Source organism: Cupressus sempervirens, chromosome 9 (genome assembly GCF_028749045.1).
Source record: "Cupressus sempervirens isolate cs-2001-9-10 chromosome 9, ASM2874904v1, whole genome shotgun sequence".
NCBI lineage: Eukaryota > Viridiplantae > Streptophyta > Pinopsida > Cupressales > Cupressaceae > Cupressus > Cupressus sempervirens.
The window spans coordinates 493,111,799-493,183,887 of NC_143126.1; the positions used below are offsets into that span (position 1 = coordinate 493,111,799).

The 72,089-nt window shown below is 36.7% G+C and overlaps 1 protein-coding gene across 1 annotated transcript; it reads left to right on the top strand.

Annotated features, from left to right (window-relative positions):
- Nucleotides 1-8,392: 8,392 nt before the first annotated feature.
- LOC149539486 (BTB/POZ domain-containing protein POB1-like) lies at nucleotides 8,393-52,344 on the top strand. The gene is made up of 6 exons (XM_089800722.1): nucleotides 8,393-9,002; nucleotides 22,196-22,342; nucleotides 50,130-50,254; nucleotides 50,337-50,400; nucleotides 50,509-50,788; nucleotides 51,006-52,344. Exons 1-6 carry the CDS (start codon nucleotides 8,714-8,716, stop codon nucleotides 51,814-51,816), a joined length of 1,716 nt encoding a protein of 571 aa, XP_089656848.1. The 5' UTR covers nucleotides 8,393-8,713; the 3' UTR covers nucleotides 51,817-52,344.
- The last annotated feature ends 19,745 nt before the right edge of the window (nucleotides 52,345-72,089 follow it).

Genomic DNA, 72,089 nt, shown 5'->3' on the forward strand with positions numbered 1-72,089 from the left:
CCTTCAGTAATTTTGTTCATCCTCGTCCTTCAAAATCTAGACAAAATATTCAAACAAAAATGACCAATTTACTTTATCCTACTTCGTCACTCTTCCACCCTCACTAGGAATTTGACCCTAACCATCCTCCTAATCCTTCTTCCTCCTGCACTTCTTCGCTTCCTTGGGTGAGCAATGAAAAAGCCCCTTACCCTTTGACCGCTCTGCTCCAGAAAGATTCCTATCTCTGCCACCAACTCAGCCCACGCCAAATTTATCTTGGCTTTATAACCTTCCTTATACACCCCTGTTGGCCACCATTGAAAACCCACCCTTCCAATTCTCATGCCTTCTTCATAATTTTCATAACATTCACTATAGTCAAAGCTTTTCCTCGGCCATGCCCATTCTAATACGGATTCCATTCCCACAATTAAATCATTTGGAAATAAGTTTTTCATTACCCACTCCACTTCTTCCACTGGGCTTGCTATCTCTAGCCCCCATGCCATTATTATCGCCGCTATATCCATGTCTATCTTGTAATGATGGGAGGAGTTTTGAAACAACTCCCCAACCATCTCCTTAATAGCTTCTATCACTCTTGGCATTGGGCATTTAAGCAACAGTTTCAACCTCTTGTCCTGCAATAGTCCGAACAAAGCCTTTTGTTTTCTGCTAGTTCTAAAGGTAAATGTCGCCTCTATTCTGCCTTCCAATTCAATTACCATCACTTCTTTAGATTCACTGTTTAGGTGTTTAGAATAGACTTTCTACCATTACTATATATTGTTTTTAGACATCTTTCCCACTAAAGGAAATATCCCATCAACCTTCTGCATAGATCAAGCGAACCCCTTTTTCACCTCTTGTCATGATGAAAGAATTTATTGCCAATTTTCCATATCTATCCATCAATTTTCTGACAATCCTTTATGACATCATTCATCTTTCCATCATTTCTAAAACCCTTTAACTAGTCTTAAAAAGAACACCACTTAATAGATGCAAAAAACCTCTTCCTTCAATCCTTTCCAATGGCTACAAATTTCAAAAATTGGCCTTCCATTATCTATTAAACCTACTGCCCATTTTGAAAGAGCATTCGTGTCTCTGTTTGCTTCTCTAAAAACATGACATATTTGAAATTCGTCAAATTCATTTAACTCTTCCATAATAGACACAAAAAAAATTCCTCGGTGTCATGCATGAATTGAATTATTTCTCACAGCCTGCACAACCACCATCGAATCACCTTCTAAAATATTTTTTTTCCCTCCACGTCTTTTTACACATTTTAATGCTAACAATGTTGCTTGGAACTCTACTTCGTTATTTGTCCCATCTTACACTTGACTTCCCCGGGTTTCCTTTAGAAGCCCCATCAAAATTCACTTTTAACTAGCCTTTTTTAGGAGCTACCCACTTCGCTTCCTCCCTTTTATTGGTTTTAGAATTTTCTTTTCCTTTAGCTCCTGCCTTTCCTATTTTAATCCCTAGCCACATTTTCTGAATTGCCCTTTCATAGTTTATAAACACACATTTTGATAAATTTTCCCTAAAGACTGCTGCATTCATCACTTCTTCAATAGAATGATCAATTTGTTTTAGAAGCTGATCAATTGTCTCTGATCTTTCTTGAAAAATCCTTCTATTTCTTTCCTTCCAAACCTCCCATATAACAATTGAGGGACTTACTTTCCAAATGCATTCAACTAAGTTTTTTCTTCCTCCTCTCGGCAATGAAATGAAGAAAGCCTTAAGAGAGGGTCTCCATGGTCCAACCTAACCCAATTTTCCTTGAAGGAAACTCAAACACTTTGCTGCTATGTCACAATTTAACAATAAACGATCAACACTGTCCTCTTCTTTTCCACAAATAACACATTTTGTATGGCCTTGGAAACCAAATGTTCGTCTTCTATCTCTTGTTAAGATTCTGCCTTGTATTGCTAGCCATGCGAATGTTCCAGCCTTTGAGAGAATTTCTTTACTCCAACACAAATCCCCCGCTTCAAAACATTCTTCTTCCTTAGTGTCTAAGATTTCATATCCAAGCTTAACTGAAAATTTACCCGAGGCTGCTACACACTAGCTAATCTCCATATAACAGTTAAGGGACTTACTTTCCAAATGCATTCAACTAAGTTTCTTCTTCCTCCTCTCAGCAATGAAATGAAGAAAGCCTTAAGAGAGGGGCTCCATGGTCCAACCTAACCCAATTTTCCTTGAAGGAAACTCAAACACTTTGCTGCTATGTCACAATTTAACAATAAATGATCAACACTCTCCTCTTCTTTTCTACACATAACACATTTTGTAGGGCCCTGGAAACCAAATGTTCATCTTCTATCTCCTGTTAGGATTCTACCTTGTATTGCTAGCCATGCGAATGTTCCAACCTTTGAGAAAATTTCTTTACTCCAACACAAATCCTCGGCTTCAAAACATTCTTCCTCCTTAGTGTCTAAGATTTCATATCCAAGCTTAACTGAAAATTTTCTCGAGGTTGTTGCACAGTAGCGAATCTTTTCCTCCTTATTAATTATGCAAACCTTTATTCTCTTAAAGATCTCCCTTAGGGATTGTTGCTGTCCTGATAGGCCCTCCACTCTCCAATCTTTCCACATCCATTTTTTCCCAAATACCCCTTCAGTTTCCTCCATATAATTTCTCACATTCCTACCCCACAAATCACATAATATATGTTTCATATCTCTATCCCTTATTTCCTCTTCTAAAGATTTATTTATGTTCCATGAGTCCTCCCAAAACTTTGCCCTATTACTGTTACCTATGACCCATGAAATATGGTCTATAATGACATGTTTGCATGAAAGAATAAAGTTCCATATTGCAAAACCTCTAATCAGATTTTGAATAGTTAAAATCCTTATCTTCTCATTAGAATCCAAATATTTGGCTTTAAGAATCCTAATCCACATTTTCTCTGCATCATTTTCCATCTGCCACACCAAATTAGCCCCTAAAGTTGTATTCATTGTGTTCTAGTCTCTAATTCCCGCACCTCCAAACTTCTTGGGCCTGCATATTTTTTCCCATTTAAGTAAAGGCCATTTTTTCTCCTCTTCCGTCCCACTCTATAAGAATTTTCACATTTGCCTTTCCACTAAATTAATCACCTTCTTTGGGACTTTTAAACACATCATTGGGAAAATAGGCACTGCTGAAACCATAGATTTTAGCTTCAAGATCCTTCCTATAGAAGTCAACCACTTACCTCTCCATCCTTCCATCTTCCTTAGACATTTTTCTACCAATCCCTTCCAAACTTCACTTTTATTTTGCCCTTGAAATAAAGGGATGCCCAAATACTTGCTAGGAAGATTTCCCTAAATATATTCAGAATTCTTCCAATAGCTCTTCTTCTATAAAGAGGGGTGTTAAAAAAAGAAAATTTCAGACTTTTTCCAATTTATCTTTTGTCCTGATACTTTCCCATAGATTTCCAAAGTTTTTTTCATCATTCTAGCTTCCCACTCCAAAGCTTCGCCCGTAAGAAAAGTGTCATCCACAAATTGCAGATGTAAAATTGGGTCCACTCCCCTTGCCACCTTTACCCCTTTCCATAGACCTCTAACCTTTCTTTCTTTAATTAGCCTCCCTAACACTTTAGCCAAAATTATAAATAGGAAAGGAGATGAAGGGTCACCTTGCCTAATCCCTTCTTCTAACTCAAAAAAACCTTGGGGACTGCCATTAACCAGCACTGAGAACCTTACAGAGGTTAAACATCCCTTTACCCAGCTAATCCATTCCTCCTTAAAACCAATTTTTTTTAGAACTTTGAACAGAAAAATTCTATTTACCTCATTATAAGCTCATTTAATATCCACCTTTACCATCATTTTGCTGAGTTTGTTTGTTCTAATTGAGTGGATCATTTCATGGGCAATAATCACCCCTTCAAAAATTGATCTTCCTGGAGTGAATCCACTTTGTTCCTTTGATATTGCATCATTTAGTACCCCTTTAAGCCTATTGAAAACTACCTTTGAGATGATTTTATACACAATATTACCTAAAGAGATTGGTCTAAAATCATCCAAGGATTTACATTCATCCCTTTTTGGAACTAAGGCAATAAAAGTATTATTGAAATCTTTTAGAACAAACCCCCCTCTTCTAGATTCCTCCACCATCTACCAAATTTTGTCTTCTATACACTCCCAAATGAGTCTAAAAAAACTACTTGTAAAGCCATCAGGCCTTGGATTCTTGTCTTTTCCCAGACCCCATAATGCATTTTTCACTTCCTCTTTGGAGACTTTAGCATTTAACCTTGCATTTTTCTCATCTGTAATACATTTCTGAATGCACTCTAAAACTTCCTCATCTAAAGCCTCCATCTCTTCCTCAGCTCTACCTCTATCTTTGAAAAAAGCTACTACCGCTTTCTTTATCAATTTTGGATCACTAATCACCTCACCCTCTTCATTCTTGATTGAATAATTTTTATTGTGGGCTCTTCTAATTTTTATTGAATTATGAAAGAACTTTGTGTTCCTATCCCCTTCTTTCAACCACGTTTCTCTTGATTTTTGCCTCCAAAACACTTATTCTCTTAGCAGGGTTTCAATATACTCTTTTTTTAGCCTCTTTTCTTCTTTGAAATCATCCTCATTCATCCCCTCCTGGATTTATTTTTCATTCAAAGTTTTAAGTTCTTCTAGTTCCCCTTTTCTTTTAAATATGTTTTGAAAAGATTTTCTATTCCATACCTTCAATTTTCCTTTAATATATTGAAGCTTCTTAAAAATTTAAAGGCCTTGTTTCAATGCCACTCAGGTGCTTCCCTCCACCAATTTTCTAGCATCTCCTTAAATTCATCCACCCTCAGCCACATAGCTTCAAATTTGAAAGTGCATTGATAAGGAGTAAGTTCTTCATGTATTCTTAGACTAATAGGGAAGTGGTCCGATCCATGAATAGGCAGAATTTTTGCATCAACAGACCAATCAACTTTTGTCCAATCTCCCCCTAAAAGCAACCTATCCAATTTTTCAGCAATATTTACAAACCCTTGCCTCCTATTGTTCCATGTAAAATCCCCCTGTTTAAAGGGAATACTGATAAGTCCATTTTCCATAATAAAGGTCGAGAAGTCCTCCTGTGTAGTTGACCTCCATCCTTTACCTCCTTTTTTCTTTTCTTTTCTTTTGGGTATAAGATAGCTTTGAAATCACCCCCTACTATAGTGATTTCATCTTGTAAGATTTCCAACATCTCTGTTAGTATTTTTCAGAGTTCTCTTTTCTCTCTACTTCAAATTGGGCCATAAACATTAAGGACATTAACTTCACATCCTAATTGTTTTGAAGAGACTTTTAACCACTTCCGATTCCTGCCCATCTGCATTACAATTCCATTAACTGTCTCCTTATTCCATAAAACACACATTCCTCTTGAGGCTCCCTCTACAACCACCGACTCACTTTCCCATCTAAACAACTTTCTCCTCATCCCCTCCAAATCATCCAACTTTATCTTTGTTTCTTGCATTAACACTACATCTGGTTTTGTTTGATCCAGGGCTCTCCTGATCAAGCACATTTTGTCAGGGGCATTGCAGCCCTTGACATTCCACGATAGGGTCTTCATCCCTTCTGGGAGGGGTTCTTTCCCCTTCCCGTTTTCAGTTTATTTTGACCTCTGGCACTTCCTGCTATCTAGATCAATGCATTAATGGTTCTTCTTCCCCTTTTTTTGGCTCTCCCCAATATTTACTTTATGTTTTTTACTTTCTGATTTCTCTATAGTTCATTTTTCTTTAAGGATCATATTTTCCTCCATTCCAAAGAAGTCTTCATCACCATCTACATCCCTTTCCTCTTCCTCCTCATTTAGACTATCCTCCGAGCTTGATTCCCCCGATCTTCATTTCAAGTTTCTTATTGGAGAGATTTCGATATCCTTAAAACACTCTCCAGTCCCCCCTTCCATTTCTCCATCCTGCCCAATCATATACCCCTCATTCTCCTCCCATTCCCTTCGTGATTCTTTTGGCCTTTCTAACACCATTACTATTTGGCATCCTTCCTCCTAGGGTTTTTGAGTTCCCTCTACTTCCCTGCTAACCCTTATTTCATTTTCTTCTAAAGTTTTTTCTTCCACCCTTTTCTCCATATCTTGCCTTAGCCTCGGTTCCATCCTTATTTCGATAGTCTCACTCACCAAATTCCTCTGCAAATCTTCACCACTATATTTTCACTTTCTGGTTCTTTTTGGAGCCTTTGCTGCTTTCCACATCTAAAACTTTTTCCAGTCTCACTTTCCTCAGGCCCTTGCTCCTGACTATTATTTGCTCTTGTTCTCAACATCATAACATTCTCCACTTCTGTATTATCCCTTTTCCATAGATTTTCACTCTCATTCTTCTCGATTTCTTTGATCTTGGCTATCTCCATAACCCTTTGGAGTAGCCTTTCCTCTTCTTTTTCCTTATGATGCCCTTCTTGTTTACAACTTTTTGAGTCATGATCCTCACAAAGGAAAAACTCACGAACCTTTAACCCTTCCTCCAGAGACACCGACTGTCTCCAAATGATTCCATCAATAAAGATCTCAATCAGTTCTAGGATTGGATGGCAGTCATTCCACATTATACATATTCTTGGGAACATTTGTAGAGTTTCTTTGTCCACCATTTCTACTACCTTAATAAATGTTCTTGGCTTGTTTCCAATCACTTTTTAACATTGTTCTTGCCAGTATTCCTGAGGCAAATTTCTCAACCCTATCCACAGAGGGAGTTCCTTTATTACCTCCTTTGTTGGATCAAAATTCATGGTCCATTTCTTCATATAAAACCCATATCCATCCACAAAATAAGGGCCACTATTCAAGATCTAGTCCCTATCTTGTGCTAGATCAACTATCACTATACATAAACCATTTTTCAGTTTTTAAAGTCTTTCACTTCACCCCATTTCTCATCACACCATTTTTTAACCTTCTCTATTGTTGGCTTTGGACCTCCCCACTTCAGAAATAATGCATTTTTCTCCATAAATTCACTCCTCACCTTTATCAAACTACTATCCAACACTACTTTCTCCATTGTGCAACGAGTCCACTACTGATCCTCACTCATTTGCTTCTCTTGGTTTTCCACTCCCTGTGGTTTTCTCTTTTTTTTTGGCTATATTTTCAAAATCCACTTTCTTGCCCAGATTCACAGATATGAATCTTTGCATCAGATGTCTTCTCTAGCCATTTTCATTCTGCCTTTCTCTTCCATTTTGCCATTTTCCCCATTGTTCAGTTCCACTTTTTTCCATTGAGAACTTTCCTAGAAGTTTCTATTCCCATTTTGCCATCTTCCATTCCTATTCCCCCAATAAAACCTTCCTTCATGTCTTCTGAAAGGCTCCTAGCCCTTTCCAAACCTCCCAAACCTCTAACTGTTCCTGCTATTGACTGTAAACCCTCTTTGAGCACCAGATCTCTGACGCTTCGCCATTCGATCCCTCAATATTGTAATAATTTTTAATTGTAGTGCACTGATTGCATAAGATACTATAATAATAATAATAATAATAATAATAATAATAATTAATCAAATTAAATTTAGATTCATGAGAATAACACAATATATCAAAAAAATACTATTATATATTTAAAATATTGTAAATAAGATATATGTATATTTTATTCACATATGAATTATACTTCTAATATATTGAATTTTATAATTTTATAATTAAATTTAGATTCATGAAAATAACATAATAAAATAAAATAAAATTATACTATTATATATTTAAAATATTGTAAATAAAATTAATGTACATTTTATTCACATACGAATTATAATTCCAATATATTGAATTATATAATTTCCTATGGACATTATCTTACATTTACTTAGAATGCACATGATGATAAATATAAACCAATCATAATGATACGATAATATGATAATACTACTTAGTCATGATTGAAACTTTCATCATGGCTTAAATACACATATTAATTCTTAACTCAGTAAACTACATTATCCAATCATACTAATAATTAATTAAAAAAATGAGTAAATACAAACTATGAATATATCTGAAGAATTATTTTAGCTCTAATTAAACTTAATTAGACTTACCAATCCCAAAAATAGATAATGGATTCCAGCTCAGCTATTTATCAAACATTAATAATAGTATTAAATTATTCCTCACATTTTTAACCTTTTACACATGTCAACTCTAACCAGAGACTTCTGACTGATCACACAATAATTAAACACTGGAGTCATCTTCATACTTCTTTCAAGCAAAAATAGAAATATATAATAGAGAAATATAAATAAATAAATAATAGAAAAATAAAAAAGCATTCGGTGGGTAAGCAGCGGGGGCAGTCGTTAAAGATCGAGCACGTTCCTTTTCAAATGTTTATTCAAACCGAGACCTGCGCGTTTCCGTTATGCTCCGAATCAGATCTTTTATTTATACTATTTTGTACCTGTGCGTAACTTTTTTGCCTAGGTTTTTATTCCTCCGATTTTGCTGTGTGCATAGGGTTCCATTTCTGAGCCATGGAGGTTTTGACTAACAGTTTTGTTCTAGCATTATAATTTTTTAGACAGGTTTTTTTGTTTCCACAATTTCGCTTGAATTTTGTAAAGTTAAGCTAGGGTATTATATTCTATTTTGCGCAAAATCCTTTGTTCCGGAGGATTTTTTGAAAAGAGCTAGGGCTCTAGTGTCATTCTGGCATGAGATTTGAGCCATCAGAGGTTCAGCTTGTGACGGCTGAATCGAGAATAGGTGACAGCAAGGGGGTTTTCATGGAGTCCGACTCCCCGTCGTATAACAGCAGCGGCGTCAACGGCCCTGCCAATTTCGCCTTCGCGTTCAATGATAGCAATTTTTCCGATAGGGTTTTGAGGATCGAGATCATGGCCGGGTCGGCGGAAAGCAAGTCGGAAGGGGATGGTTGTGAAAGTATTGCCGATTGGGCGAAGAACAGGAAGCGCAGGCGGGAAGGTGTCAATAAAGAAGCTGGTATGTTTGAGAATCATGATTCCTGTGTATTCTTTCTTTTTTTTTGGGGGTAAATTTATGAAGTCATCCGTGAGTTTATATATTTGAACGTGTCATTGGATATTTGCGCAATACCTGGAATGTTATGTCTGTATTTATTTTTATTCCGCATAATTTTGATTCATATGAACTTTCCATATGACGGTTGTCCCGGGCTTTTTAATTTGAAAGATAAAAGCAATGAATATAAGTGTAATTTTAATTATCTTGAAACTTTCGTGTTTATATATTCGTGCGAAGTCTGGGTTTTCGTTGTTTTAGGTTAAAGTCGTAAAGTAAAGTCAAGCGCAACTCAATTCATGTGAATGCCCATTTCACTTCTTGCAGAAAAGATCAAATGCTTGTCTTATTAAATGGCGAATTTGAGAATCCATGGAAAATAACAAATTATATGGAAGTGTAGTTAACATTGTAAATGTTGAATTTTTGCTTTTGTTTTAGAGAAAATCTTATGAGTTGAAATATGATTCTGAATTTTCATGCGGGGCTGGACTTTTCACACTGAATTGGTGTATATTCATGAATGCCAGTTTAATTTTGATCTGGTTTTTAGTCTTGTTTGAATAATTGCTGGAAGCATGACTTTTCATGTTCTTTAAAGGGAAATTCTAAGAATTTAAGCATAATTTTAATATTCTTAAAACATTGTTTGGATTTTTATGCCTGGCATGGAATTACATTCCGAATTTCAGTTCTTTAATTGCTTTTGGTAGAAAATTTCATGTTGACAAGGTCAATTTTTCTAAGTCATGACGTAAATGTTATTTAAGAACTGAAGTTTTCTGTGTTCATGAAAATTTTGAATACCAAATTGGTATTTTTTATAAAACTTAATGGAAAGTCTTGATATGTTATTCTGATTAGGGTAATTGTTCAATTGTTGTTTTGATTTTTATGGGAGTCCTGAAATTTAATATCACATATGTTGATTAGGAACCTCAATGCAATTTCTTTTCCAGACACATAATATTTCACTTTGTTTTAGGGTTAATCTGTTAACTATGATCTCAGATTGGTGTGAGACCTGAATTTTGTGATGTTAATTGTAAGTCCTCATTTAAATTTTAGTATATATTGGAGAGCCAAAAATTCATGTAGTTTTAGGGTAAATTATTCTATTCATTCCTTAAAGTCAAAGTGAGATGTTTTGAAGGGTAATGTCTCCAATATATTGAAATGAAGAGTTTTTGGTGAAAACTTTGTAGTTCGCTTTCAGCATTTTGAATCACACTTTTTAATCCATCGTTAGACAAGAAGAAATGCTACAAAGATTGGAGTATTAGCTTATTAAAATTTGCACACATGCCAAGGAAGACATGGCAATAAAAGATAAATGTTAATGTCATGATTAAAGTACAAAACCATATGAATATTTTCTAATTTGAACATTGCCTAAACTGTCTAAGTGGTTGTGCTGGTGCACAAAAACTGATTGATAACGATTCTTGTTGAAGAACACTATTATTTTTAAGGCTTATCATGGTCATCCGATAAAATCCGTATTGAGGCTTTTGCTCTTGCTTGTGATGCTTTTTAGTTGCATCCCTTTCACAATCTACTATCTCGTTCATATAAAAGAAGGGCTCCACATCCACATCAATCCTACAAATGTGGATTGATTTTATTGAGGTCAATTTCTTTACATTTTTCTTGTCTATCCATATATTAAGTATGAAAGTGCATATTGTATTGTAGTACATCAACAAGGTCGTTTAGATGCTTTGAATAAAGTCGTTGTGCTGTAATGAGCGAATGGTCTCTTTGCAAATAGCAATCCATTCCATGTTTTTCTCGTCATTTTAAGTAGGCCCTGTCTAAGGCTGCTTGAGCAAGAAGTTTAGATCACGGGTGCAACCTTATTATGGACGGCTCGACAACTTAGACACTCATCAATATATTGCATGTAGAGGGATCTTTTTTAGCCAATTGATTGTTTGCATCATCGCAAGGATGGAAAGTTCTATTCTTAGAAACTTAGTGATATCCTTTGATGAGACTTCCTTTAACAACGTGGCACAATTCAGGATAGTTGCATCGAATGCGTACAGAGGGGTGGGTAAGTTGGTTGAAGCTTCTTACAATCATACATTGAATCAATTGTGTGCAGGCCCATGAACAATGTATCAAGGACATCAAAGAATTGAGTGAATCAAACAAGTTGATGTGAGAGATATTTGAATGCTTATTTGTAATCACAAAATGCCACATGCATATTTTTGGTGCTTTCTAGGGATGAATTTATTGAACATTTTGAAATTGAATATGCAGCCTACTTCATTATCTTGAAGAGGATGATTGAGTAGCAAGAGTGTTGGTAACTATTGGTAATTACATATGGGTGAAATTGGTGAATTGAATCCAAGAAAGAGTAAGTGAAGAAAGTGGGGAATAGCAACCGTTTTTGGTGAAATGCCATTTTAATCATCTCTGTAATATCCCTAGTTTTCATGGCTATTAACTACTTTGACTTTGATGTTTCAAGGCTCCGGGAGATGTATGAGCATATTGATAGCACTCTTGGTTATATAAGAGCCATTGTATGGCATTGTGACTCCATCTTGTAGTCTTACAATGAGTACATTCAGTGTATCCTTCCATAATTTTGGGAGAAGCACACCACTATTAGGCATGGTGGAGTTATCCCCCTATTATAGAGCCTTTCATGAATTCCATCTAGAAGTGTATAATGTAGTGGAAGCCTCATTAGATTCAAAATTATTGGACCCAAATTTGCCAAACTTTAGGGGCTACAAAATTGTGGTAAAGTTGGATAGGGAGATTTTGGCACTGGTGAATGGGGAACCCATTTGGTTGGTTGTAATTTTGTGGGCCTTTATTACCAATTAGCATTATTGACATAAAATCTATCATCATAGGTTTGTTGTTCCTTTATTGTTAGGAGGAGCTAGTTTACATACAACATCTTCTGTTATGGTAGTTTACATACAACATCTTCTGTTATGCTGATAGGATTAAGCTTACCTTTAGGAAGCTCGTGACTATGCATGGTGCCCTGCATCTCAAGGATCTCAAATTAATTACAAGGAGATTTAGCATAATGTAGGATGTAGATTTAGAGTAGCCAGTATAGATTGATGACGATCAAGCTACACTTGTAAGGTTGGTTGGTGCTAGTTGTAGCAGTTAGATCAGTCTAAAAGTTCTAGTGACGAGGATTATGCCACAACATCTGTATTAGACAATAAGTTTGATTAACATTGGCCAATTGTATATTGCATTGCATACTTCATGAAATTGAAAAATATGATAGTTCAGAACTTTCTATCAATTATTTAAATGTTTACACAAATGAAAAATTGCAATTTCTTTTACCATTTTTTGTAACTAAACTTTCAAATATTTAATATTATATTCTATTTTAACTGCTATACCCCTGCGGTCTTGTAGACTGTCAAAAACTGTGTTTCTTTCAGAGTATGCCCCTGCAGTCTTGGAGACTGTAAATAACCGTATTATTCTCAGACTATCTTTTGAAGATGCTTTTTCTATGTGTTTCAAGGATGGCAGTTCACGTGGCTAGTTATTTGGAACAATATCATACATATAAAATGAGGTTTCTAGATTACGCATTCACATATTACATCGAATTCAAGATTCAATGTTCAGTGTGCAATGCACAGTGGTTCATATTCAGCAGCAATAATTTTTTTTTCATGTTTAGTTTTAAATAGTTACCAAATTGGGCAAAATTTGGGATCTGGATTTTTCTATGGAAGTTTTACCTATTTCATTGTTGAAAATTTCAGATTTCCAAATTTTTTGACGTCTTGAATGAATTTGAAAATATGAAACCTGGTAACTATGGTTTTTATTATGGAAAAAGGTCCTAAGGTTATGAGTCCACATCTGTACAACAATTGGCATAGCAATAAGATTATTGATATACAATTATACAATTGTAAAATAACTAGACCTCCTACACAAAAATGCCTTCTCTTCTTTCCTTCATCACAGTCGCAATTGCATAATGGAAATTGATTATGGTAATTGTGAGTTGCAAGTTGTTAAGTGGATTAGCTATAGGGCAGGTGTAGTGATTGATGAGGGGAATTGTATTTCTTCTTTTTAAATGGAGAAATGGGGGGTGGGGGTGGGATTCTGGATATCCATGAGACAGTGTTTTTTATAAAGAGGTATTTCTGGGGATGTTTCTGCAAATTTTATGAGGCAGGGGTGGCTAGCAGACTGTAAAGAGCAACCTCAATCTGATTCTTATTTTTTTTTGTTCATTATATGGTTTAATTCTCTGTTATGTTATCAGCGTAGGCTGTCAACATAGCTCCTTTGATTGTTGTCTTTCAGCTTGCAGTATTGGGTAGTGGTTGCTATAATTTCCAAACTCCGACTCTTCCTTTCCTAGACTATCAACATAGCTCCTTTATGACATCAGCATCTTAGCTTATCTGTTTTGGATTGCTATTTAATTTCGAACCCTTTTTTTCCTAGTTCACAGATTTCCAAACTTGATGATCAGGCCCCCTGAGTTATTCTCAGTAGAGAAAAATACGTGTTTGTCCTTCAACTCAATGGCTAGTTTGTTCTCTTGACATTCCAGTTGATTTTCTTTTTTCATCTCATGGTTATCCTTACTGCCAATGTAACCAAGAATGAAGGCCAAAGCTACACTCGTATTAACAAACAGACTCAGCAGTTCAGTCATTTGAATAGCCGTGATGTGTTCAATATATTATTCACCAGACTAATCATGTCACTAGGAAATCACAGATGGAACCTTCTCGGTCTATGGACATCACACTATCCTTCTGTAATGGTCTGTTTGCTTCGAGTTAAGTTGTTTTTCAAATTTCTTGTGATTACTAATAAAATCACTCAGCCTCCCTTGCGACTTCAAGGGTTATCAACTCATTCTACCAGAATCTGCTAACAGTTCTTTGTACTTTGCAAAAACATCAATATGGACCCCATTGATTAACTCCTGGCTTCCCTTAAGCCAGCTAAGAATATTTTGCACTGTAGAAACCTTCTGATTCATTAATATAGAAATCTTAAGCCCAAATCTGACAGCATCCTCTAATTTCATATCATAAGATCATTATGCCCCTCGTCCAAATAATACTAGAAATGCCTTAATCAGCAGTGTTAAAAGTCTATGTATGTGAAATAATAGAACACATAGAATTTAATGCCAATAGTTATTTTAAAGTATAAGCTCAACCTCAAGTTGATACTGTAGCTAACCATTGTCTTATGTTACACAAGGCAAGAAGTTGAAGGTGACTTTCAGATCATTCTGTGGTAAACAATATGTTTTCTCCAAAATCAATTTGACACAGAGCCTTGATAATATTATATAGGAAATTGTGGAAACATTTTAATATTTACCCTTATGTTAAAAGGGTGGCTAATGGAGTTTCTAACAAGCTAGGCAATTTAAGTGTAACTAATAACAAGAGTTGAGATGTTTTTTATTCTAATACACTACTTTCAAAGGCCCCACTCATTCTTAAATACTGGGAGGAATTATTTTGGAGGTGTTGTTATTAACTTATTATTTTGGATTGCAGAAACTCAAGGTTTTGAATCACAACCCCATAACTTATGCTTTGGTATTTTTGTTTATATTTTGAAAATGTAACCTAGTCTATTAAGTTAGGGCTTTCCATAATAAGTACCTCCATACTAATCTCATATCATCAACCCCCAACCCCATTTGATCAGCTTGGCAATATTAAGATGTATAAATAAAAGGAACCCCATTTGATCATGGACAAATTGGCTCTTAAGAATGCATGGACATCCCTTAAATTTCCAAATAGATTCTCTGCATTCTGAAAAGAGCCAATTTGTTAGAAACTTTTCAAAAATTCCCTTTTGCCTGTCCGCCTTTCTGACTGAAATCAATTCCTCATAATCTTCCTCATAATTCTTTAAAATTCTCTTTATTCTTGAATTTTGTCCATATGCGTTAAAGCAATATTTCACTTTTGTCTTTAGTTTAATTGTTTAATTTGCAAGAGAAATATTATTTAATTTTAATTTTAATAAAATGCTAATAAAGTGCAACTTTGCATTTAATTAATATATAACATAGGGTCTCATGAACTGGTAAGGGACATTACAGGGACATCCCTTGCTGTTCTTATGTCCTGGGGATGCTGCAGGGGATGGGGATCTGGGTATCAGGTGTGATGCCTTCCCATTATAGTTTTAAAATCTGTTTTACTGAACTTTGGGTGACTATATTAGCAAATGTGCTGAAAGTAGGGGAATCAAAAGCATAAAAAACTTTACCTTATATTTAATTTTTTAAAGCAAAAACTATGGAACTCGATTCTTTTAAGATTGATTGCTACCTCCTAGTTTTTTCTACCATCTAGGACAACATGTTGCCCCCTATATATCTAATACCTATGTCACAATGTTTGTTGAATTTTCAGCTAAAAATTTGAAATTCGGTTAACTTGAAAAAAATAAAAAAATTCGTTGAAATTTGTATCAAGTTCACTGGAAGAGGAATTTCCTACAGCTGGCATTAGTTGGAAAGGAAATGTCTACGGCCTGTCACCGAAGAAGGCATGCAGAAGAAGAGGGCCCACCCGCCACACCAACTTGCCACTGTAGACTTATTTCTCTCTTCCCTGTATAATGAATTTCTGATTCCAGTGAGCTGAATGTGTTTACAATATATCCCTTGGCCGGCCCTAACAAAGACCTTTGGTGGCAATGCTTTGTATATATGCTAACAGGGGACACAGCTGTTGTCTTATCACCTACCCACTTCATCCACAGATAATAATATGAGCCAGTGGGTCTAAACACAGGCAGGGATTGAATATTTTGAAGCCACAGTCTGAATCCATCCCACAGCGGCATTGTAGACTAGAACCACCCTATTATTTGTTTAAATTTTTTCAAAATTATTTCTGTCGATTTTCTCTAAAACCTGCCTAGGGTTTTCTGCTTGGAGAAATTTGAAATCTGGAGCTAGGTTTTTGTCCTCTCCAAATCATGATTTTTGCCTGCAACTCACATCTGAAAAATCGTGGCCGTTTTCTTAAGAAATTGCAGATTTCCTTGGCAACAAATCACAGTTTTTTATCAGGTTTATGAGATTCACGGCCTGCCCTCATGACTGGGTGATATTTATCTCTGCAACCTGCGTCTGCACGGGAAATCGCGACTTCTAAAATCGCAGCTTCTTGTTCGTGACTGGTCCGTTTTTGTCCTCGGAAAATCGTGGTCATTTTGGAATTTCTTTTTTTTCTGCTGCTCGCATTTTGATCTGTGCGACTCATCTGCAATTCGGGTTTTTTTTTAACTTGCTGCATGATTTGAATCAAAAAAACGAAAAACGGCTCTGAGTTTTACCAAAAAAACCCTTGCTCCAGCCACGTCTATCCTTATTTGGAAGGACCTCACTGTTTTCCAGCACCATCTGAATCTGTCATTGTGCTTTGGGAAGCAGATCGGACAATTTATTTTAAGAAAACCGCCATTTTTTTTGCAACATTTTTCCATCAATGGCTGCCAACTAGGGTTTTGTTCGAAAACATGACTTTTTGGCTCGGAAAAATTTTCTGATCACATATTCTTGGTGGGTTTTTCGAGATCTCAAATGGGTCTTCATCAGATTTTTGTGGGTGCCTCGATTTTCGAGCCAACGGATTTGGATTCTGTCAGTGTATTATTTCTAGGTTTTTTGAGCTCTCATCTTGGTACTTCTTCGATTTTTTTGGGTCTTTCATTTTCTCACCTCGAAGTTTGTGCCATTTAAGATATTCACATATTATGAGCATTTGTATTAGTAGCATCAGAAGTCAGACTTAATTAAAAAGCAAGCCAATGCTGCCCAACACTCAAAGTAGAAAGAATATATCTACCATGCCTTTATGGCCAGCATACCTGCAGATCATGTTAAATCTTTTGCCTGGTATATCGATTCCGGTGCCTCCCTTCATTTCACTCACAAACGTGATTGGTTTGTTGAGTTCACTTCCTATTCTGACTCAGTAATCTTTGGAGGCGGCAAAGAATACAATATTGTCGGCAAGGGCAATGCTTAGATTCAGCTTGGAGGAAGAAAACTCATGTTCCTCAATGTATGTTATGTTCCTGGCATGAAACATAATCTTGTCTGTTAGTCAGATTATGAAGCACTGTCCTTTGTTGGATGTCATTTTCAGTGGAAATAAGTGTTTGATTATTGATTGTGCTTCTCGCACTACCCTTGCTGTCGGTCTTGAGGATCATGGTATTTATAGGCTTGTAGATTCAGACAATTCCCTTGAGCATGCCTTCATCGCCAAATCATCTGCTCTCAACAGCCTCTGGCATCAGCGATACGGTCCCCTGAACATTCAATATTTAGCACGTCTTGCTTGGGATAATTTAGTCCATGGCCTACTTGATATCCAGACCTAGAATCATCACGTTTGCGGAGCTTGCCAAGTAAGGAAGCAACATAGGACACCATTTAAGGATGGTGAATCATTGCAGGCATCTAAAGTGCTCCAGTTGGTCCACGCTGATGTATGTGGTCCTATGAATTCTGCTTTTGTTACTAGGAACAAGTACTTCTTACTCTTTGTGGATGATTTTAGTTGCAAAACGTGGGTATATTTTCTTAAGCAAAAATTAGATGCTTTTCTTGTATTTCAACAGTTTAAAGCTCTAGTAGAAAAAGAGTTTGGTTCCTCCATCCGTACTCTTAGGACCGATAATCGGGGGGAATTCTGTTCTTTTGCTTTCTCTACCTTTTGTACTACTCATGGCATTAGATGTCAGTTCACCACACCTCACACCCCTCAACAAAACGGTGTTGTAGAGCATCGAAACCGTGCCATCATAGAAATGGCTAGGGCTATGCTAGAACATAGAAATGTTCCCAGAAAATATTGGGCAGAAGCAATACCCACAGCTGTCTACCTTCTTGACCTGTCACCCACCCTTGCAATTAATCATAACTCCTGAGGAAGCCTGGTCTGGTCGCAAACCTAGGATCAACCATTTCAAAGTTTTTGGCTCTCTAGCATATGTATGGATTCCTGATGCGAAACGCACTAAGTTGGATTCCAAAAGCTAGAAACTCATGTTTACAGGATATAACCACACACATAAGGCCTACAGACTGATTGATGTAAATACTGATCGTATAATCTTCAGTCGTGATGTTGTGTTTGATGAGGAACTCGGAGCATTTCCGCTCTCTGCCTCCCCACCGCATTTCGAGATTTAGTCTTCACCAATCTTTGATTTGAATTCTTCTATTTTATATGAGTCATCTGATGCTACTGATACACCACCTCAACCACTTCTAGAGAATACAACTCCTGCTCCTGCTCCTCATCCAGCGATTCCAATAGCATCTGATATTGGCTCCTCTACTCTACAGCCAAAATGGTGGGCTCAAACGATTAGTGAAGATGAACTCATTGAGGGTAGAACCTCCAGAAATAAGAGCATTCAGCACAACAAAGTTAATATAGCTCTTATGGCCAACATCCACAGTATCCCTAAGCCCCAGACATATGTAGAGGCCAAAGGAATTCCAGAATGGGAATAGGCAATGGATGCTGAGCGTCAGAGTCTTCAAAAGAACCACACCTAGGTTCTTTCAGATCTCCCTCTTGGGAAGAAACCCATTAGCTGTAAATGGGTCTATAAGGTCAAGTAGCATGCGGATGGTACCTTGGACAAATACAAAGCCATACTGGTTGCTTGAGGATTCACCTAGCGCGAAGGCATTGACTATGAGGAGACATTCGCTCTGATAGCCAAGATGAGTAGTATTCTCATTCTTCTTGCCATTGCAGCTCAGTATGGGTGGAAAGTTCATCAGATGGATGTGAAGAGTGCTTTTCTCAGTGGAGAATTACAGGAAGAAGTCTACATAATACAACCTCCAGGTTTTAAGGTTGCTGGTTCAGAACCAAAAGTATGTAGACTCCAGAAGGCCCTTTACGATCTTAAACAGGCCCCTAGGGCTTGGTAAATAAAGATTGATCAGTACTTGGTTGCTTAGGGATTTCAACGTAGTCCATTAGACAGTAATTTGTATATTAAACACTGTGGTAATGATATTCTTTTTCTTGTTGTCTATGTGGATGATTTGATCATTAGTGGGAGTTCAGAACATTTGATTTCAAAAATCAAACAGGATCTATGCAGAACTCAGATTGCTTCATTATTGTTTAGTATTGAGGTTTGGTAGATTGACAACAATATTTTTTTGTCTCAGTTGAAGTATGCCAGAAATTTGCTTGACAGGTTTCAAATGCAGGATTGCAAACCTGCCACCACTCCTATGGAGACTGGTCTGAAATTGTTCGCACAATCTGCTTCTCCTCCTGTAGATGAAACACTCTTCAGGCAACTAGTAGGTAGTCTCATCTACCTTACTACTACTAGACCTGACTCAATTTTGCAGTCACCTACATCTCACGGTTCATGACGAACCCCAAGACTGATCATTGGATAGTAGCGAAACATGTGTTACGCTATGTACATGGTACTTTAGATTATGGTCTTCTTTACACAAGGAGTACTACTCCTTAGCTCAGTGAATTCACCGATTTCGATTGGGCCGACTCAGTTGATGACAGGAAATCTACTTCTGCCTATGTGTTCAGTATCGGATCTGTAACAGTTACTTGGACTAGTAAGAAGCAACAGGCACATGCACTCTCCTCTACAAAAGCAGAATATAGAGGAGCTGTCAAGGCAGCTTGTGAACCAGTTTGGCTCTGTCAGATGCTTGCAGATATGCATATTCCTTAAGCAGGTCTGACTTCTTTGTTTTCAGACAATTAGGGAGTACTCAAACTACAAACCAAGCACATAGAGCTTCATTACCATTACATCCAACAATTAGTAGAAGATGAATCACAAGGAGTACTACTCCTTAGCTCAGTGAATTCACTGATTCTGATTGGGCCGTCTTAGTTGATGACAAGAAATCTACTTCTGGCTATGTGTTCAGTTGGATCTGCAACAGTTACTTGGACTAGTAAGAAGCAATAGGCACATGCACTCTCCTCTACATAAGCAGAATATAGAGGAGCTGTCAAGGCAGCTTGTGAACCAATTTGGCTCCGTCAGATGCTTGCAAATATGCATATTCCTTAAGCAGGTCTGACTTCTTTGTTTTCAGACAATCAGGGAGTACTCAAACTACAAACCAAGCACATAGAGCTTCATTACCATTACATCCAACAAGTAGTAGAAGATGAATCTATTTAGTTACTCTATGTCCCTACCTCAGAGCAATCAGTAGATATTTTCACAAAACCCCTTGGTCCTGACAAGTTTGTTAAATTCAGGGGATCTATTGGTGTAGTAAATAGATTGAGCATTAAGGGGGGGGGGGGGGGGGGGGTATTAAAATAATCTCTATGTTTCTTTTTAATGCTCACTATTGTATATTATTATATCTCTGTAAATATTAGAATGTTTCTAATATTTAGGTGTAGTCTAGAATAGAATGTTTCTATTCTATTCAACTCTCCTCTTTGTATATATAGATCATTTTGATCTCTGATTAATTAGTCAAGTATTCTGCCATTTACGTTTGTATTCTCCTTCCTTGCTCAAAGCATACACTGTTCTCCTCATTGCACAATAAGCTTCACACACTTTCCAATCTTTTATGCTTTGAGCTGAAACGTGTTGAATGGGGCTGACTGAGGCAGGCTACCAAATATTTCTCTTTGACAGGTGATATCTCATCATTGTCAGCACTTTTCCAGACTACATCTTACCCATATTCCCCTTTCTGATTTTCATAGGTGATATCTCATTACTAACTAATAACATCACTTTTCTGGAATCTGTACGTGTGTTCTGTAGAGGAAAATGAGGCAAGCAACTCATGAGAGTTGTAGAAGCATGGGACTGTGTTTAGAGAGTAGTGAGAGCTGACCCTTCGTCATGAGAGGGCCTCTGAGGTTGTTATTATAAGCCACATTTCCAGAAACTTTGCATCTGTGCAGAGCACTTTCAGATCACCTCCTAATCATCTTCCAGCCTTTGGCCCGTCAAACTTCAAAATATGCATGCTTTCTCTCACCTCATTCAATGAACAGTTTTAAAGCATTTGAGTAAGGACAAGTTCTTATTTCTTGAAATGTTGGCTGCTTAGGAATCAGGGAGTCGAAGCTGGGGCTACAAATCAGAATCTTGTGCATTTCCTCTCGAAGAACTTGCAGATGAGGATCTTTTACCTATTTCCCATTTACAACCTAAATCTTTGTTGCCTGTAATGATATTTTTGGTTGTTTCTTCAATAATGGTCAGTTTGGTGAAAACAGTGCTTCTCCCCCTTAAATACCTGTCCTATACGTTTGGCCTATGGATTGCTTCAAGATCTAGGTCATTGCCTCTGCCATCTGTTTCTGTATCCCTGTCTCTTACCTCTAAGAAGCTGTTTGGTACATGCTTCCAGTTCCATAACCACTTTGATTTTCTTCTTATCATATTTTGATATCTGTCTTCTGGAGTCTCTTAGCAATGAACTTGTGCTGTATTAAGCTGGTCAGATGACTTGGCCATAACAGACCATGCAGCAGACAAATGAAAAGGAAACTATCAATAGTATCCAAACACTGAAGGGGACACTGCAAAATTGTTTTCTAGAGAAAGCTATAGGGCTTAATCATTGATAGCTAACAGAGTGGTACTAAAAATAGTAATTTGTTGAATGGGTTGCTAGTTACTGGTAGATTTAAGGTAGCAAGGTCATCATGGTTCTCATTTGCGGGGACCACAATTGTAGCATAACCTTTCCCTCTACCAAAAATGACTTACCTTGAAAATCTTGGTAAATCTCAATGTTGGGATTTTTTAAGCTTAGAGCTCTTGCTTGCTTAATTCTAGAATGTGATCACGAGTCATGACAATTTGACTGATGTACCCAATATCAAAAATGAAGCCTCTAGGATTATTAAGGTTGATCCAATCATTTACGTTTTGTTGTATCTAGGTTTAAGAGCTTTGTTGTTGTAGCCTCCTTTTCTAAACTTTGGGTTTCTATATGAACATATTTCTCATTTGTTTCTGTTGGTAAAAGTTGGAAATTGCCGAAAGTAATGTATTTCAGATGTTGATTGTGTATTTTGATAGCCTTATTTACTCTGTTATGATTTTATCTGTTTTTTTAATAAATTTTGAAATAGCAGAAATTCTGGAGGCTTGTGAGGAGCATATCATGTTTAACAACCAGCCAGATACAGATGATGCAGCAGCATATGATAATCCCGATGAGGAAGCTGTAGCAATGATTGAGGAATCCCCTACTGCTGTAGGAATGCTCTCAAGTCCTGCGGGTATGTACCTGAATTGTGTACTGTTGCACTATTTTTAAGACTTATTGGCATTTTTTTTTTAATTTCAAATTTTAAACATTTTTAAATTTAATTTTATAGTTTCTGAGTCGACTGAACTAGTTTTTTCCTGATCTACATGGTTGCACTGCTTGTAAATTCGTTGAATTTTTTTGAGGATCAATCATAGTGGGACTATTAGTTTTAAGAATGTGGCGCTCTTTCAGTGCATTGTTTCTTAGGGAATCATGTATGTGTGAATATCGAATCAATCTTCATTACCCAGCTTGCACGAGTAAGCTTTAACAAGAAAATTATCTACTCTGCTGAAATAGGGTATGTTGCTCTCATTGCTTCTGGGTGATGGTGAAGCACAGAGATCATTCATTGAATTGCTCGCCTAGCATAGGCACACTTGCTACTGGGAAAAAATAAGATTAAAATATGAGAGTCCAAAATCAAATAAACAGTCAAGGAAATTTATATTAAAAGCCTTGGTACAAGGAAAACTATTGGAAGTGTCAATTGATTACTTCCTTTCCTTAAGCTTGGGGGATTACAAAGAGCACAAGTTGGAGTATGCTTGGAACAAATCATTGCTGTGATGATTCTTTTGGCCTCTTGACTTCCCCAACCTGTAAACAACTAATTTATTTGATGCGTCTTTCATTTTTGAATACAATGTGCTGCAACTTGAGGACATCTCCGAATCAACAATAATTTGAAAAGAAGAGTACTGGTTATTTCAGGCAAAATTACCAGTTTGCAGATAATGTGATCATGGTTATATTAAAAAATCTAAATCAAAATATCATTAGAAGAACTTTAATATTCTAAGATCAAAAGACTATTTTAGTATTTTAAGATTGACTGCTAAAAATATGCAATAAAATCAGCAGTTTCCACAAAATCCATTGCATAAAAACGATCAAACACATGATTTGTGAAGTCAGGAACTGGAGTAATGGAAAAAAAGCCCATGTGGTATTATAAGTCAGCACAATGAAAATGCAAAGCTTTGACAGTAAACATGAGTTTCTTTCAAGAGAGAATAAAAGGAGTAAGCTAAATTGAAAATAACTAGAAATACTGGAAGAAGCATTTCAGTGAAACTCTTGAAGCTCCTTTAGGAAGAGACTAACGAAGAATTCTTTAGACAGCGTGGAGAGTTCAAAAATGACCCTCGTTATTGCCTTAAATTTATCCTCAAATTCTATGACCAATGTTCCTATATTTGATTTAGTGAGGTTAGCATGGGTGTAAAGTGGCTCAAATAGTTATATTTGGAAATCAGCACCAATTTCTTCATGAGGAATTTTACTAATTATACAAACTAGTTGTAGAAGTATGTAGCTGCGATACAGACTACATGCCTACGATCTTTTGCAGTCATGTTCTCAGAATCTCTTCTATGTGACCTGTGTTTGTGTTTTTCTCTGGACGGATTAATTGTTTGTGATTCTCTTTTTCTGCTGCTCTGTTCTCTTATGATGTCTACTTTGGTTCATATGATTGCTTGGTCTTCTTTTTTGCTCCATATAACCTTGGCACCTTGGCATCATATATTTACTGGCAACATGTTTCCCAGCTCCTTTATATTAACTCCTTGCATCCTGCGATCTCACTCTTCTTACTATGGCTAGAGAATTTCATATTTTCTAAACGTTTATGCTGACTTGGTAGCTGCGTGTGTTGCTATGATGATTTGGCAACAAGTAGATCATTCAAGGATGCCATTTTGTTTTGTGGAGCCGTTTGGCATCATGTCACTCTAGTTTTCACTATCTTTGATGGTTCATTTCTTCTTCAACAGCTTTAAACTTTATGTGTGTGCTGCTTCATTCATTGCAGCATCGTTTCATAGGGAGAGGATCTAGTACTCGAGCATGTTCCAATGGTTGTGATAGAAGTTGTTAACTTAACACCCACACTTGTTGATTTAATATCCAACATTTTTGACAAGATTGTACCAATAGTTTTGACTTTAAAGTTCTTGCTAATGAAGACAACCCATAATTGAATGAAAAGTGTCCCTTTTCCCAAAAAACAATCAATAGTGTGATGCCACATCAGCTGCACAAGTATGGGGGTCTCCAATGCACTATGATTGGTCTCACTTTTTTTTTGGGCTGTTTTGAACACCTTGGCAAAAGGCATGCTGATGTGGCATCATATTTGATGATGTGGCTTTGAAACCTTAGTTATGAGCAGGGGACTTGCCAAGGAAGCTACTATCAAAAAATGGGAGTGATTTAAATTTCCACATAAGATTTTGAGAAGCACAAAGTTAGGGTGCTCAACTACTGGGTCCTCTCCCCTAGTTTGTAGCTGCCAATTTGTATAGAGGGGTGCGTCGTGTGTCACTGCCAAGCGAATCAGTAATATTGTGTTTTGAGTTGAGTTTTTATAATATGAAAAGCATTGATGTAGCAGATGATTGTGGTTGAACATTTTGTTTTTGGGAAAGTATGATATTGAATGTATTTTTCATTTTCAGATTTTGATTGTATGCTCTGCATGTGAGCAGCATCTTTATGTATATTCAGATTAAGCTGTGATATTGATATCTGGGTATTGTGACTCATAATGCAATGCTCTGTTGAAATTTATTGGCTCTGATCATTGCATGTTGAAGACCGGCTATAGTGGCCAGATATTCTCTTGTCATTGATTTGTTGAACTGAATAAAGGATCTATCTTGCTGTGGGCTGGGTTGTTACCCTCATGAGGAAGGTTTTTCCCAGGGCAACTTCTTGTGTTATCAGTTGTTTTTAAATTTTGTATTTCATTTGTTACATTATTCTTTGTGGTTCTTAAATTTAACATGGTATTAGAGTGGGTCTAAGGAATCGATTTAGAACCAGAATTATTATTATACTTTTAATGTTTGCTTTACCTTCTTGGTGTTTGGTTCAGTTAGTTACTTTTAGTGAGCAGATTTTTCTTTCAAAAGTGGAGATACAAATCGACTCCAAATGCCCCAAAATGAAGGACAAAGGGTACCAATAGTTGGATAGATCATCATTGCATTGATAATCCTCCTCTGAATTGAGATGTACAACTCCCTCCTAGATGATATTCAGTGAATCGAGTAACTTGATATGTCTTTAACTTGAAGACACTAAGGCATACTAACATCTACCCATAAATGTGAGACGAATGCGGTTATTAGATTTACAAACTGAACCGGGTGAGAAAGACTAACAAACAGCCCAAAGACCACTTATTAAGTCTTTCACATTACAGAGGAAATGAAAGGAATTAATATCTTATTTTGCAAACTACAAGTATGTAAACTGACTGATTTATTGACATATATGTACTTGATAATACAGAGCTGTATTTAAAATATGGAAGAAGTGACCACAAGACCAATTTCAACCTGAGAAATAAATATTCAGACCTCAAGAACAAATATATATATATATGATTTCCTTTAATTTCAAACACAACAAAACAACCAAAAGATCATTTTGCCCCTGCTATTAAAATCAAGTTGCAGGAAATAAAATAATTTCCCCTATTTCCCTCCGTTATAGTCAATACAAAAAAAATGTATTTCTTTCCTCTTGTACCCTCAAGACCGCTAGAAAAAGAAGAACCCTATGTCTATGGGAGGGAGATACCAATAGCTTATGAGTCCCTTTCGTGTAGGGAATCTAACTCACAAGTTGAGCATACTCTATATTGAGGGGTGGGAGGATATCTCAATCCATATATATGGCATAAGCTTTTAGTATCATGTATCTTTGTTTTCTAAAACACATTTTTTGGTGAAACTATTTAGCAAGCCTTCCTCTGATAGGTAGATAGACATAATGTTATTGTATGAATTAGACTTTTATAATCATACTTTGCGTAATCACCTTTGTTACTCACATCGACTTTGTTCATTTTCTTTGATTATAAGATCACCGCCATTGCACCAATTGTGCACAACATGGGCTATTAGATGTCTCAAATTGGTGAGTTTGGGAATCGATGGGGCAATCAACCAGAACTGCCAATCATAGGCTCGTTGCCTTTTGAATACTAGGTTCAGGGGAGCCTTTTAATGAAACTAGCATCTTGTTAAACAATTTGGGGCCATCTTTTGTGTTTGACCTATATTAATATTTCACTGTGAAATCTCCTCTCATGTAGACTTAAATAGGCTTTTGGAAACTGATATTTATTGATAAGCATTTGGTCAAACAATTTGTATGTTTCTTCGACATGTACATAATTGTGTGCACTCTTTGTTTATTCAACAATATCTTGATGATGATCACCTCTTTGTCTCGTCGATGAGTGCGATGTAGTCTCTAGGGAACTTCAAAATTTTCATTTGGTCATAGTCATTCACCAACATACAGACTTCTCTTCGTTCGATTTGAAAGGATATGTTGGGTTAGATGCCAATTTCGCTATAATTTTTATTGAGTTGCTAGTGTGAACAATGCTAGAGATTGATGATACGTCACGGGGTCAGTGGGATCCACTGGGAATTGGACATTGAACATGCGTGAATTAGCATTCTGATGAACAATTTGTGTCCACCCCATGATAGTTGTCATGCTTCTATAATGTCTTGTGTTGAGGCATCAACTCTTATGCACATTGGCATTTTATCAAGCATTTGGAGTCAGCTCCTAGGCTTCACCAGGGTCAGGATTTCAATGCCAATTTCGCTATAATTTTTATTGAATTGCTAGTGTGAACAATGCTAGAGATTGATGAACGTCACGGGGTCAGTGGGACCCACTGGGAATTTGACATTGAACATGCGTGAATTAGCATTCTGATAAACAATTTGTGTCCACCCCATGATAGTTGTCATGCTTCTATAATGTCTTGTGTTGAGGCATCAACTCTTATGCACATTGGCATTTTATCAAGCATTTGGAGTCGGCTCCTAGGCTTCACCAGGATCAGGATGTTAACTTTGAAATACTTGGGACTTATAAGTCCACTGCAAAGTTTCTATCAGGTGTGTTTAGGGGATTGCTTGCGCTGACTGAACCCAATGACACTGCAAACTTGATCTCTGTTTGAATGCAGATTTATCGGTCCTCACTCCTTCGTTAACATTCATCGATGATCCTTCAATGAAACATTTATAATGGTAATGTTGATGTGATTTTAATTACCATGTTGATAAAATGGAGGAGGACCTTTAATGAGATATGTAGTTTGGAGTAAATGAAATCGAGCACCCCTAGCAAGAGACATTTAGACTTGGCACATATGTTGTCTACTTCTGCAACGGTTCATGATTGCTGATGGAGCTCATGTATTTCCATTCCATTCTTAGCATATCCTTGGTTTTCAAAACCTTCGGGATCCCACTTATCAAGGCATATTGGATAATACACATTCAAAGGCATATGGGATCCCTCTTGCTGAATGATTTAAAATTCATCTTGATAGAGGTACGCACCACCCTTACTCAGTCACAATCAAGAATGCAACAATATAGAGACCAAGAAAAAAAATGCTTCACAAATAATTTTATTATACTTGAAAAATCTTTACAACACCCACAAGATGATATGACTTCTTCAACATAAGAGAAATCCTAAATAAGAGTCTTCACACCAAGAGCTTCACTAAGAATTTCTACTTTAAGAGCTACACCTTTAGAGCTTTCACACCTTGAAGTCTTCACGCCTTCTAGCTTCTACTTCTCAAACTTGATTAGAAATGCTCATATCCCTTGCTTAAATAGGCACTTACCACCCAATGCATGACTTATCCATAACCTTCTAGAATTCCACCTACACAATATCCACAACCTTCTACAACTTCCATAACCTTCTAGAGTTACAACTAAGCACCACCATGTGGCCCAATTAGAAAATTACATTTCTTTTATGGATCACAACAAATATTAAATGCAAGATTTAAGAAACTTTCCACAAGCTTCTAAGATGCCACCTACACACCTCGATTAATGTAATGACAACTATTTTTCTTATTTTTCTATTTATGCCACCTATGCACCTTGAAAATAAAAATCCTCTTTTCCTTTCTTTTCTTCTTTTTATTTTTTTATTATTTTTCCTCTAATTTTCGTCACTTTTCTCTCTCCTCCAGATTTTTTTAAAAATTTTTTATTAAATTTTAAATTTTACATTCAACATGTCTCCCCTTTATTTTGGATGCAAGATGCTCCTGCATCAGACTCCCCAGGTCCGAAAAGATGTTCTAATAGCTGGAAGAACATCTTTCGGGATTCAGCACATAAATCCCAAACTGGTTCTTCACATATATGTCCTCCAAATCTTCAACTTGCACACTCTTTCCCTTGTTTTTCTTCTTCTCCTTTACATCCACCACAGGTGTTCTATACGTTTGCTTCCCATGCTGATTTTCAATCTTCTCAAAATTTGCCAACTCAACTCGACTGCCAACACTCAGGTTTCTCCTACCGAGCGCTTCATTCTGCAAAGGAATCAAAGAAAACTTCCTACCACCTTTCTCAATAGTAAACACATTCCTGACACAATCATGCATAGCCCTGCAATCATACTGCCAAGGTCTACCAAGTAACACGTGACAACTGTTCATATCCACAATATCGCACAATACTTGATCCTTATACTGCCCAATCTGGAAATCAACAAGACATTGCTCTCTCACTTCCAAAGCATGCTCACCTTGCAACCAACCAATTCTATAAGGACAAGGATGTCTCAATCTCTTCAAACCAAGTTTTTGAACCATCTCCTCAGCAACAAGGTTATCAGTACTACCACCATCTATAATCACCTTGCAAACTTTCCGACCAGACTTGCAACAAGTTTTGAACAAACTAGTCCTTTGACAAGAATCCAATGTCTTCTTACCCATTAGTACTCGCCGAGCCAACAAACTTTCTCCTTCCTCAGGCTGATTTTCTTGGACTTCAACCTCATTCACAATAGTAGCTGTCCTACCAATAGAACATTCAAAAGATCCATGCCCTTCTTGACCACACTTGAAACAATTACCTCTGAATACACCTCCACCTGTCCTTCTTCTTTGTTCAATAGGTTTTGGTTCACCTTCTACTTTTTGTTTAGCTTGTACCGAACTATCTTGCTTCTCCTTCCCTCGGGAACTACCTTGATTCTTCCTCTTTAGCTTCTCCTCTGCTCTCAAAGCATACTGATAAGCATCCTCAACGGTGGAAATATTCAGCATACCAACCTCATCTTGAATATTGAATCTCAAACCATTAATATACCGTGCTACCTTCTCCTTTGACAATTCTCTATGCCCAGACCGAATAGTCAACTTGTAGAACTCCTCAGTGTAATCCTTCACAGTCATATCCTTCTGTTTCAGATTCTGCAACCTCTTAAACAATTCAAGTTCATAATCAGCCGGAATGAACTTTGCCTTTAACTTAGTCACCATCAATTTCCATCTAGTGATCTTCAATTCACCTTCCTCTTCTCTGTCTCTTTGCAGTTCCTTCCACCAAAGAGCAGCATGTCCCTTCAACTTAGTTTGTGCCAACCTTACTCTCAATGGATCTTCAATACCCTCAAGCTCAAAGTAGTCCTCTAATTCACCAATCCAATCAATTAGGTCTTCAGGATTCAAAGTACCTGAAAAATTAGAAACCTCCATCTTATGCTTCAACTTCAACTGAGATCCAGGTCGAGCAAACTGACTAGCCCTAATTCCAATAGGTCTCTCCTCATGATCACTTCTATCCTCACTAGTAGCTTCAAAGTCTTCAGCAACTTCGTCATATCTGTCTTCAGTACCCACATGCCTAGGTACACCACCCAAAGCACTCACAATTTCAGCAATCATGTCACTCTTTATCAATGCAATTTCTGATTTGACCTCTGCTCTTATCTTCTGTAAGATTCTTTCTTCCATCGCTTCACTAAGGTCATCATTTTCCTTGGGGTCCAATCTTCTTGGAGGCATCTTCCAAAAATTTAGCAAACACTAAACAAATCCACCAATCTAAAAGATCAATTAGCTGCAAAATCAACCTTCTTTGCAAATCCTGGTGTAAACTGCCTCACGTTCGGCGATCTGTCCACACACTCAGGAACTCCCGCTCTGATACCACTTGATAGAGGTACGCACCACCCTTACTTAGTCACAATCAAGAATGCAACAATATAGAGACCAAGAAAAAAAATGCTTCACAAATAATTTTATTATACTTGAAAAATCTTTACAACACCCACAAGATGATATGACTTCTTCAACATAAGAGAAATCCTAAATAAGAGTTTTCACACCAAGAGCTTCACTAAGAATTTCTACTTTAAGAGCTACACCTTTAGAGCTTTCACACCTTGAAGTCTTCACGCCTTCTAGCTTCTACTTCTCAAACTTGATTAGAAATGCTCATATCCCTTGCTTAAATAGGCACTTACCACCCAATGCATGACTTATCCATAACCTTCTAGAATTCCACCTACACAATATCCACAACTTTCTACAACTTCCATAACCTTCTAGAGTTACAACTAAGCACCACCATGTGGCCCAATTAGAAAATTACATTTCTTTTATGGATCACAACAAATATTAAATGCAAGATTTAAGAAACTTTCCACAAGCTTCTAAGATGCCACCTACACACCTCGATTAATGTAATGACAACTATTTTTCTTATTTCTCTATTTATGCCACCTATGCACCTTGAAAATAAAAATCCTCTTTTCCTTTCTTTTCTTCTTTTTATTTTTTTATTATTTCTCCTCTAATTTTCGTCACTTTTCTCTCTCCTCCAGATTTTTTATTTTTTATTTTTTTTATTTTTTATTAAATTTTAAATTCTACATTCAACATGTCTCCCCTTTATTTTGGATGCAAGATGCTCCTGCATCACATCTCTAGGTGTATTGGATAATACACATTTTCAGCAGTTTGGCCTGAAATAATAATCTGTCAAACACTCAAGCGAGAAGCTCAAGGGCTCCTCATTCTCTCATGTCTTACTGGTCTTTTGGATTGGACCTAATTACTTAGACTTATTACTTGTTGTTTGTACTGGCCTTTATCATAACCCCTGAAAACATAAAGCTCATGGTGCTGCCATACAAGTGGACGTTGGCAAAGCCCGGGTACAATATTGTCTGAGCCATTAATAGAGACAAACATCTGATTCACAGGGAAATCAAAGTGCATTCAGACCATGAGTCATGGTGATTGAGCCTGATAATGAATTTATCATATTTTCAATTTCTCCATGTTTCCCAACTCCAAGTCGAACATCAGGCACTACAAAATCGCTTTTATAAGTGATGGCCTAATCTGTGTGCTGATGTCCTTATATGATTGGGTGGAAGTTTTAACTTGTCATCTTTAAAGTACCATATGGGGAAGTGCTCTCATATCATGAACTTGGATCTACATTTCCTGAATTTTGTGAACTCTCGAACGTGCTGACTCTGAACGAGCACCTTGAACTTAAACCATTGATTCTAGATTTGGAACATTTGAACTTTGAAACCCCAGTCCATGATTGGATCATTATCAACCTGCATTTTTGAACAGACAAGCTTGTGCTTCTAAACTTTGAACTTCGAGCCTTCCGAGCATCTTACAACTGCAAATCTGCATCTGCACTTCTGGCTTGACAGAATGAACTTCCAAATCTTGAACCTTGAACTTCAGGTTTGGGGTTCAAGTTCAATAGCTCACCTTGATGCTTCTATGTTGCATGCGTACACTTCATACATATATTATTAACAAAACTGATATAAGTATTGAGAAACTAAGGCAGAATTTTCCTTTGGGCTCAATTTTGAAAATTTTAAAAGTTGGGTGGTAATAGTGGGCGAACAGTTACTATGGTGAATGTCTGAAAGTTAAAGACATATCAATAGTTCTTCAAATTTCTCTTCTTGGAAATTTAGTATTCTGATTACACTTGAAGAGAATGATCTCCTTGACTATGTCAATTCTGATGTAACGAACCTTTTGAAGAAGCTATGAAAGCTCAATGGAAAAAGAACAAGATCATGGCAAAGAAGATTCTGATTGATTCAGTTAAGGATCGTCTAGTTTCCATCATTTCAAAGTTTCATTCAGCCAAAGAGATGTTTCAGACTAAGGACCTAAACAAATTCAACAACACCAGTAGAGCTCTAGCTCTAAGACGTCAACTTCTGCATGTTAAAATGGCTAGAGGAGAATTAGTGTTCTCATACTTCATGAATATTATAGAGCTAGAAGATCAACTAAGTGCAAATGGAGAATCCTTTGCAGATAAAGATTAGGTAGGATGCTTTTGGGCTAAGTTAGCAATTCAGGTGCGGATGCAGGTATCAAAATTTGGTATGAGGATGTGTGTTTCTTATTGAGGGGGTTTTGGGTGCGTGTATAGACACAAAAAAAATGCAAGGGATATATAGAATTAGATTTTTTGATAGTATAACACTTTATCATTGATCAAGATGAAATCTTAAATATTAAATGCCAATTGATAGTTAACAAATATTTAAATAAGCCACATCATATACATCTATGCTAATGATTCCAAGGAAAATCAGAAAATCATTACAATTACAAAAGCAATATATAGTTCAACTCAATGTTCATCAATCAAGATTCACTAATCAGAACCATTGGGATTATCAAAAAAAAATTCTCCATCTTCAAATGCTACAAGTTCAAGAAATGCTAAAACAATGCATGACCTCTTTTAGGGTAGTTTTGCGGTTTATAGGGAAGAACAATAAAAAACTGAATTTAGCACATGGGAGCGTTACAACTCCCTGTGGGCTTTTGGACACACTAGAATCAACTCCTGCCTCGGAATTTTGATCCAGGGTATCAACAAGAGTATTTGGTAACCTAGCTGTTTGGTGAGCTCAGGTAAATAATTTTCCAGCTTAATATGACAGGTTTGGTTTTTGGGGGTTTCATGTTATAGATGTCTTGATGTTTGGGAGGATAAGATATACCATATTGACCAATTGGCATTTTATGTTTGTGTGAGGTAGATTGTAATATTTGTAGATGTATTGTAGGCAGGTTACTCTCCAAGTTGCAAAAACTAGTAGAGTTTTTCTGACTTGGCGAGTTTTTACTACTTTCACTGGCACCAAAAACTAATCGATTTTTTTTGTAAAAACTTGTCAAGTGTTTTTTTAGTTTTTGCGAAAAACTCGGTTGTAGTTTTATAAGAGCACTTGAAGGTAAAACACAAACCAAATTAATTTCATTTCTCATTTCTTTACTTTTATTTTGTTAAGAGGGGGAAAATAGTCTTCCAAACAATTGCAATTCAATTTCTATCGATTAGAAGTGGTTTTGAGGTGTTTTTTGAAGAGGACAACTTCAACTATTTGGAGAGGTAGGCTATGGAGGAGGCGGGTCGATTTGGTTTCACACAAGATGACATCGAGTTGAATGAGTAGTCATTAACAATGATAGAAGCTAGCGGTAGAGATACATTCGGGATGGAGGACAAGCTGCAAACTGAGTTAGACATACCGAGTGAGGAGGCACATTCAAACTTAGTGCAAACTTCTAGGACTAGACCCTCTAGTTCTACCTCACCTGTAGTTTTTAATGGAGCTGGAAAGAGGAAGATGTAATTGTAATGATGTATTTACTTTTAGTTTTACATAAATTATTTACTATTTTGCTTTCAGACATCAACATTCCTTATGAGAATGTGATTTTATACGCACTCTATGTTCAAAGATATCTAGACTAAGCTTGTTTCTTTTGTGTTCTTATTTGTTGATTCATTGGATTCAACATCTCATTGAATTTTACCAAGACAAAAACACATCCAATTAAATTTAAGTAATTTTTAAAGTTCCCAAATTTTTTAAGCCCAAGTTTTTGGCTTTGGCGTGTTTTCCAACCATGGTAAGATTGAGTTATTAATCTATTTTGGCATTGGGCCAGGTCTATGGCTCTTATGGTAAAGATGAAGCTATTAGACACAAAACCATTGCTTCTTAATCTTTTACTATTATAAGCATTTTAATAGTAATCCAAATTTATAAATATTGTGTGGATTTATCCTCCGTGGATTGCATATAATTGTAATATGCAATGAGTTCATATTAAGTATATGGATTCTTACATTGATCATACTAAGTCACTCTTTGTGAGGACTTTATATTGATCTTGTAATTGAGGAAAGATCATATGGAGGATTCATATTTTGTAATAGATGCAATGAACTTGGTAGTAGTAGTAGTAATAATAATAATAACAATTGTTATGGCATGGTGAAATAAACTTAATTTTTCAATTATATCAAATGTAGTTTGAACCATTTGTTATAGGTGGGCCAGTGTAGGGAAATTCTTTTAGATTTACTTCAAACACATGAATGGAACATTTAAAATATTTAATTGAATACTTTCACAAGGTCAAGCACATAACTATGATTCCTTTTGATTTTGGACTAAGTTATCAAATTCATGTCTTAGTCTAGATTCCAGATCTGTTTCAATCCCGGGCTTGTCTTTGAGCCAATTCTCCCTAGGTTCCACTGTGGTCCTTCATAGGTTCCTGAATTGTTTGTGGGTTATGGGAGAATTTGGCAAACCCTAGACAAAATTCTTCCTTGGCATGCCTTATTTTTCTTGAGTTCTTCACCCTTATGGCAAATGTATATTCATTTTTCATTTTTCACCTTGGTTGTGTTTGCCAATGAAGATGCATTTTTTTTCCATTTGTTTTAACCACCACTATGGTTTACACTTTTGTTTTTTGTTTGGTCTTGTGCTTGAAAAGCTCCCTATGCATGCAATCAATGTCAAAGCTCTTTGCATCAATCATTTCTAGTTATTGTATTATAAGAGAATTACAGTAGATGTATTTTAAGGATCTTATACTATTGCATTTTTGTGAACCATTTCTGCATTTTATGTATGTCATAGTTTGCAAATTTTGTGGGTGGTTTAACTGGGCGAGTTTTCACAAGAATTAACTATTGCATGTATATAGACAATGTGAGTAAAAATGTCAAAATGTTATATACCCATGCATTCTCCTTCAAGATGTCAAATTGTAATTTAATACATTTTGTAATTAAAATTCTACCAAAAAAAATTGTTTCTTTAAGAGATTTTGAGTTTTAGTACTTTCTAAGTTGTGGAGTTTTTGTCGACTATTAGTCTAGTTGAAAATTTTGGGCTTGCTGAGTACTCTGAGTCCAAGTCTGCGAACTATGATATACGGAATAAAAGGATAAAAAGATGAAGATATTTTTAAGGTCACCTCCATGCAAGACAATGAATTGGTGAGTGAGACTCTCTTTATCTATGCATTCAGCAAGGGGATTTTTTCTTTCATTTACCTTACATAGTGTTCATTAAGTTGTACAACTCCACCCTCTCGATTTAAACACGTGATCTTAAAAAATGACTACAGTTACAGAACACTGTTGTTTTGAATGCTCAGAAATCCCTTTCTGGACCAAGTGCATATATGAATAACATCCATGTGTCAGCTGAGAAACATGCTTCTCTCATAGAATGCCATAGATAGCACAGATAGCATACACAGAGATATTGAAATCAGTAACTGAATTGTGCATATGGTAGCTGTGTCCCAACTCTAAGATATTTTTTCAAAATACTTCAAAGAAATGACACTAAAAACACAAAAAAAACTTAATTGTGCATATGACAGCCGTGTCTCGAGTCTTAAGATTAATTTTCAAAATATTTTAAAGAAAGTCACTTAAAACCAGTGTAACACAGAGACTCGCACCCACCCCAAAACCTTGAAGTCTCCGTCCTCAAGACGTCCCCACACCGGGTGCTTGGAGTACCCAAGTACCCCCACCTTTGCCATTCCACAACCATGCCACCACTGGGAACGATACTTGAATTTCCATTTGATTTTGATTTTTGAATGTTACTATTGGTTATGTACTATTTAACAATGTTAAATGTTCAACAGTTCTGATTTGTGTTGCAATTTGGCTACGTTCAAGTATTTCAATTTGGTATGTTGTACTGAAACATCATTTCCTAACTAGTTTTTCAAGTTTTGTATGTATAATATTTAGCACCTTGCCGCCGTCCCCCCACTGACCCCCGGCTGTCCCAATATCAAGGCCCTTTGTCCCCCCACCTCGGACACTCGTCCCGGCGTACCAATGTATTGACGTACCCCAGTGCTGGTGTTACACTGCTTAAAACACAAATTTCTGCTCTTGATTTGGCTCAACTGGCAGAGTGAAACCATTATACTAGAAATCCATGCATTGATATCTATTTATCATTTTATTATATATGTGTTTGCGGAGCCAGAACCCAAGCTAAAATTTCTTTTTGCCAGATCTGCATACCTTAACCCATAGCCTAACCTGTATCAGAGTCAGGACTGGTAACTTAGATTTTGGATATTATATTTTTCTTTATGATCAATACAAGGATTATACAGATTGTACATTCATTTTTTGAACACATCACCAGGGCAACCTAGGTTATTCGTTGTATCCCTAGTTGATGTCCCCCTTAACCAGTGACCACTGCATTACTTGATTGATCCATATCAAAGTAATGAGAATCGGAATCGGCAAGGCCGAATGAAATCGTGAATTGGCCATGAATTGGAATTGAATCGGCCATGAATCAGCAAATTAAAAAAACCCTTGAAATTTAGAGACTTTAGCAATTTAAAATTAGTTTCGCACACCCTTTATTGAATATAACTTAAACACATTATAACATCATCAAATAGAAGTTAACATACATAAACATGGAACGTAAATGATAAATCTATCACATACGTAACTATGTTGCACGTAAAATGTAAATTGTAGGCTGTAGCTGAAGTAAGTAGAAATCATAGGATAATAATGATTCAAAACATAGAATTTATGTAAGATGAAGATCCATAAGACATCATGATCAAATCATAAATGTATGCAAGAATGTAAGATGAAGATCCATAAGACATCAAATCATAAATGTATGTAAGAATCTAAGATGAAGATCTCTCTTATACTCATGCTAAAAACAAAGAGGAAAGGAAAAAAAATATTTAAAAAAACAAATGTTTTATTAAAAAAATGTTTTCACTTTTGGCTGCTTGTGTCGATTCATCATGCCGATTCATGCAATTTTGTGCATGAATCGGTGATTCGATTCATCGGTTCCAAGAAAATCGCCAAGCATGAATCAAATTGCCAAACCGGCGATTCTCGGAACTATCATTCCATATAGAGAATTTCCAACAGTTCCACAAATATGGGGTACAATGAATTTCTAATGGCTTGGGTGTTAATCAACTGGCACTCCTGCTTAATCTCATGTTACTTTGTCTATATAAATAATCAGTAATGCTTAAATATTTCTTTTGTTTGCTTGGTTACATTAAATTTATTCGTTTTTTTTTCAATCCATCTCAAAATAAATATATCTACTTCGTTTATTTTCCACTCTAATAGGTCATCAGAAATAGCTCAATCAATTAGTTATCTCTCTATATAAGCATTGGACCTGTAATTTTTTGTACAGCCTTCACTAGAATTTTTAAAGTAGCTTTTAAAATTTGGAGCAGCCATTACTGAATAGAGATCTGTTGCCATGAAACAACAGCAATTGTGGCTGTCATTATTTCAAAAATGAATGGAACCATCTACAGTTGGTAAAACGCTCACTATAGGCAGGTTTGGAAACTCTGTGAATATGGAACATGATGTTATTGTGAATAGTGATTCTTATGGTTGCCTTTAATAACAGCAAGTATTGCTGATATTATTTCATTATTTGTGGGCATAGTCATCAATAGAAAAACTCTCAAGTGATTAGGCTTTTCTTTAACTCATCATAATCATAATATTATTGCATCATTGATGTTACAAACGTAAATGACAGAATACTTGACTTGTTAATCAGAGATCAAAATGATCTATATATACAAAGAGGAGCATAGAAACATTCTATTATAGACTACACCTAAATATTAGAAATATTCTAATATTTACAGAGATACAAAATGATACAATAGGGAGCATTAAGAAAAAACATAAAGATTATTCTAATACCCCCTTTTAATGCTCAATCTATTTACTACACCAATAGATCTCCTGAATTTAATGAACTTGTCAGGACCAAGGGGTTTTGTGAAAATATCTGCTGATTGCTCTGAGGTAGGGACATAGAGTAATTGAATAGATCCATCTTCTACTAATTGTCAGATGTAATGGCAATGAAGCTCTATGTGCTTGGCTTGTTCATGAAACACTGGGTTCTTGGCAAGTTTGAGTACTCCTTGATTGTCTGAAAACAAAGAAGTTGGACCTGCTTGAGGAATATGCGTATTTGCAAACATCTGACGGAGCCAAACTAGTTCACAAGCTGCCTTGACAGCTCCTCTATATTCTGCTTCTGTAGAGGAGAGAGAGTGCATGTGCATGTTGCTTCTTATTGGTCCAGGTAATTGCTGCAGATCCGATACTAAACACATAGCCAGAAGTAGATTTCCTATCATCAACTGCGCCAACCCAATCGGAATCAATGAATCGACTGAGCTGAGGAGTAGTACTCCTTGTGTAAAGAAGACCATAATCTGAAGTCTCATGTACATAGCGCAACACACGTTTTGTTGCAATCCAATGATCGGTCTTGGAGTTCATCATGAACCATGAGATGTAGCTGATTGCAAAACTGAGATCAGGTCTAGTAGTAGTAAGGTAGATGAGACTACCTACTAGTTGCCTGAAGAGTGTTTCATCTACAAGAGGAGAATCAGATTGTGCAGACAATTTCAGACTAGTCTCCTTAGGAGTGGAGGCAGTTTTGCAATCTTGCATTCGAAACCTGTCAAGCAAATTTCTGGCATACTTGGACTGAGACAAAAAAATACTGTTGTCAGTCTGCCAAACCTCAATACCTAAACAATAATGAAGCAATCCGATATTTTTCATATCAAAAGTTTTGCATAGATCCTGTTTGATTTTTGAAATCAAATGTTATAAACTCCCAGTAATGATCAAAACATCCACATAGACAAAGAAAGAGAATATAATTACCATAGTGTTTAATATACAGATTACTATCTAACGGGCTACGCTGAAGAACCAAGTACTGATCAATCTTTATGTACCAAGCCCGAGGGGCTTGTTTAAGACCATAGACGGCCTTCTGGAGTCTACATACTTTTGGCTCTGAACCGGCAACCTTGAAACCTTGGGGTTGTGTCATGTAGACTTCTTCGTGTAATTCACCATTGAGAAAAGCACTCTTCACATCCATCTGATGAACTTTCCAACTATATTGAGCTACAATGGCAAGAAGAAGGCGAATAGTGCTCAGCTTAGCTGTCGGGGCAAAGGTCTCCTCATAGTCAATGCTTTTGCACTGGGTGAATCCTCAAGCAACAAGTCTGGCTTTGTATTTGTCCAAGGTACCATTTGCATGGTACTTGACCTTATAGACCCATTTATAGCTAATGAGTTTCTTCCTAGGAGGGAGATCTGAAAGAACCCAGGTGTGATTCTTTTGAAGACTCTGAAGCTTAGCATCCATTGCCTATTCCCATTCTAGAATTCCTTTGGTGTCTGCATATGTTTGGGGCTCAAGGATACTGTGGATGTTGGCCATAAGAGCAACATTAACTGTGTTGTGCTGAATGCTCTTATTTTTGGAGGTTCTACCCTCAATGAGTTCATCAGGACGAAGATCGCTAATCGTTTGAGTCCACCATTTTGGCCGAAGAGTAGAGGAGCCAATATCAGATGTTGTCGAAATCGTTGGATGAGGAGCAAGAGTAGGAGTTGTATTATTTGGAGCTGGTTGAGGTGGTGTATCACTAGCATTAGATGACTCATATAAAATAGAAGGACCCAAGTCAGAGATTGCTGAAGACTGAATCTCAGAATGCGACGGGGAGGCAGAGAGCTGAAATGGTCCGAGTTCCTCATCAAACACAACATCACGATTGAAGATTAAATGATTAGTGTTTACATCAATCAGTTTGTAGGCCTTATGTGTGTATTGTATCCTCTAAACGTGAGTTTTTGGCTTTTGGAATCCAACTTAGTGCGTTTGGCATTAGGAATCCATACATACGCTGGAGAGCCAAAAACTTTCAAATGGTTGATCCTAGGTTTGCGACTAGACCAGGCTTCCTCAGGAGTCTTATGGTTAACTGCAAGGGTGGGTGACCGGTTTAGAAGGTAGACAATTGTGGATATTGTTTTTGCTTAATATTTTTTGGGAACATTTCTATGTTCTAGCATAGCCCTACCCATTTCTGTGATGGTACAGTTTCGACGCTCTACAACACCGTTTTGTTGAGGGGTGTGAGGTGTCGTGAACTGACATCTAATGCCATGAGTAGTACTGAAGGCAAAGAAAGTAGAAGAACAGATTTCCCCTTGATTATTGGTCCTAAGAGTACGGATGGGGGAACCAGACTCTTTTTCTACTAGGGCTTTAAAGTGCTGAAATACAGGAAAATCAATTGATTTTTGCTTAAGAAAATATACCCACATTTTGTGACTGAAATCATCCACAAAGAGTAAGAAGTACCTGTTCCCAGTAATAGGAGTATTCATAGGACCACATACATCAGCGTGGACCAGCTGGTGTACTTTAGATGCTCGCCATGATTCACCATCCTTAAATGGTGTCCTATGTTGCTTCCTTGCTTGGCAAGCTTTGCAAACGCGATGGTTTTGGGTTTGGATATCAGATAGGCCATGGACTAAATGATCCCGAGCAAGTTGTGCTAGATATGGAATGTTCAGGGGACCATATCGCTGATGCCAGAGGTTGTTGAGAGTGGATGATTTTGCAATGAAGGCTCGCTCAAGGGAATCGCTTGAATCTGCAAGCCTATAAATACTATGATCCTTAAGACCGACAACAAGTGTAGTGCAAGAAGCACGATCAATAACCAAACACTTATTTCCACTTAAAACGACATCCAATTGAGGGAAGTGCTTCATAATCTGACTAACAGACAGAAGATTGTGTTTCATGCCACGAACATAACATACATTAGTCTTCTTCCTTTGGATCGAATCTGAACATTGCCCTTGGCGACAATATTGTATTCTTCGCCACCTCCAAAGATTACTGAGTCAGAATAGGGAGTGAATTCAACAAACCAATCACGCTTGTGAGTGAAATGTCGAGAGGCACTAGAATCTATTTACTGGGCAGAAGATTTCACATGATCTGCAGGTATGTTGGCCATAAAGGCATGGGAGATCAATTCTTTCTGCTTTGAGTGTTGGGCAGCATTAACTTGCTTTTTAATTGAGTTTGACTTTTGATGCTCATAATATGTGAATATCTCAAATGGCACAAACTTTGAGGTGAGAAAATGAAAGACCCAAAAAAATTGGAGTACCCAAAAGAGAGCTCGAAAAACCCAAAAATAATATGCTATCAGAATTTGGATCCGTTGGCTCGAAATAAAGGCACAGAAATCGAGGCACTCAGAAAAATCCGACAGCCCATTTGAGATCTTGAAAAAACCATGAAGAATTTGAAATAATAAAAAATTTCCAGACCCAAAAATTAGGGTTTCGAGCAAAATTCTATCTGGCACTAAAACAAGCTCCAAATAATGGCGGTTTGGGCAAAAAGGTTGCAGAAACTTGGTCAAAATTAGCAGTTTTAATAGGTGACCAATGCTAGAAGGAGATCACAACAGTATGGAGGACAAAAAAATGTATGTTAACTTAGAAAACCGTTGCCTAGAGGTCATGCGAATAGAGGAGAAAGGACATGAAAAACGACTTCACCAGTAGTTTTCAGTCAGGCAACCAAGAGGAAAAAAGACTGCAAAACCCTTCGCTTGACCTAGTAAACCATGATTTGCAATTACCAGTTGAGAATTTGCAGGGAAAAAAATCGCGATTTGCAAATGGTAATGGTGCGATTTGCAGATGTTGGCAGACGCAAAAGGAAATACGCGATTTCCTATCTTGATTTGCAGATAGAACGTCAAACAAACATGGGCATGAAGTTGCAATTTTCCAGTTTGTGATTTTCAGATTTTGAATGAAAAACCTAGTTGAAAAAATTTCATGATCTCCAAGATTCAAATGGACGAAAATCTTCACAAAAAGACGGAAACCATAGCCGGGTTTATGTGAAAAATCTCATAAATTTGAAGTATTAGCTTTGATACCATGTTACAAGCGTAAATGATAAAATACTTGACTTGTTAATCAAAGATCAAAATGATCTATATATACAAAGAGGAGAGTCGAATAGAATAGAAACATTCTATTCTAGACTACACGTAAATATTAGAAACATTCTAATATTTACAGAGGTACAAAAAGATACAATAGGGAGCATTAAGAAAAAACATAAAGATTATTCTAATAATAGATGTTAGTCCTGTTGTTGATATACTGTCATTTCTACTTACCAATGGATATTGTTGTCATTACTTCAAATTGTAAGCATATTTCTATAATTGAGGTAATTGTAATCAAAGTTTCATTGTTACATATAAGCTGGTAATGATGTTGTAGCAGTTGAGATTGTTTTCATTAGTATTGTTTTAGATATAACCATCCTTCTGTGCTTAGTAATCCCAGGTGGACTCTTGGACTGCCTATGTGACTTATAAGTGGATTTAAGTTGAAGATATAGCATTTATGATGATTAAAACTTTAATATGTTGTTTAAAGTGGAGAGGTTAGTAGAATTGAGGCCCCTCTTGTGATCTCCTTTGCTGCAGGGCCAACCTAAACAGTCTTGTGTCACAAATTTAGTTGTAAATTTGAGAGGCATTTGAAGAGATTAGCGAGACTGTTATGAATTGTAGTTACCATTTTGTGTATGGATTCGTATCTTTGGCTTTGAGAATGGTAGGGGGTTAATAGGTCGAATTTTCCTTTGCTGTAGGGCCAACCTAAACAGTCTTGTGTAACAAATTTAGTTGTAAATTTGAGAGGGCATTTGAAGAGATTAGGGAGACTGTTATCAATTGTAGTTACCATTTTGTGTATGGATTAGTATCTTGGACTTGAGAATGGTAGGGGGTTAACAGGTCGTATTTTCCTGCTTTCAGATTTTTGCACAAATGAATCACTTCAATTCTGGTAGAGATTTTTAATGAGAGAAATCCTTACTTCAAAACTCATGGTGTACACTCTTGTGTACGTTTTCATACTGTGCAATTAGGATGGCTTTAAATGTAAAGAAACATCAATTATCTCTCCCTTTTTTTTTGAATTCTATTGAAAATTCAAGATTGTGTTTTTAAATTTTCCTGGTTTTGTGATAATATTTATGCTTGTTTAATGGTATGATGGAATTTTTCCAACAAAGACATTTTCCTCAAATGTTGGCACAATAATCTTTAATTGTGAATGGCACCTAGGGCTTTTGGTTAAATATCAGTAGCAAGTCCCTAAATTAAAAGGACTTGGTTATAGTTATTTCTGTCTTCAGGAACAAATTTGACACCAATTGACCTTGTAGGTTAGATGTGGAATATAGGATAAAGGAGAGGACAACATGTACTAGGTTGGCAATGATTTTAGCAAGTGCAATGTCTTGGAAAAATGTGCAATGCAAGGGATAATGAATAGTAAGCTTAAGAGTGGAATTCATGGGGAAAATTGAAGATTCTAATTTTGGGCATTGACAACCTCTTTTCCTTATTGGCACACAAGGTGGCAATGATAAGTCAAGAGATAGAGGGAAACAAGTTAGTGGTCTCAAGACAACATGTTGTATAACCCTATCTAGTCTACTCGTTATTACAAGTTGTAAGGGCTTCTGCAACTCAAAGATCCTTTGTAATAGAATTAAGTTTGAAGCAATTGAGGAATATATTTCTTGAAAAGTACCAAAGCAATGCCAAGGAATTGTGGTGATTGCAGATGAATATTTGCATCCATTGCAACCTTCTTGAATTGCACAATTTTGTGAACAATCTCAATTGTACTGTTCATGATATGACGACAAAAGAGGCTCAATAAATGTGCATGTAAAAGAACTGAATTCTTTCTCTTGTTGCATTGGGCACATATGTTGCGATGGTAACCATTCGTGCTAGAAATGAAAGTTTAACCTCCTCAATGGCATCTGCTATGATGCAAAATTGTCACCTTACATCTGTGCATTTTCTTGAGCAATGAACCATCCAAAGTAAAGGGCAAGCTTACGCAAAACATTAAAATTGCAATGTCTAATATATGGTTATCTTTGAATGATGATGTGGTTGTCATGAAAGACATGTGTGGGCTTCATGTTCTTCGTTAACAAATTCAACTTTGATATTTTTGTTGAAGATGGTCTTTGCCCGAGGAGAAACATAACCACTTACTCTGGCAACCAACCTTTAGTTACATCTTCCTTGGAATAAGGAGAGGGAGCAACATGGAATGGAATGTCATTGGCAAAGAAGATTCTGCCAAAGGCATAGTTTGTATGCTTTTGAGCTTGTCCATTAAACATTTCTTTAACTGGATTTCAAAGATATATTCATGACCTTTCTTTTCACATTAGGCTCCATCTTGCTCCCCTTAGAAGATGGAATTGTAGGAATTGTGGAAATAGAAGCATGTTAGAAGATGGAATTGTAGGAAGTGTACAAAAAGAAGCATGAATAGAACTGCTAGAAGAAGGGTGGTGCATATGGATTGGAGAAATCTGCTCGGAACAAGTCTTAAGAAAATACAATTTCCTCACAAATACCAACCCCTTTATTGGGATATGAAGAAAATGCGTGTTCTTCCCCTTTTAAATAAAGAGAGAAAGTATTGAACCTCCGGCGCTGATTGATCCCTGAATTTTGTGTTTCGTTTGTATCTATGATGATGTCAATATATGTATTATAGAAGGGTAATTAAACCTCTTGATACTCGCAACTGAACTTACCATTGGGTGTCACTGCAAAAAAAGTCATATAAATAAATAGACTGAAAATGTGTGTTCTTCCCCTTTTAAATAAAGAGAGAAAGTATTGAACCTCCAGCGCTGATTGATCCCTGAATTTTGTGTTTCGTTTGTATCAATGATGGATCTCAATATATGTATTATAGAAGGGTAATTAAACCTCTTGATACTCGCAACTGAACTTACCATTGGGTGTCACTGCAAAAAAAAGTCATATAAACAAAGAAAAAGGAAAACATAGTCCAGAAACATACATAGCTCATTGAAAATACATGTTTAACAATTCAGTTGAAGAAAAAATATAAAATAAAATCTATAGCAAGTTGCAACATAAACTAAATTGGTAACATATCAATCCATTAACTATTTTCTAAAATGGTAACATATCAATCCATTAACTATTTTCTAAAATGGTAACATATCAATCCATTAACTATTTTTTTGCATGCAATTGCAAAAATTAAAAAAATGGTGTAATGTTCCCTTTTGGAAATGGAATGTAATAATAAATTAAAATGTAAAATGAATAAAATAAAATAATATAATTACAATATAACTAAGTTTAATGAATGGTTGAGAGGCACAAAATAAAGAGCTATGACTATTGCAGCATATGAAGGTATAAAAAGAAGAAAGGAAATTAATCATCAAGATTCAATTCATCAATTGGAAACTATGTTACTGGACGCATTCTAGGGCCCTATGCATTGGATGCCAATGCATGCACTAGTGTGATTGGATGTGTGCTGGTAGTTGTTGGGAATTCTCCTGTACACGATTGTGTATTTTTGATTTATCAATTGCATTTAAATATTATCATTTGGCTTTGGTATTGCTCAATGACGTGGTATTATTCTATCGAAAGATTTAGTTTTAAAATTTGGTATATTTCTTTATTGGATATTCCATACCCAATAGTAACATTAAAAAATCAAAATTCAAATAGAAATTCCAGTACCCATCCTAGTGGCGGCATGGTTGTGGAATGGTGGAGGTGGGTCTACTTGGGTACTTAAGCACTCAATGCGGGGATGTCTCGGGGACGGGTACTTCGAGGTGTGGGAGGGGGGTGCGAGTCCCCATGTTACATTGTATTAAAAGAGGAAATTACAGACATTTTTTTACTATATATCATTTACAATAATTAAAAAAAATTATTCATTTAATTTATATAACTTTGAAATAAAAAGAAAATGAAACAAAAAACAGCCTTCGTGTTTGGCAAGGAAATAAAAATTAACAAATCAGTCAATGCAGTCTTTACAAGTTGGATGGTTTTGGGCGTTGGGTGGGGGGTGGTTGACATCACAGTGTAATAGTGAAAATGTGACATTGTTAGTGGTGCCATAATGGTTCAAACCCCACAGAGGACGAAGAGAGAAAGAAGAAGAGGAGGTGGTGGAGAAGGACATGAAGGAGATGGAGGGGGATAATGAGGAGGACATGCAAGAGGAGTAAGATGACAAATTGACAATGCATCAATTCCAGTTTGGATGGTTGAGCATTAGTGCTGGGGATGAAGTCCCCTGTTTGTTTGCCTCAGTTGGAGTAAGGGCCAGGCTAAAAATCCTTGCGCTTCACCGATCAGCAAAAAAGTTGGATGGTTTAGGAACATGAGGATGAGGATGTGATGAGGTTATTTGTTTTTAAACATATTTGGGGTCTTCCTTGGATGTCTCTTATAAAGTGGCAGTTTGAGAAGACATTTTCTTCTCCATCTCTAGCCTGCAAATCGAACTTGTCTATGAACAAACTAGAAGCTGAAGCCACAACCTTCCTTTTTCCCTTAAGCTTCATTACACTCCCCTCAAGTTAAGATCTCCACGATGCATGAAATTAAATCTGTGCTCCTAGATGAAGGGATTGTTACGGATGGAGTGGAAACAATCTGATAAATTTGGCCTTTTTAGCAAGTGTGAATTTCTCACAAACCTGAAGCTCTTTGTTAGAATATGAAAAAGATGTGCATTAAATATTATCTTGCCATGCCATGTAAAAAAACAGTGCCCTTTCAAGTTTCAACATCAATTCCTCACTTTTCTATTGTTTTTGTTGACAACAATAGCAAACTGCTGCAAAGATATTAAATTTTTAGAACCTCTTTTTGTTAAGTGGTATCTGGCCTGTGTGGAAGTCAAAGTTGTCAATAATTGCACTTGCAACTGGACTTCAGGTCTTATCATATCCTCCATACTACATATACCATGGAAACCCTAGTCTATTTGTAAGCCAACCATGCAATAAAGACAACCCTTAGTCATTTCCTAATTTTTTTCCCTGATCAACTGTTTACCTGTTAACGATTTCTTATTAGTTGGTACTGTACTATAAGTTTGTCATCCGTGTTTCTTCAATTTTCCTGCCCATTCTTAGTAGTTACAATTCCATGCTTTTTTCATGTGTTTCTCTTCAATTCCAATTTGGCAGAGTCTAATGCTAGTAGGTTTTTTTTGTTAGAATCTGAAAAGATTAATAACCCAGAAAACTAGTGCAAGAATAAATATCTAAACTATGAATGCAAATGATACAAAATCAAAATAGCAACACAGAGTTAGTCTCCAAGAGAGAAATGCAAATGCTAGAAGCAAAATAGCATTAAGAGGATGCAAAAACCAGAGATGCAAATACAAGCCAGGTAGCATGCTTCTATAGGCTAGGAAGAGGGAAGAGGTGGCAACACCAACCAATGAGGAGCAACCATCTATCGAACTAAAGATAGCAAAGTATCTTCCCAAGATAGCTAATGGATGCTCACATGTAGGAAGGTGACACCTCACAACCATTCACCTAATAAGACATGCTTTATTAACCTAAGCGAGATTATTAAAAGTGTAGGAAAAACCTAGCAAAATAGGAAAAATAAAAAACTACACTAACATTTTTTGTCTGTAAGAATGTTTGCTGTGTTAAGAACACAGTAACTATTTCCTTTCTGAGGATTGTGGTGTGGTTGTTGTTTGTGGTTACATCTGTTCATTTGCATTACTATATTCTGAGTCTAAGTTGATGACACAGTCTCTTGAGAGCTTTCCTATGCTCTCTCTGGTCCCATCTCAAGTTCAATAGGATAGGTCTGGAGCAATGTTTTGTTTCAACATAATCTGGGAGATCGCTCAGAAGCTTTTCTTTCACACAGTGGAAGAGTTCCTAATAAGGCAATGTTCTATGGTGAGGTCTTATTGCATCATGTGCTCTTGCACTAAGGCAATATGTGATGGAGGCTTGCAGAATAATACAAACTTCGGATCAAGGAGCACGGTGCTGACATTCATCTAAACATAATATTTGTATGGAAAATATAGTGGTTGCTTAAAAGTTAAGAGGATGATGATATCTGCAATCTAGGCTGAAAAAGGTAGCAGAAAGTTCAAATTTGAATATGGACGAGGGCTTGAGTTCAAGTACTTTCCCAATACCTATTATTTTCAAGAGGAGATGATCATCTATAGAACTAATCAATAAGTTTGAACTTTGCATCAAATAATTTAGGTGGTTATAGCTGTTTAATTAACCATAAAAAAAAAAAAAAATATTGAACTGATTAAATTTTATATTGTACCCGTTTGACATCATTTTTTGCTTATTAGAACCATCTACGTTACGAACTCCAATTCTGTTTTTAAAAGCCTACCTCCATCATGATGATGGATCATGTGGCATGATAAAAATGTTGATGCAACAATGAGTTTTTTTTAGAGGTCTTTGTGAGTATATAATTTGTTTTTGATTATAGATTGTGGAAACTCTAAAATTCTGTACTGTTAATAATGACACAGGCAGGTAACTCTCACAGTTATTACTGAAACCTTTATTAAACCCAAAGTTATAGACAGCAAATCCCCAATAGCATTCAATGTTTTCTTGTAAAGAATAGTTTTCACAGTGGAGTACGTTGGGAAGAGAAAAGCCTATATTGGGTTCATACCTAAGAAAATTATCTCACAAAGGATTTTATCACTTTTCCTTCATTATTCTAGTCTTGAAGCATTGCCAGAAGACGAAGTTGGAAATGCAGGCTTTCCATGCCATACTGAAAAATGTCGATGCAACAATAATTTTTTGAGAGCTCTTTGTGAGTATATAATTTGTTTTTGATTATAGATTGTGGAAACTCTAAAATTCTATACTGTTAATAATGACACAAATAGGCAACTCTCGCAGTTACTACTAAAACCTTTATTCAACCCAAAGTTATAGACAGCAAATCACCAATAGCATTCAATGTTTTCTTGTAAAGAAGAATAGCTGGCACAGTGGAGTATGTTTGGAAGAGAAAAGCCAATATTGGGTTCATACCTAAGCAAATTAGCTCACAAAGGATTATATCACTTTTCCTTCATTATTCTAGCCTTTAAGCATTGCCAGTTGACAAAGTCAGAAATGTAGGCCTTTTTGTTTTCATCATTGTCTTACTGAAAAATGTTGATGCAACAAGAGTTTATTTAGAGGTATTTGTGAGTATATAATTTGTTTTTTATTATAAAATATAGATTGTGGAAACTCTAAAATTCTGTACTGTTAATAGCTTACTAAAACCTTTATTTGTCACAAAGACAGCAAATCACCAATCGCATTCTATGTTTTCTCATAAAGAGGAAGAACTAGCACTGTAGAGTACGTTGGGAAGAGAAAAGGCAATATTGAATTCATACCTAAGCAAATTAACTTAAAAAGGATTATATCACTTTTCCTTCATTATTCTAGCCTTGAAGCATTGCCAGTAGACAAAGTTGGAATTGTATACTTTTTTGTTTTCATCATTGTGCTACTGTTTGAGTAGTTAAGCCTCAGATTTGAAGGAACCTAACATCTCATCGTTTTTTCTATGATGAATGGGTCTGCAATTCAGGAGTTCTTATAATTACTGATTCATTGAGTAGTATAGTCATTAATAGGGATTTCCTTTTTGATTGATCCTAGATATATGAGTTGTCTTAGCATTTTAGAGTAGACTCACGATGAACTCGATGTAATTTTTTAAAATTTCTTGACAGGTGATGATTCTGCAAATGGTCAAATTGCTGCTTCTTGGGGCATGGACTGCTCTACAGTATTGAGAGTTCGAACAATACACATTAGTTCTGCTATTTTGGCAGCCAAGAGTCCTTTCTTTTTCAAAGTAAGATGTGTATGTGGTATCTAGATCTTTGCAATTTCAACACTCTTTTCCTGGATTTTTTTCTAATACCGTACTTACACAGCTTTTCTCCAATGGCATGAGGGAGTCCAAACAACAAGATGTCACTCTCCGAATAACTTCATCAGGTGTCTTTTAATGTTCTTCATATGGCCTTAGTTATATATTATAATGGTGACTCGGTCTATATCGTCACTTGAATCTTAATATCAGGCTTTGTGTGTCCATTGTGGCAGAAGAAAGTGCTCTGATGGATCTACTGAACTTTATGTACAGTGGAACTGTAGCAACAAATAGTGCTCCTGGATTACTCGATGTTCTAATGGCTGCAGATAAGTTTGAGGTTGCCTCTTGTATGCTCCATTGTAGCAAGTTGCTAAGAAATTTACCCATGACACCAGAATCTGCACTGCTGTATTTGGAACTTCCATCAAGTGTGCTAATGGCAGATGCAGTTCAGCCACTGACTGATGCAGCTAAGCAGTATCTTGCAAAGAAATTTAAAGATCTTGCAAAGTAAGTTTGAGAAGAGCATAGATTTTTAATTGTAGATTTGTGCAGCACTTATCACTACCAGACATGTTGATTTGTTAAGTATTTTCTTTTAACATGTTGCAGGGGATTTCATTATGTGGTCTTCGATGGATATTGTTTTTGATTATTTTAATGTGTCATCTGCTATCTCTGCTAAATGACTAGTAGCAGCTGATCTAGGTGATATGATATTGTGCAGGTTCCAAGAAGAAGTTCTGAATCTTCCTTTGGCAGGAATTGAGGCAATATTATCAAGTGATGAATTGCAAGTGGCTTCAGAAGATGCTGTCTATGATTTTGTACTAAAGTGGGCAAGGACACATTACCCCAAAATAGAAGAGAGAAGAGAAGTTTTGGGAAGTCGACTTGGACGCTTGATCCGATTTCCTAACATGACAAGCCGAAAGCTGAAGAAAGTTCTTACTTGTAATGACTTCGATCACGAGCTTGCATCAAAGGTAGTCTTGGATGCACTTTTCTTCAAAGCAGAAACATTACACAAGCAAAGATCTTTAGCATTAGAAGAAGTTTCTTTCAAGAGATTTAGTGAAAGAGCTTACAAGTATAGACCCGTTAAAGTAGTTGAATTTGATAAACCACATCAGCAATGCATAGTTTTCCTGGATCTCAAGAGAGCGGAATGCCTTGCATTATTTCCTTCTGGACGTGTTTATTCCCAAGCCTTCCATCTCGGTGGTCAAGGATTCTTTTTGTCAGCTCATTGTAATATGGATCAACAGAGTGCATTTCACTGTTTTGGACTGTTTCTTGGCATGCAAGAAAAGGGATCTGTAAGCTTTGCAGTAGAATATGAATTTGCTGCACGAACAAAGCCATCGTGGGATTTTATTGTTAAGTACAAAGGCAATTACACATTTACTGGTGGAAAGGCTGTCGGTTATCGCAATCTTTTTGCCATACCATGGTCAAGCTTTATGGCTGAAGATAGTCCATACTTCATAGATGATGTTCTCCACCTGCGTGCAGAACTTACAATCAGGCCACAGTGACATAGAAAGGACCTTAAATTGTCAAAATCCATTATCAGGCCACAGTGACAGAGAAAGGATCTTGTATTGTTAATTTCCATTATCATGTACATGCAATTTGGAAAAAGATAGCATTTGCTTGAGTTATTGAGATGTCAAACAAGGGGGCTTGTAGATTCTGATGTCATACGTAAATTCTTTAGATTTATGTAATGATGCTGGTGTCATTGGTAAATTCAAAAGTTCCACTTTATCTGCATAACTGTTTAGAGCTTTGAAGCTGAAATTCACAAGATCAGGTGCATCGCCTTCTTCCATTTTGGAACAGATGGTTATTTTGGGAATGTTTATACGATGATAACAAAGTTCTCTAAATGTTTGTTACCATTAGTTGTTTTCCATACTACTGCCAATTTAATGTCACACTAATGGAACAGATGGAGCTTACTGTGTTAACATGCATATTTCTCCTTGGATGACCAATGCCATCGTGTGAAGGCTGAAGTTTAAAGTAAATGTCTAATTTATTTTTGGATGGGATATTGATAATTGTGTCTTATATAATTTTGTTTTAAGTTTCTGCCACGTATTACATGGGGCTTATTACATTTCCTGCTTATTTAGCTGAGGAATGCATAGCGGAAATACCATATCAAAATCTAGTCTATTTTATGCAATTTTTTCGAGATGGTTTGCCTTTATGTAGACGAAAAGCTTCTCAGAGGTACTAAGCTGTTAATGAGATTGTTTTTCGATAATTAACTTTCTCTGGATATGTTCTACCTGCTGAATAGTGTTGATAATAATTGTTTGGATATTTTGTCTAAGCATTGAATATGTTAGTGGGCTTTAAAAATTTGCAATACACTCCTGAATTAAATTACGATTTATTTCAGATTTTATCAGAAGTGGTTTAACTAAGTTGTTGGTTTTTTGGAAAATTAGCCTCTTAAATCGTCTTGAAAATGAATGTGAACTTTTTGCCTTTCGAATGTTTTACTGGTTTATTTTTCAATACATTCTGGAATTTGGCAGACCTTAGTTTTAAATTGTATTGGATGTGTCATATACATTCGACTCTCTTGTTAGCAATGTCTCTTTGCTTTTGCAAATCTTAGCTTTGCAGAAGAATAATATATAAAAGTTGAAAACAACTCATGATTAATGATGAAATTAGGGCGAATGTATTTGATAGCTCAACACAGGCTTCTTTAGGGCCAATCTGAACTCGACAGACGAACAAGATGGTAATACAGGAAGGAAACATTCCCTCAATCCAGATTAAGCCACACAAGATCCAAGGGCTCACTGATACTGCCTCAATTGTACTCCTGTAGGTGGGCTTATAACACTGGGATGCATTGAAATAAGGCACACAACTGCAAATGATCTAGACTACAAAAACAATATGAAAAATAGAAATGCTTCACTTTTTTGAGGGATTGAATTGAACGGAATTTTGAGATGGAACTGCCAAATTGTTGAGCTAATCTGGATTCATTTTCTAACACTGTTTTATCTCCAAGAATTACTGAGCCTGAATGTTATATAGTATAGAAGAACCTCCGACATTGCATTTGAGAAGAGCCAATGCGTTTGTGTTGGAAAATCCAATAATTTACAGTTGAAATTTATGCCCTAACAAAAAAATAAAACATTAACTTCTGATGCTCCCATTGGCTCCTGCTCACTCGCATAATTCAAGATCCAATTCTCCTGCTCGCTCTAATTCAAACTGGTACTGGTTCCTGTGAATTCTGTTGTTTCCAAGGCCCCTTGCTCTTTGGGTCGGGGGTGGAACAGACTGGTCAGTTTGTTTTGCAGGTGAGTTCTGGAGATGGTTGCCCTCTTGTGGGCTGCTGATGCAGCTGCTATGTGTCCCCCTTCAACTCATATTGGTGTGTCCTTGCCCGTTGATTTTTTTGGTGGGGTGGTGGGTAAGGCTCTTTCCTCCCCACCTTCTTCACCTGTTGGTGTTGGTGGTCTTTCTCAGGGGGTTTCTCGTCCAGCTGGTCCTGACATATTTTCTAGGAGGTTCAGGCAGTTGGCTGATTACACCCAGTCAATGGGCATTGTCGTTGATTTGGATGTTGAATCTGGGGAGATTGACCAGGATTTCTCTGTTCTCACATACCACTCTCATCTGTCGGTTTAAGGGATTTTTGCCTAGCCTACCTCAACTTCATGGTTGGATTTCTCAACATTGGTAGCCTCTTATTTCTCGTATAGTGCATATTTTCCTGATGAATAGGGTTTTTTTTATTGCTAAGTTTGACATTGTTGATGGAAACAAGATTTTATGCCACAACTTTTTTTGGGTGATTTAAGTTTCAGCTAATGATTAAGCCATAGCATTTGGATTTTAACCCTTTTTCTGAAAAGTATCTTTCAAACGATATAATGCTCAGAAGAGACCCCTTTTGACTATGAAGCAATTTTTTTTTCTAGCTCACACTAGGCAGAAACATGACCAATCTTAAAACATTTTTGGCATCTAAAATAGATGCCCTCATAATCAAGTGCCTGAATCCAAGATTTCAAAGAAGAATCAATCTTGATTCTAGTAGGGAGACCATTCATTAGAAACATCTTGTCAACCAAAATAGGAGCACAAGTAGAGTGCTTAATATCATAAGAATCATCATCGAAAAATTCCACAAAGCCTCACCCACTTTCTTTGAATGGGAATCAACCCATAGCTGAAGTGGGGGGCAACCCAAACAGGGATTTTGCTAAAAAGTTATATCACAAAATTAAAGTATGGATGTCAGAGTTCAACCATTAACAAATATTTTTCATCCCAGTTGAAGAAGTGATCACACAAAATCTTAATACGTTGTCAACAATCTCAAATTCTGCAGTGTAGTAACCATTTCCATAGGAAAAATGTGTGTTGTACCAGATAAGATTGGTTTCCAGTTTTGGGAGATCCCATGCAACCGTGAGAGGCTTAACTAAAATCCCCCAAATTTACAAATGATATCATGATAAGAGAAAATAGTAGTATTGTTTGCAACACGCTTCTCAACCTCCAAAGAAAGAAAGGATACTTGTGTTTTAGAAGATTCACAGCTGTACCAAGATGATCAAGAGACACCTTCCCATCATCACCCAACACTGCAGGCAACTAGATCACACTATCAATAGACCCCGAGGAAGACTAACCCCCTGAAACAGGCGGGGAAGAGACACATGGCCAGGGCAGAAGTGTAGATGGGGAGGAAGAAAACAAAGTTTGCCCAAGAGAAAGACCTACCGACCTTGTGGAAGCATACCCCAGTGCAACCAATCCATCACCAGCGATCGCATGGACACTCACTAATTGAATGGAATGTTTGAAATTTTCCACAACAATGTAATCAATAGTGATAACCCCAAATCTCTACTCGAAGCTGCCAAGGAAAAATTAGGGGTCACTATAAAAGAAAAATAAGAGACACAAATCGTCTAGTTCTTGCCTAGAATGTGGGTAGTCTAGGAAAAAACAAAAGGAGATGAAGATAATGGGGGAGGGAAGGAGGATAATAGATTGAGAGAGGAGTAGACACACACATATATAATCATACATTGTTCCAATTGATTGTCATATTGGTTCGATCTGATTAGATCAATATTGTTATGCTGGTAATCATTATATATTTCAGATTGCAAACTGATAGGATAGGGTGGTTAAGGATACACAGTCACACGATCCTTGGATCACATTAGTGTTCAAACATTTATCATCAACCACAGATAAATGTAATCCCAGATCACTGATTGTGATCAGGAGCATGTGCTGTGAAATCATCTATCAGAATCAGTCACTATGATAATGGTCAACAATTATTATCAGTCACTATGATAATGATTATTAATCAATCAGTTGTTATGGTATTTGTTAACCATGATCAGTGTTGGTTATTATTTGTTAAGGGTTGTCTATTGTATAAACATGACCTTATGGGCCCAAAGGGCAGGTAGAGTCATGTCTATACAATCAGACATGACCATTCAACACCACACACACACACATGTATGTGTTGGTAAACAGATTTGTTCTTTTGATTATGACCCTGTAATACCCAAGTTTGGAACAAGATCTGGTTACAAAGAGCTGAAAAGCCACTTATGGATAAATAGTCTTTTCTCTGAATTGATAGGTACAATTCCCTATGATAGAGTTTCAGTGAATTATGTTTTGTTCCTAAAGCTAATTAGGGATATGTTCTTGACCCGAGAATAGAAGAGGTAAAACTAAGTTAGACCTAAATAGAATCTAACTCAGGCAAAATGAAGATTTCTGAAGATTTGATTAAGTTAATGAACCCACACATTATGCATTCGCGGGCCTTAATAACACTCCAGCCAACATCCAACTTAGCTAATTCGAATTTAACTACCATTAGTGAAGGGGAAAAACACTTCAAGAGATTTCTCCTTGAACAAACAATAACAATTCTTATCACATTTGTTCGCTGTCTCGAAACAGGGGAGTGAAACTATGTTCTTTCCTTGCTTCAATTCAGACAAAAGAGAAAACACAAACTAGAAATGACAGAAAATGGAACATGAAATAATTGACACAAAATACCATTAATTGTCTCTACAAAATCAAGTATCTCACACCAAAAATTTGTCGACCTTTCATTAATCTTTAAATTTCATACATATAGAGTTTCGAGATTACCGTTACAATAGAAGCTTAATCGGTTCATCTTCTGAAAATGACAAATTGCAAGATGCCAGTTTGTCATATTACAAAAATTACAAAAGAAAATGAAAAGAGGGCATAACGTAAATCATTTAGACTTCTTCCCCTTTTCTGTTTTCGCCCTATATGCCTTAGCAGCAACTATAATTAGAATTAGCTCCTCATGGTTGGGCACGTGTGTGTTGGTGAATCTCAAGAGCCATTTTGAATGTTCCCTAGCTAGCTCTTTCACTACATTCAACTAATTTGCCAACTCCTCTGCAGCCACATGTATACATCCGTTGAGTGTCTGGAGTTCTACAACTTTGTTTTGACTACTGGAAGCCACTCTAGACAGATTATCCAAAAATGTAGAAAAGTTACCTTTCATTACATCTATTCCAATGAGAGCCTTTCGTTGGCCACTAGTTTGTGAATCAGTGTGTAACCCTTTCATGAGTTCGAATCCTCTATCTTGAGTCTTCTTTGCTTTATCCTCTGTTTCTTTGAGTCCCTTTTCAGCTAGCTGGATCATTTCTAGCTTGAATTGCATGCTTTGAAGCTACTCGAACAGAGGTTCATTTCCCTTCTTCAAGAGCTTCGCTTCAACTGCTTCCTTTGCTTTCATCTGGATGATCATCTTTAGAAGGGAGATGTAATCGTCACACTTGCCCTTTCTCCAGCCAGAGTATTGCTATTTGATATGAGGTTATCCTTTTCTGTTTCCAATCTAAGGATAACATTACCAATTTGTTCTATGATAGAAACTCCTTCTGATTTGAGCTTCTCAATCCAAATCTTTTTTGATCTGACTGAAGTGTCTATCTTCCTGAAGCTAGGAAATGAGGGCTTGCACTTCAACTGCAGTAGGATTCTTGGTCACTGATATAACAAAAATAGTTGCCAATGGGGTGACCAGTTGCCTGAGGAACTTGTTCAACTCTTCTATCTCAGCTTTCATCTTGATCTTTGACAGCTTTAGACTTTTTAACTGTCCTTCTTTTACTTCATTAATTGACCTCCATAAGCCAAACTTTGTATCGTGTCTGGCCTCTCCAAGATCAATTGAGTGCATAGTGAAATCATCAGCCGTCATGTCCTTGATTCTTTCTTCTTTGTTTGGCTTGGCTATTTTCATTGTGAAGTGCCCTGTTTTGGATCTTGCCCAAGTATGGACAAAGTCTTCTGCTTCTTAACTTTGGTCAGTGTAGATCCAGAACGAACTACAACAAAAACAGTATCCTTGGCAGGGGCGACTTCATCTTTCCTTTTTCTCTTTCTTCCAAAGTGTCCTCCAACCAAGAATCAATACCTATTACCTTGTAGGCCGTCCCAAGTGATTCTATGCTATACATCTTTTTAGCTGGGGTCACCACCATTGCAGTTGAGGAGAAAGGATTCTTTAGATCTTGGGAAATGAGCCTGGAAGAGCTTTGACTTTTCTCTACCTCCTGGGTTTTCTTTGTTGCCTCATTGGATTCAGTAGATTCACTATGACTGCTCTTTCCATCCCCCAAATCTACTATTTGTATAGGGGAACCACTTGGCCTTAGAAGTGAAGTACTTATTGATGGAACAGGGCTATGATGAGGAGATGGAACTGGAGTGGTATGAGGAGATGGAACTGGAGTAGTGTGAGGAGATGGAACTAGAGTGGCACGAGGGGATGGGACTGGAGTGGAAGCACTGTCCTTTGGCTCCTCCATCTTCTTTTCTTCACTACCAGTTTGGGTTCCAATAACTGGTAGAGAACCATCCTGACAAGTCTGAGTTATTGAAACATTCTTTTCTGGAGGTTGATCACCTCCTCATGCAGGTTGAGCTGGTCCTTGAGTGGTTGTTGTTATCACACTAGGTGTGGCACTCTGAGAAGAAGTGGGAGTAGTAGCTACCGAAGAAGCTTGAGTGGCCGTGCTCTTACTTTGACTCTTTTTAGCCGTCCATTCAACCCATTTCCCAGTTCTCTTAATGATTCAGGCCATCATGACATCAAAGTCTTTTTCTATATCCACGTAAGGCTCCAAACTGATAGGAGTGTTCCTTATCTTAGTTAAATATGTGTTACTGTACATATTTTGCCCATCATCCTCCAATCCTTCAACATTGAGATCAATACCATATGTCTTTACTTGTTCCACCATGAGCTTGGCGAAAGCACAATCTCGGCTCTCCAACTTATCCTTGCAATCTGCCCAATAATCTTCTACAGTGGTAACATGTTTGATCACATTCCCAATTTGTAACACATCCCTTGCGTATCCATTAGGATCAAACATAGGTCTTATGACCTCATATGCTTCCAATTTGTATTTCATCTCAAAGGCCTTGAGCATGTTCTTTGCATCAGATCGAGACTCACAACTATAAGCCCCAACCTTCATAGGGAATTCATACTCTTTCTTCTTCAGGCTGCCGCTTAGCACATTCACTTGTACTGCCTGCCTCACGATCTGTAGTGCCTGCCTCTAGTTTACATTTTTTCGAGCTACATTTATGATATGATTGCCAAACTCTTTTAGGCCATTTATGTTTGATGAGTAGTATTATTATTTTAGAGATTATCAGATGATGTTTACACTCAGTTTATTATATGATGAGATTACTTGGTACTCTATATTTCATGCATGTATGATGATTATTCAATGGTTTCAGTTATCGATGATGATTAGTTAGATGGTTCATTATTCCATGTGTTTCTTATGGATACTTACCCCATACTGCATGTGTATGGTGTGCGTGTTGTTTTATTTATGTATGGTGTTTCTGATATGGTTAAGGAAGGGAATCGTAGTCACCTGCTAGTCGGGATCTACACGATGCACCACTTCCTGCCATTGCCTGTTTAGCTTAGAATATTGTGTTTGTACATGCGTGGATTTTATGCAGGTTGCAGGTACCGAGTATCGACTTCCCTGAATTGTCAGGATGAGCGTACCCTATCGCACTGTCTCAATGGTAAGAGAGGGGAGATAAACTCTTAAGTCCAAATCCTAAACCCTTTAGCCAATTGTCCTAATTGATAATTAGGACAAGTATCTGAGTTAAGTACCCTCCGAATGCATCAAATGATGTAATTTGGTGATTATAACCCTTGTGTTTGATTTGGTATGTATTTTTCTATGATGGGTTTTCGTATGTTGCTTTATGAGTCCTTGGTGTATTTTCTATTAATTAAGTCTAATTAAAAAGACTAATTAATGATTTAATTTAATAAGGAATTATTATGATATCTTTATATTTAATTAATTAATTAATTAATTAAATAAAAGAATTAAAGTTGGAAATTAAAGTTTAAGATATATTTAGAATAGGATAATATTTATTTAATTTAATAATAATATATTTGGAGTTCATTTTTAAATAAATGCTAAATATTATTGTTATTTAAATTAATTAAATATGTTATCAATTAAGTTCTAAAATGAATTAAAAGTTGAAAGATATAAATTTATTAAGAATTCTAGATCGCATGATCTAATCATGAGTTAAATATAAGAATTAAATTAAAAGATTAAATTATAAAAATTAATAATGTTATTTTAATTTCTTAAAAGTGCACATAAGATTTAAAATAATAAATTAATTAAGAATTGAAGTCAAGTGAAATTTTAAATAAGTTATTTAATCATTCAACTTAATGTGCATGAAAGTTGAATGAGAAAGAATCAGAAAAGATAATAAAAGTTAATTTGAGTTAACTGAGTTGTGCAAAGAGTCTTCTCGGGTAAACGCACAATTAGTGCCCCGAATTGAGGAGAATTTGCTTATCACAACTTTGGGGGTTCATTTTCGGGGGATACGAATTTGGACGAGAATTAGGAGGAAGACAATTTTTGGAAGCAAATTTCAGAAGGCTGATACGAAGAAAGTCTCGAAGGGAAAGGTTATTGAGAGGAGCGAATTCGCATACAGTTTTCTGGAGGTTGCATAATAGCATCAGGATCAGGTAGGGTCTTGTGTTTTTTATCCATTAAATTTGCAATTATTCCCTTCCTGTCTTCTTCGTGTCTGGGGTTTGTAGATCTGAATTCTCTGTGATAAAAGTTTTAAGCTTTCAAATCTTGTGAAGTTATTAATTATTCGTCAATAATTTTTGTATCCATGGAGACTGGATGAATTAATTAGAACCATTGTTTTCTTGATTTAGAAATTAAGATCTAATTTAATAAGGGTTTTGTTTTAATGAATTGAAAAGTTCTGGAAAAAAAATAAGAAAATAAAAAAATAAATAAATATATATATATATATATATATATATATATAAATATATATATATTTATATATTACATATTTACCCCTTTGGAAGAAATTGTTTTTATTAAAAAAAAAATTAAACAAAATTAATTTTTAAAAATAAAAACTTATTTTATTTGTATTAGAATAAAATAAATTCATATAAAAAAAAAATAAAATATATATATATATATATATTTAAATTTAATAAAGTGGGGGGGAGGGAATTATCCCGTACCCGCCCCCACTGTCGGCGCAGGCTGACAGTACCTGCGTCGCAGGTACTGCGACGGCAGGTACAGAGTACCTGCTGCCGCAGGCCTGCGGCCAAAGCCGACGGGCTATAAAAATTTGGGAATTCATTTTTTAAAATTTTTTTTTAATAATTTTTTAAAATTATTATTAAAAAAATGAATTTTATTTAATTAAAAATTTTAAATAATAAAAATTATAATATATTTAATTTTTATAATATATTAAAATTTTTAAATATTTAATAAATAAATATTAATTGCATTGTTATAGTTGTAAATTGTAATTTATTAATAATTTTGTTTAAATATTAATAAATTAACAATTATTAGTTGGATTAAAATAATTAATTAGATCTAATAAATATTGATTAATTTAATTAAAATTAGTTTAATTAAGTTAATTAATAAGGAATGTTATTTGACTAAATTATAAATTTGGATATTGATTTAATGTAAATTATTATAGAACTGGGTTATTCGAAAAAGGGTAGTTGTGAAAACTTTGTTACTTGAATTCGACATTGAACTAAAACACAAACCTTACCTTAGTTTAAATAATATACTTTCAGATCCAATCTCTGAGACTTTGATGTTGACTTTGTACTTTGAATGTTTTGGGGTTGGTTTAGCGTTGACTAGTTCAGGTTGTTACCAGAGGCTCAGGGTTTGTGAATGTGATGTCTTGATGATTTGGTCTCGATCTTTCTTAACCTGACCATGGTAATGTGATGAAGTGCTCTATGACATGATTGTGTTTACTGTTTGTGATTGCTTTCCAGTTCCTTGTGTGAAGCTGAGATGTATGTATTTGAGAATACCTAACTTAACCATTTTTGGGTCTCGATCAGTTATATTTGATAACCATTTTTGAGTCTCGATCAGTTATACTTGTATTACTTTCTGGTTGCTCATTAGAGAACCATTGGATTTTGTGACTTATCATTGATGCCTTCAGTTGCTGATAGAGAACTGTCGTGATTACTTGATTACTATTTGATGTTATCTGTTGCTCATGAAGAACTGATATATTTTGTGGATTATGTTTTTATGATATTTTCGGTTGCTCGCATAGGACTGAGATGGTTTTATTATGATTCTTTGATTTATGAGTTCATGAGCTAGGGTAGGTTATCTATGTGTAGAGTCGGGAAGTGGCTTGCAATGGGGGTCGGAGCCCTAAGAGGCTGCCTTGAGAAACCCATTGTAAGTCGTTTTTAATAAGTGAAAACATTTACACTAAATGAGAGAAAATGAACCTAACAAGATAATTGTATGTTCTCTCCCATGCCATGAGTGCTAGTACAGACTAGGATGGGGTAGAGAGGACGCTTGGTTACGACCTTGCATTCCATAGTATGCCTCGTCAGTACGAGAGGATATTAGTGGCCGCAGGATCAGTAGGGACCCGGGATTCCTAAGGGATTGTTCGGGTAACTTCTACATGACTTTTGCGATGACACTTTCCCGCTTGCATATTAGGTCTCCTACGTGTCTTGTGGTACCTCTGGGATTTAGATGTCGATCTTTTTAGGAACCCTTGAGTTAGCATACTTATAGGATTTCCTGGACTTAGAGAGTATTTATGATTATAGGTTTTGTTATCCTATTTGGGACTTGAGACTATCTCCTCAGCGCGGTGGGAGTGGACCATTTAGGTTCCACGCGGTCGGGTGGTAGTGCTTTTACTCTTACCATTGAGATCCGTTCCGTGGTCACCGTGGCTGAAGATTTCGTGATTGGCATTACCTTCACTATGTTCTTAGATTATTATGATGGATGGTTAGATTTTATGATAGATGTTTTATCATTATGGATGTATGGATGTATCATGTATGGTGAATAGTTTCATATATTTTTACTGTACTTTGTATCATGGATTTGAGGATGTTGTATCTTGATCTTTACATATGTATATTCTTTTAAGCCTTTCATACCCTATGACATGTACAGTGGATGAATGAGCATTCCGAATTAATTTGCCAAGGAGCATTCGGAACAAATGTATATTATGGACATTGGAGTTTCTGATTATTCTTTTATATGTATGTGTTAGTTGTTAGACTTAGAGTTAATTAAATTTAAACGTGACTCAACGTCTTGGAATCTTTAAGAAATGTAACTTGCAATGTATGTTTGTCGATGATTACATGTTATTGCTTCCGCTACTATTTGTTTGATGTGTATGTCATACTTTCTTACTTTAAAAAATAAAAATAAAAAATGTTTAGCAAACTTAGTGAAAATTTAGGTTAATTCTTTTGGATCCCTTGGCGGGGCGTTACATCTGGTATCAGAGCCCAAGTTTCTACATTGGGAGCTCTAGGTATATTGGAACGCCACTAGTGTTAACTAGTTGAATAAAAATGCAAACCTTAAACTAAGACTTGAAGCTAGTTGAACTGAAACTGTATATAAACTATTAGTTACCTATTTTATTCATACTTCAACACTCAAAACTTCAAAACTGAAATTATACTTAAACTGAAATTATAGGTAAATTGAAAATTGAAAATATCTTGGTTGCAAAACATGTGTCTTTTATCTATGTATTTCAGTAGTATGTTTCATGATTATTTTAGCATCTTGTGTCTTGGATATTATTGTAGGATGGTATCTGGGACGAGATCTTCCGTTAGGGGCCGTAGCCTTGGCCGTGGCAGAGGTCGTGGACGAGGCAGAGATGTTAGTGTTCATGAGTCTATCCATGAGAGCCCCATTCAGGAAGAGAATAGGGAAGAGCATGTCAGTGAGCATCAGGAAGAGAACCACGATGAGGGACATGCCGACTTTGAGGAGGTTGATCTGAGGCAAATGATGCGGACCCTTATTGATCGCTTACCTCCTGTTCTTGAGCAGGATAGAGCACACCAGGTTGGACATGAGCATAGACGCAGATCTAGGAGTCCTCAGAAGGACCGACATAGATTCATAGTATCTTCTCAGATGAAGGATCTTCAGAGGTCCAAGATCAAACCCTTTAATGGGCAAGGTTCTGGGTATGTAGCTGAGCAGTGGCTTATTGCCCTTGACAGGATTTTTGCTATGCAGGACTTTGACAGTAATGTCAAAGCGAGGTTTGCCATTACCAATCTAGAGTTATTTGGAGCCACCTGGTGGACTATTGAGGAGAAGAAGTTGGGCATTGACATGGGTAGTGTCACTTGGGAGATTTTCTTGGAGAGTTTTCATGAGCGATTCCTACCAGAGGAATGGAAGCAGCATAGAGCAGATGAGTTCCATAACCTGAGACAGTTCACTATGACCGTTGTAGAGTATGAGCGCAAGTTCTATGAGCTCATGCATTTTTCGGGATTCAGTGACAACCCAGCACAGTTGGCACAACATTTCATTCGAGGCTTGAACAACCATTTTATTGGGGGTGTTAAGGTATTTGAGCCTAAGACCCTCAAGGATGCGGTACATCGAGCTATCCTGGTAGAGCAGAGTGTCAAATTTGGGCAAGGAGGATTTGTGGGAGCGCCTACTATAGCAAGATCTAAGGGCAACCACAATTCCGGTGGAATCAGGAAGCCTCCCTTCCCTAGGAGGAATCAGTATTCTCAGCCGCATTCTCAGCAGCATTCTCAGCAGCAGCCTCAGCAGCATAAGGGATTTTACCCTCAGGCACAGAGTGGTGGCGGTGGATCCAACCCTAGGATCAATCGCAATGCTCAACGTAATAGGCAGAATCAGCAATCTCGGCCTGCACAGAGCAACCAGTCTTTTGCTAGCAGGGGTAGCCACCAGCGGTCGAATGCACCACCTATAGGGAGAGGATCTGGCAGAGGCACGAGATGTTATTCGTGTGGACAGATTGGTCATATTGCAGCATACTGCCCACAACGAGCATCTCAGTATTCAGGACCCAGGCCAGCAGCATCTGAGCCTACAGTCGGAAATACAGGTGGATCTCATAGAGTATTTGCAGCGGTGGATCACCGTCAGGCAGACCATCAGGGGACAGTAGTTGAGACTACAGGAGCTATCCGAGGTACACCTCTCTCTGTATTATTTGATTCAGGTGCTACAGATTCTTTCATTTCTCCATCTCTAGTTGATAAGTGTAAGCTGGAGTCGGTTAAGCAAGATCATGGTTGGCAAGTGGAACTAGCCTCGGGTGCTAAAGTTTCCACAGATTCGGTAGTTCACAAGTGTGGACTTAGCATTGGAGGGTTTGAGACTTCAGTCGATTTTCGAGTTATTCCTCTTGGCTCCTACGATGTGGTCTTAGGTATGGATTGGCTTGGCTCTCATAGGGCTAGTATTGACTGCAGAAAGAAGACCATTATGTGTCAGGATGACCAAGGGAAGGATGTTGAGATTGTGGGGATACCGAGACCTATATCCCTACGAATGATCTCTGCTATGCAACTTAAGCGAAGCTATCATAAGGGGTGTCAGGTATTTGCCGTTTCGGTAAATGAGCTTGATGAGGAAGAATCTACGAGGAAGACCCTAGATCACCCTATTTTACAGGAGTATGTTGATGTCTTTCCGAGTGAGATTCCAGGCATGCCTCTGAAGAGAGACATTGATTTTAGCATTGAGCTCACTCCAGGAGCGGAACCTATTTCTAGAGCTCCTTACCGTATGACCACTCAGGAGCTAAGTGAGTTGCGTTTGCAGTTAGAGGAACTTTTGGCCAAGGGTAGTATTCGACCTAGTGTATCACCATGGGGAGCTCCAGTGCTCTTTGTGAAGAAGAAGGATGGTTCTTTGCGCCTTTGCATCGATTACAGACAGCTGAATAAGGTGACAATAAAGAACAGGTATCCTTTACCAAGGATTGATGATTTATTTGATCAGATCAAGGGAGCTACAGTGTTCTCTAAGATTGATCTTAAGTCAGGATACCACCAACTTCGCATCAAGGAGGCTGATATTCATAAGACCGCCTTCCGAACTCGCTACGGGCATTATGAGTTCACAGTGGTACCCTTTGGGTTGACGAACGCTCCATCAGTTTTCATGTGCTTAATGAATGGGGTGTTCCGTTCCTATCTTGATAGATTTGTTCTTGTGTTCCTCGATGATATTCTGATATATTCTAAGTCCCAAAAGGAACATGAGGAACATTTGAGTTTAGTTTTGCAGTGCTTGAGAGATAATCAACTTTATGCCAATGCGGCAAAGTGTGATTTCTTTCAATCAGAGATACAGTATTTGGGACACGTTATTTCAGGCGAAGGTATCTCTGTAGACCCTGCGAAGATCCAGGCAATAGTAGATTGGCCTGCACCCACTACTGTGTCGGAGATTCGTAGTTTCATGGGTCTAGCTGGGTATTATCGCAGATTTGTTCAAAACTTCTCCAGAATAGCACACCCTATTACCTCCCTTCAGAGGAAAGGAAAGAAGTTTCTTTGGACAGAAAAGTGTGTAGAAGCATTTCAGAAACTCAAAGAGCTTCTGACCAGTGCACCGATCTTAGCTGTACCTGATCCAGAAGGTGAGTTCATGGTGTGTACAGATGCTTCCCTCGAGGGTATTGGAGCAGTTCTAATGCAGAATGGTCGAGTGATTGCATATGAGTCACACAAACTCAAGGATCATGAGTTGAATTATCCTACACATGACCTTGAGTTAGCAGCAGTAGTTCATGCCTTAGTGAGATGGAGACATTTCTTGTTGGGACACAGATTTGAACTACATAGCGATCATCGTAGTCTTCAGTACATATTCACGCAGCCTAATCTGAATGCTAGGCAAAGGCGTTGGATGGAGTTTTTGTGCGAGTATGACTTTGAGGTGAAGTATATCCAGGGGAAGGAGAATGTCGTAGCTGATGCTTTGAGTCGCAGGAAACATGTGATATCATCTATGACTCTTAGTGTCAATTTGAGATGTCAGATACTTCAGGCACTCCCCACTGATTCATGGTATCTGGAGGTGTGCAGTGAGATCAATTCAGGGAGATCCTTGGAGGGAAATTTTTTAGGCTATGTCCTAGAGTCAGATGGCCTTTTGAGACTTTCAGGAAGGATCTATGTGCCGCTACTGGATGAGCTTCGCATATTGATCCTATCAGAGGCCCATCGTGCACCTTACTCGGCACATCCAGGTGTCAAGAAGATGCATGCAGATTTGCAACGTTTATTCTATTGGTCCGGGATGAAGCGCGACATTGCTGATTTTGTGGCTAGATGTCTTGAGTGTCAGAGAGTCAAGGCAGAACACCAGCATCCGGCAGGACTTTTGCAACCAAATCTCGTTCCCTCATGGAAGTGGGACATCATCTCTATGGATTTCATAGTAGGATTACCTATGACTCTTCGACGTCATGATGCTATCATGGTCACCGTTGATCGGTTGACCAAGGTGGTACATTTTGCACCAATCAGGTCTTCCTACACTACAGCTTCAGTAGCTAATGTCTTCATGCGTGACATTGTGAGACTACATGGTATTCCCCGAAAGATCATTTCGGATAGGGATCATGTTTTCACTTCCGCATTTTGGACATCACTACAGCATGATCTTGGAGCGCAGTTGAACTTCAGTTCAGCATATCACCCAGAGACAGATGGGCAGACAGAGAGAGTAAATCAGGTTCTCGAGGATGTGTTGAGGATGTACGTGATGGATAGGCAGACTCATTGGGAGGACTATCTCTACCTAGTGGAGTTTGCTTACAACAACGGGTATCAAAGTTCTATTGGCATGGCACCTTTCCAAGCCTTATATGGACGCCCTTGTCGTACACCTTTGAGTTGGGATAGCCTTGAGGATCGCATCCTGTTGGGCCCAGAGATGCTTCGTGACATGGAGCAACAGGTGGTGCATATCCGAGAGCACTTGAGAACGGCACAGGATAGGCAGAAGAAGTATGCTGATGCTCATAGGTCAGATAAGCAGTTTGCTGTGGGAGAGAAGGTTTTCTTGAGAGTGCGTCCGCGGAAGAGTCCGATCCGTTATGGAAAGGGCTCGAAGCTAGCACCTCGCTTTGTGGGACCATTCGATATTCTTGAGAGGATTGGTCCAGTTGCCTATCGTCTTGCTTTACTGCCCAACCTTGCTCGCATTCACGATGTTTTCCATGTTTCAGTACTTAGACAGTATATTCCTGATGTTGTACATATTCTTGATTGGAATGCTTTACAGGTAGAGGACGGGCAGCTGGCTTTGGAGCCAATACGTATTCTGGAGCAGCGGGAGTTGACCCTCAGGGGTCGAACCATAGAGCAGGTAAGAGTCCAATGGGACCCTACTGATGACTCTTCAGCTACATGGGAGGATGCATCTAGATTACGGGATTTATATCCCTATTTGTTTATAGGCTTCCAGGAGTAAGCCTAAGTCTAGGGGGGGTGGATGTAGTGCCTGCCCCTAGTTTACATTTTTTCGAGCTACATTTATGATATGATTGCCAAACTCTTTTAGGCCATTTATGTTTGATGAGTAGTATTATTATTTTAGAGATTATCAGATGATGTTTACACTCAGTTTATTATATGATGAGATTACTTGGTACTCTATATTTCATGCATGTATGATGATTATTCAACGGTTTCAGTTATCGATGATGATTAGTTAGATGGTTCATTATTCCATGTGTTTCTTATGGATACTTACCCCATACTGCATGTGTATGGTGTGCGTGTTGTTTTATTTATGTATGGTGTTTTTGATATGGTTAAGGAAGGGAATCGTAGTCACCTGCTAGTCGGGATCTACACGATGCACCACTTCCTGCCATTGCCTGTTTAGCTTAGAATATTGTGTTTGTACATGCGTAGATTTTATGCAGGTTGCAGGTACCGGGTATCGACTTCCCTGAATTGTCAGGATGAGCGTACCCTATCGCACTGTCTCAATGGTAAGAGAGGGGAGATAAACTCTTAAGTCCAAATCCTAAACCCTTTAGTCAATTGTCCTAATTGATAATTAGGACAAGTATCTGAGTTAAGTACCCTCCGAATGCATCAAATGATGTAATTTGGTGATTATAACCCTTGTGTTTGATTTGGTATGTATTTTTCTATGATGGGTTTTCGTATGTTGCTTTATGAGTCCTTGGTGTATTTTCTATTAATTAAGTCTAATTAAAAAGACTAATTAATGATTTAATTTAATAAGGAATTATTATGATATCTTTATATTTAATTAATTAATTAATTAATTAAATAAAAGAATTAAAGTTGGAAATTAAAGTTTAAGATATATTTAGAATAGGATAATATTTATTTAATTTAATAATAATATATTTGGAGTTCATTTTTAAATAAATGCTAAATATTATTGTTATTTAAATTAATTAAATATGTTATCAATTAAGTTCTAAAATGAATTAAAAGTTGAAAGATATAAATTTATTAAGAATTCTAGATCGCATGATCTAATCATGAGTTAAATATAAGAATTAAATTAAAAGATTAAATTATAAAAATTAATAATGTTATTTTAATTTCTTAAAAGTGCACATAAGATTTAAAATAATAAATTAATTAAGAATTGAAGTCAAGTGAAATTTTAAATAAGTTATTTAATCATTCAACTTAATGTGCATGAAAGTTGAATGAGAAAGAATTAGAAAAGATAATAAAAGTTAATTTGAGTTAACTGAGTTGTGCAAAGAGTCTTCTCGGGTAAATGCACAATTAGTGCCCCGAATTGAGGAGAATTTGCTTATCACAACTTTGGGGGTTCATTTTCGGGGGATACGAATTTGGACGAGAATTAGGAGGAAGACAATTTTTGGAAGCAAATTTCAGAAGGCTGATACGAAGAAAGTCTCGAAGGGAAAGGTTATTGAGAGGAGCGAATTCGCATACAGTTTTCTGGAGGTTGCATAATAGCATCAGGATCAGGTAGGGTCTTGTGTTTTTTATCCATTAAATTTGCAATTATTCCCTTCCTGTCTTCTTCGTGTCTGGGGTTTGTAGATCTGAATTCTCTGTGATAAAAGTTTTAAGCTTTCAAATCTTGTGAAGTTATTAATTATTCGTCAATAATTTTTGTATCCATGGAGACTGGATGAATTAATTAGAACCATTGTTTTCTTGATTTAGAAATTAAGATCTAATTTAATAAGAGTTTTGTTTTAATGAATTGAAAAGTTCTGGAAAAAAAATAAGAAAAAAAAAAAATAAAAAAAAAAATATATATAAATATATATATATTTATATATTACATATTTACCCCTTTGGAAGAAATTGTTTTTATTAAAAAAAAAATTAAACAAAATTAATTTTTAAAAATAAAAACTTATTTTATTTGTATTAGAATAAAATAAATTCATATAAAATATATATATATATATATATATATATATATATATATATATATATTTAAATTTAATAAAGTGGGGGGGAGGGAATTACCCCGTACCCGCCCCCACTGTCGGCGCAGGCCGACAGTACCTACGTCCGCAGGCCCTGCGACCGCAGGCCTGCGGCCAAAGCCGACGGGCTATAAACGTTTGGGAATTCGTTTTTTTAAATTTTTTTTTTTATAATTTTTTTTATTATTATTAAAAAAATGAATTTTATTTAATTAAAAATTTTAAATAATAAAAATTATAATATATTTAATTTTTATAATATATTAAAATTTTTAAATATTTAATAAATAAATATTAATTGCATTGTTATAGTTGTAAATTGTAATTTATTAATAATTTTGTTTAAATATTAATAAATTAACAATTATTAGTTGGATTAAAATAATTAATTAGATCTAATAAATATTGATTAATTTAATTAAAATTAGTTTAATTAAGTTAATTAATAAGGAATGTTATTTGACTAAATTATAAATTTGGATATTGATTTAATGTAAATTATTATAGAACTGGGTTATTCGAAAAAGGGTAGTTGTGAAAACTTTGTTACTTGAATTCGACATTGAACTAAAACACAAACCTTACCTTAATTTAAATAATATACTTTCAGATCCAATCTCTGAGACTTTGATGTTGACTTTGTACTTTGAATGTTTTGGGGTTGGTTTAGCGTTGACCAGTTCAGGTTGTTACCAGAGGCTCGGGGTTTGTGAATGTGATGTCTTGATGATTTGGTCTCGATCTTTCTTAACCTGACCATGGTAATGTGATGAAGTGCTCTATGACATGATTGTGTTTACTGTTTGTGATTGCTTTCCAGTTCCTTGTGTGAAGCTGAGATGTATGTATTTGAGAATACCTAACTTAACCATTTTTGGGTCTCGATCAGTTATATTTGATAACCATTTCTGAGTCTCGATCAGTTATACTTGTATTACTTTCTGGTTGCTCATTAGAGAACCATTGGATTTTGTGACTTATCATTGATGCCTTCAGTTGCTGATAGAGAACTGTCGTGATTACTTGATTACTATTTGATGTTATCTGTTGCTCATGAAGAACTGATATATTTTGTGGATTATCTTTTTATGATATTTTCGGTTGCTCGCATAGGACTGAGATGGTTTTATTATGATTCTTTGATTTATGAGTTCATGAGCTAGGGTAGGTTATCTATGTGTAGAGTCGGGAAGTGGCTTGCAATGGGGGTCGGAGCCCTAAGAGGCTGCCTTGAGAAACCCATTGTAAGTCGTTTTTAATAAGTGAAAACATTTACACTAAATGAGAGAAAATGAACCTAACAAGATAATTGTATGTTCTCTCCCATGCCATGAGTGCTAGTACAGACTAGGATGGGGTAGAGAGGACGCTTGGTTACGACCTTGCATTCCATAGTATGCCTCGTCAGTACGAGAGGATATTAGTGGCCGCAGGATCAGTAGGGACCCGGGATTCCTAAGGGATTGCTCGGGTAACTTCTACATGACTTTTGCGATGACACTTTCCCGCTTGCATATTAGGTCTCCTACGTGTCTTGTGGTACCTCTGGGATTTAGATGTCGATCTTTTTAGGAACCCTTGAGTTAGCATACTTATAGGATTTCCTGGACTTAGAGAGTATTTATGATTATAGGTTTTGTTATCCTATTTGGGACTTGAGACTATCTCCTCAGCGCGGTGGGAGTGGACCATTTAGGTTCCACGCGGTCGGGTGGTAGTGCTTTTACTCTTACCATTGAGATCCGTTCCGTGGTCACCGTGGCTGGAGATTTCGTGATTGGCATTACCTTCACTATGTTCTTAGACTATTATGATGGATGGTTAGATTTTATGATAGATGTTTTATCATTATGGA

What these genes read in the sequence shown, in the direction of transcription:
- LOC149539486 (XM_089800722.1), top strand. Translation starts at nt 8,714, where the DNA reads ATGAGATTTGAGCCATCAGAGGTTCAGCTTGTGACGGCTGAATCGAGA. An exon ending in AGGTGTCAATAAAGAAGCTG is followed by an intron (nt 9,003 to 22,195) that starts GTATGTTTGAGA and finishes TTGAAATAGCAG; the next exon opens with AAATTCTGGAGGCTTGTGAG. An exon ending in AGAGTCCTTTCTTTTTCAAA is followed by an intron (nt 50,255 to 50,336) that starts GTAAGATGTGTA and finishes GTACTTACACAG; the next exon opens with CTTTTCTCCAATGGCATGAG.